This window comes from Aulonocara sp. 'chitande type north' Nkhata Bay, linkage group LG9 (genome assembly GCF_057382095.1).
Source record: "Aulonocara sp. 'chitande type north' Nkhata Bay isolate Kocher_YH1m ecotype deep benthic linkage group LG9, A_spYH_male_GT1.1, whole genome shotgun sequence".
Taxonomy (NCBI): Eukaryota; Metazoa; Chordata; class Actinopteri; order Cichliformes; family Cichlidae; genus Aulonocara; species Aulonocara sp. 'chitande type north' Nkhata Bay.
This window is the reverse complement of record NC_141352.1, coordinates 6,018,128-6,090,216: the sequence shown is the minus strand read 5'-3', so window position 1 is coordinate 6,090,216 and position 72,089 is coordinate 6,018,128. Positions and strand designations below refer to the sequence as shown.

Sequence of the window (72,089 nt, the reverse complement as noted above, 5' to 3'; positions counted from 1 at the left end):
CAAACTGAAGCCATATGGGATATGTATTAATGGATGCATCGACGGTTTCTCACACAACATCATTTGGCTGTGGGCCGCACACACTAACAGTGACCCAGAGGTTATCGGCGGTTACTTTGTGGAAAGCAGTGGAGAGTCGTGGGAGTTTCCCCAGGCTCGTACGAACGGACATGGGCACTGAGAACGTGTTGGTCAGAGACCTCCAGCGTTATTTACGGAGAAATGACGGGCATGATAGAGCAGGAGACAGAAGATACGTCACAGGAGCAAGTACCACAAACCAGAGAATTGAGAGCTGGTGGGGAGTGATGAGAAAAGGAGTCGAGCCATGGATCACGCTTCTAGGAGAACTGAAGGACGAAGGATTCTTCTTTGGGGATTTCATTGACAAAGCTCTGTCACAGTTCTGCTTCATGCCAATCATTCAGGTAAATGGCCCATACTATAATAACCAGTGGTGGTAATTAATTACATTAAATTACGCTGTTGAAACAAAGCCACAAAAACACAATGTCCATCAAAAACACAGGAGCGCAGGGAACAGTTCACAACTCCTCAGGGGGCCGACCCGGAGGGTGACGGTCCAGAAGTCCATAGTTCATTTGATCAGGGGGCCGTCCGTGCAGACGGCAACGGCGGCGACACGGAAACGGTTCAGGGGGCCGACCTCGACGGCGGTGACGTGGAAACAGTTCAGGGGGCCGGCCGTGCGGAAGGCGACGGCGGCGGCGTGGAAACAGTTCAGGGGGCCGGCTGTGCGGAAGGCGACGGCGTGGAAACAGTTCAGGGGGCCGGCCGTGCGGAAGGCGACGGCGGCGACTCAGGCGATGGCGATCCGGGGGCCGGCCGCGCGGAAGGCAGCGGCGGCGGCGAAGGAGACGGAGCAGTTCAGGGGGCCGGCCGCGCGGAAGGCAGCGGCGGCTGCCAAGCGTCAGGCGTACCGGCCGAGGCTTGGAGGACACAGGACCAGGCGACGCTGAAGCAGAGGCTGAGGCGTAGCAGAAGCCGGACCAGGCGTAGCAGAAGCCGGACCAGGCGTAGCAGAGGCCGGACCAGGCGTAGCAGCAGCACAGGCAGAGGCCGGACCAGGCGTAGCAGCAGAGGCAGAGGCCGGACCAGACGAAGACGAAGACTCTGACGAGGCTGGACCAGACGAGGACGAAGACCCTGATGAGGCGGCCGCAGGTGGCAGCTGGACGGGCTCCTCAAGCCCTCCAGCTGACGTGGCGTGGGGCTGAACGGACCCCTCGGACCCTCCAGCGGAGACAGGCGGCTGAACGGGCCCCTCGGACCCTCCAGAGGAGACAGGAGGCTGAACGGGCCCCTCGGACCCTCCAGCGGAGACAGGAGGCTGGTGCGGTTCTCCTGAACCCCCAGCTGACGTGGCATGAGGCTGGACGGGCTCCTCGGGCCCTCCAGCTGACGAGGCATGAGGCTGGACGGGCTCCTCGGGCCCTCCAGTTGACGAGGCATGAGGCTGGACGGGCTCCTCGGACCCTCCAGCTGACGTGGCATGAGGCTGGACGGGCTCCTCGGGCCCTCCAGCTGACGAGGCATGAGGCTGGACGGGCTCCTCGGGCCCTCCAGCTGACGAGGCATGAGGCTGGACGGGCTCCTCGGGCCCTCCAGCTGAAGCAGTGGCAGGACCAGTAGGTGCCGAGACTACTGGCTGAACAAAAGGCTGAGCAGGTGATGGAGCAAATAACTGAGCTGAACAATGGGGAGCTGGCTGAGCTGCACAGTGGGCTAAGGGCTGAGCTAATGGAAGCACAGGAAAGTGAACTATGGACTGGGCTGCTAACAGAGCTACTGACCGAGCTATAGACTGAAAAGCATGCAGTAGTGATGGTGGTGATGGTTGTGGACTGAATTCTCCTGAGCCCTCAGTAGAAACAGGGACGGGTGCAGGCACATGCCGGACACTAGCCACTCCCACCCGAGGAGTAGGTACGGGTGCGGAGACGGGCTGTATCCTGGCTGCCCTCACCCTGGGGACCGGAACAGGTACCGGCAACGGCTGGGCAACTGCCCTTCCCACCCGAGGAGCTGGTACGGGTGCAGAAAAGGTCAGAGCCACTTCAAACAAAAGCAACAGGCCACTTCAAACAAAAGCAACATGTGAAAAGCCGCGGCAGGGAATTAAAAGGAACGGACTTCAGCGTGAACGACCAGTTCCCCAAAGAGATCTTGGAACGACGCAGGGTCCTCTTCCCAATCCGACGCGGCTTCATCCAGAAGGGCTCCCGCGCTGTCATCGCTGTGGACCGGCTGTACGTGGACGGACAGCTCCACCGCGACCCCAACATCACTCCGTGGCTGTATTAACCTCACACCAGATAAGAATCAGCTACACCATTTCCCTATCCACTCACATTAACTTGCATTAACATCTGTTTAACTTACCAGTATCAAATCGCATCTTAAAGTGTGATTTCATAGCAGAATTAACACCGTCACTCTCCGTCAGTGATTTAATTGGAATGTTTACGTTTTGTTTCTGGTTTTTTTTTGTTTTGTTTTTTTCCTCCTCTCTTTTCCCCCTCTTGGTTTTATGCTGCTCACCCCTGTCCTTGGTTTCTTTCTTTATTCCTTTCACTGCCTCGATCACCTGCTTCGACACTCATCCACAAACATCCTTTATTTCGACACATACGCACCATGCGCTCAACGGCAGCACATTTACATCAGTCAGACAGCGCACACAGTCGTTTAGGATACACACACATATGAGTATGCCAAGCCTACTCATATTAGTAACTATGCATACACAAAGTCAGACTCAGGGAGCATCTCGCCACACATTTTTTCTCTCTCTCCTTCTCTTTATTTATGAACAAGTGACGTATTCTCTCCACCTGTCTAAGCGACGCACACAGCATACATCCCTAGTTATACACAAACATCTATGGGTACACTGAGGTTCATTACATGGAATATAAATGGAGCTGGCTCCAGAGAAAAGAGGTTAAAAATATTTAACCAACTCAAAAAACTACAGGCGGATGTTGTCCTATTACAAGAGACCCACAGACCTCTTAGAGGTTCGAATGAACTTAAAACACCTGAGTTTCCCAATGTGTTCTCAGCTTGTTATAATTCTAGACAAAGGGGAGCAGCAATTTTAATACATAAAAATATTAATTTCACAGTACTCGATACAGTTATAGATCCAGAGGGCAGATTCTTAATCATTAAACTATCTATACGTGATAAAAAGCTATGTATTGCAAGTGTATATGTAGGGCTGCTCGATTATGGCAAAAATGATAATCACGATTATTTTCACTGAAATTGAGATCACGATTATTTGACGATATTTATTTAACCCTTTAAGACCTACTATAGAACCAAGTCCACCAGAGCTTATATTATTTTTTTACATGCTGTAGTGCCATTTGTGGGAGCATTTCAAGTTGCTATACATCAATACAACTGTTATAGCCCATATTTTAATAATATGTATGCATTAAGTCCATAGTAATTACATAAATTGCAAAAAAGTGCAATAAACTACAAAAAAAATTGAAAATCGCTTTTGTTTTGTTTACATATATTTCTACTTGGAGAAATTTAAGAGGTTTATCCCTCAAAACTTTAAATACAATAAAGTTGCAAAAAATAGTTTACAACAACAGGAAATTTATTTTGAGTGTCTTCATAGTTTTATTTTGGAGATACAGCAATTTTTATATACTGCAGGAAAAACAAAAAAAACAATCCTATGATGCAAATTTGCAAAGAAAACAGCATGTGCATCATTTCACTGTGGGAAGTGTTACGAACAGCTGATGGATCGGCAAAACGTGTTTCTGGAATATTATGTTTTTGTTCCTGCAAGCGCTTTTTATGCAATTTTTGCAAAGCTATATGTGGAAGGAAACCGTGACCGAGGACAAGCTGATGGCATCAGATGTAAGTACAACTCCTCCGGTTTCATATGCAAAACAAATTATTGCGCTAGCTTACGTGGTTCAGGTTCTACAGGGATTTAACAATAGTTACGCAAAACGGAGCGTGCTGCTCTGACCGGCTTTAAAGGGTTAACAATGACTTTAAAAAAATAATATAAAATAGTGTGCAACACCACTGAAGTTTTTTTTTAAACTCTCTTTTCAACCAACGGCAGTCACTCTCCAAATAACTTGTGCTTAGCTTTCCGAGCTTCCCTCGGGTCCTCTTAATCAGCGGTCTCCAACCTTTTTTGCGCCACGGACCGGTTTATGCCCGACAATATTTTCACGGACCGGCCTTTAAGGTGTCGCGGATAAATGAGGGAGGGGCTAATAATTGGCTCAGTCATTTTTAATGATCGTTGAAAGCCCAGATCGTAATCGTGATTAAAATTCGATTAATTGAGCAGCCCTATGTATATGGTCCAAATGTTGATGATCCCTCATTCTTTCACGGTTTATTCAGTGCACTCTCTGAACACTTAGATGGCACACTTGTTCTTGGAGGTGACCTCAACCTTGGACTAAATGAAGACATGGATAGGCTCAATACAGCGGGAACTCAGCGTAATTGGCAGTCCACAAATATAATCAAACAGTATATGAGCGACTTTGGTCTTTGCGATGCATGGCGCTCCCTTCACCCCACCAGTAAGGAATATACTTTTTTCTCACATGTCCATCACTCCTACTCTCGTCTGGATTATTTTTTGGTCAGTAGCTCACTGCTGAACGACATTTCAGACACTGAGATTCACCCTATAGCTATCAGCGATCATGGTCCTGTATCTTTAACACTAATGCACAAGAATAATACTACGCCAAGAAAAAACTGGAGATTTAATATATCACTACTTAAAGATGAAGACTTTATTAAATATTTTAAAAAAGAGTGGACTTCATATTTGGACTATAATGACACTCCCGAAACATCAGCTTCTGTTCTATGGGAAGCAGGGAAAGCTGTGATGAGAGGTAAAATAATTTCTTTCTCATCACATAAAAAGAAAAAAGAAAACAAAAATATTCAGGAATTAGAAAAAAACATCAAATCACTAGAAGAAGCCTACGCGTCCCACCAAGATCAGGAAACATTGAACAAAATACGCAAAACAAAACTAGAATTAAATGAGATAATTGATAAAAAAACAAAATTCTTAGTACAAAGACTACGCCTACAAAATTATGAACATGGTAATAAATCCGGTCAATTTCTAGCAAACCAGCTAAAAATAAATAAAGAAAAAACAACTATATGTGCTGTTCAAGATTCATCTGGGAACACATTATATGAACCGATACAAATAAGCAACATTTTCAGGGATTTCTATAAAACGTTGTATTCACCACAAATAAACCCATCTAAAAAAGAAATTGATCAGTTTTTGGACAACATAACTCTTCCAAAATTATTGGACACTCAAGCAATGGCACTGGATTCACCACTGACACCAGGTGAACTCCAGGAAGCCCTGATAAGTATGCACAATAATAAGGCTCCAGGTCCAGATGGCTTTCCTGCAGAATTCTACAAAGAATTCTGGTCGATTCTAGCACCAGTTTTCTACAGAACGTTGTTGGAAATTAAAGAAAAGGGCAGACTTCCATCAAATATGAATTCTGCAAACATTAATCTCCTGCTAAAACCAGGCAAAGACCCTGTATATCCCTCAAGCTATCGTCCAATATCCCTTATAAATGTAGACCTTAAAATAATCTGCAAAGCTCTCTCAAAGAGACTGGAGAAAATAACCCCCCTCTTAATTCATCCTGACCAAACTGGTTTCATAAAAGGTAGGCACTCATCAACAAATACACGTAGATTACTTAATTTGATAGACTACTCATACAGTAAAAACCTAGAAACTACAATATTCTCTTTAGACGCAGAAAAAGCATTTGACAGAGTTAACTGGAAATTTCTATTTGCAACTTTACACAAATTTGGTTTTGGATCCTCTTTCATAAACTGGTTAAAAATATTATATAATTCCCCAACAGCTTGTGTTAGAACAAATGACCAGACATCCTCCAGCTTCTGTCTCTTGAGGGGCACCAGGCAGGGATGCCCACTCTCCCCTTCACTATTTGCAATTTTTATTGAACCACTAGCAGCAGCAATTAGACAGAATTCAGTAATTAAGGGCATAAAATGCAAGAACGTGGAACATAAAATCAGCCTTTATGCGGATGATGTGTTACTCTTTCTCCAAAATTCACAAACCAATATCTCTGGGGTGATTGAATTGATAAACTCTTTTGCAAGAATATCAGATTACTCAATTAACTGGTCAAAATCTACAGTCCTACCGATTAATTGCTCCTTCCATAATTCCTCTTCTACACCACTGCAATCGGGAAATATAAAATATTTAGGTATTAATGTTTCTCCCAAGCTTGCAGATCTAACTAAATTAAACCATATCCCACTTTTAAAGAAGGTAGAAGATGATCTGGCTAGATGGAAATGTCTACCCATATCACTCATGGGAAGGGTTGCCGCTATAAAAATGATGGTCTTACCAAAAATAAATTATTTATTCTCAATGATCCCAACTAAACCGCCACAAGATTGGTTCAGATCTCTAGATTCATGTATGTCCAAATTCCTTTGGAAAAATAAACCCCCACGTATAAGCTTAAAAACACTACAAAAGACCAAGGATAAAGGAGGACTAGAACTGCCTAACTTTCAGCACTACTTCTTAGCCAACAGGCTTCAGTTTATCTCAGGATGGCTAAAACACACCCTCTTAGATGAACCTTGGCTAGATGTAGAACAAGCACTCTGCAATAATCTAGAGATCTCAGACCTACCATTTATCAGCTCAAACATCCAACGACATGAATGCTTTAAAAGCATCAACATCAGCTCTTCTCTGACAGCATGGTGGGAGTTTCTAAAATTGACGGCGTCTTCATTAATCCCATGCAAACGTACACCAATCTGGAACAACCCTGACATATTACAAAACAATAATATGATAAACTTTTCAGATTGGAGTGATAAAGGAATCAAATATTTAGAACATATACTAGAAGGAACAGAATTTATTTCATTTGACGGACTAGTTACACAATATGGGATCAACAAGAAAAGATTTTTAGAATATCAACAAATTAAATCCATAGTAAAAAAGAAATTTAAACCGGGTCAAGTTGAACTACAAACACCACCAAGTGTGGTTCAATTTCTTACTCTTAAACCCCCCAAATTACTATCCAAAATATACAGAATGCTTTCTAAAACAGATGAATCAATATCACTTCCTATTGCAAAATGGGAAGCGGATTTATCAGTTAACTTAGACCTAAACTTCTGGTCTCAGATTTGCTTAAAAACCTTTCATCTAATTAGAAATCCCAGTCTTCAATTAATTCAATACAAAATATTACATAGAGTGCACTATACAGGTCATCGGATGTTCAAGATGGGCTTTACGTCTACCAACAACTGCTCACACTGCCAAACCAATTCACCGGACAATTATATCCACGCTCTTTGGTTCTGTCCACCAGTTCAGAAGTTTTGGCGCGAGATATGTGAAGACTTATCAAAGTGTCTGAAATGTAACATTCCAACTTCCCCCTTAGTGTGTTTGTTGGGCAGCTTAGATAATGTCACTTCAGAAAAGAATATCGCCCATATGGTTTTCACTGCCCTATGCATAGCCAAGAAAACAGTCCTCATGAACTGGAAAAATAAAAATAATCTTAATTCTAACCAATATAGAAATTATCTATTAGATTACATTAGTCTTGATACAGCCTCTGCCACCACATCAGATCAATTGCTCTGGGCTCCTTTTATCAGCTCCATCACCTAGTGGGGGTGGGGGGTCATAGTTTGGTCCCGCCTTCACTGTTGTGATTGGTGTGGGGGTAGGGACAGGCTTAGGGCGTCGGGGGGTTCCCCGGAGGCATCTTCCTTGGGGGGCTCAACCCGGGGTAGCGGTCATGTCCGGTTAGGGGCTCTGTTGGCTCTCAGGTGACTGTTTCCTCGCGGCTGCGTGCAGCGGGGCTAGGGGAGGGTCTGTGCTGACGGACGTGGGTTACTGACCTGGTAGCCTGGCTGCCCCTGGGTGGGTCCGGGATGGGCGTGAGGTTCTGGGGGCGCTCCGTCTCTGGGCTGGGACCCGGACCGGGCCTCGGGGGCTTGGGTCCTGGTTGGTGTGTTGCCGGGGTTGTGGGCGGGTGGGTGCATGGGGGCCCAGCCCTGGAGCAGGGTGCCGCCGGTGCGTCGAGCCACCTGGGGGGGCTCTTCAACTGGTGGGGGAGATTGTCACATCTTGCAGGAGCTTTCCTCTCCTCAGGAGCTCCCTCTGCAGGAGGGGGAGATACAGGAGAGGTGGAGGAAGATCTCAGCCTGGGTGTTTATTGTCTTATGTAGTCTGGAAGATGAGTGGATGGTGGGGTGGGTGCAGTTTTCTCTGTGGTGGGGTTGGGTGGACTGTCCCGGGCTCTGTGGGGCCGGGCGGCGCTGCTGCACTGGGCCCGGTCTGGATGGGCCTGGGCCCCCTTTCCCTGGCGGGTCGCGGAGTATGGGGGTGCCTACTGGGGTCAGCGGGGGAGCTGGCCCCAGGGAGGGGTCACTTGCCCCTCCCTTCCTTCCCTCCCCATCTCCAGCTGCCTCCCTCTTCCCGCTCCACCACAACCACCCACACATGCAGGGCCTTGGAGTAGGGGTATGTCACCAGGGTGCAGAGGAGGCTACCCCCCCCCTCTGTCCCCTTCTGGCTGCCTCTGCCTCAATTTTATCCCACAACTTAGACATTCACATTACTCACACTCTCATTACACATACATATAGGATCTTGGGGGTGGGCACGATACACGGAGTCCAAAGTACCATCAGGGTGTACACCCCACCACTGGCATCGTTGCCCACCTCTCAATTTTAAATACACGTAGACATTGAGGGCTAGCAGGAGGGACCATGCGCTTACCTGCTGCTCTCTGGCAGGTAGCTCCAAGCCCTCCTGGGTTTTAAATGCACCTTAGAACACCTTAGAGTGTGGAGCCTTCCTGCTGCTGCGGAGTCGGGGCGGTCTGCCTCCCCCCACCGCAGGGAAAAGGGAAACACCACCTGGGTCTGGGTGCAGTTCCCCCCTCCAGGGGCGGGGGCACCTAGACCCGGTTTGTAGAGTACGCTTGGGGAGTGTGATCGTGTGTACAACGTCTCTTTATGTCTGTCTCCACGTTGGTTGAGTGTGGAGTAAGTGCATATGAGAGCATGAGGGTGGGAATGGATGTTTGTATCTGTGTGTGCCTGTATGTCTGTGTCTATATGTCAGGTTGGGTGTCAGGCGCCACCTCTCTGGGGACATCTCAGGCCCTCCAAGGTTTGGAGGCCTATCTCCCCCTACCACCACTTCCCCTGCCAGTGGCGGACCCCCTCAGACATCGGTGCGTTGGTGGTTCCTTGTGTCCGGGGATGGGCTTCCAGGTACACACCGGCTCACTCCTTGGCGGCCGCTTATCGGGGCCTGGAGCCTGGGGCTCGCTCGGGCCACTTCGGAGGTGGGGTGCCCCCGGCCTCTCGGCCTGGGGCTCGGTCACTCAGGCACAGCTGGCTGCCGGCGGAGCTCACGGGCGCGTCACTGCAACTCCCCCTGGCTTCTGCTCCGCGGCTGCTGAGTGAGCCCTCATCTGGGACTCTCCTCAGCTCTTTCCGGGACAGTGGCGCAGCTGCCCCTCTGTTGGTCTTCCTTGGTCTCTTGTGTTCTGGGGGCCTCTGGATGTCTGGAGTTTTGATCTCCTCCACACCTGCTTCACGCCCTGGAGGACGGGGCTGTGGCCCCCCCACACCCTCTAGCAGATTATTACATGAAGGAACCTTTTAAAAAACAAAAAACAAGCGTGTCCATGCTCACAGGTGTACGCACGGGTGATCACACCCACAAACTACACCCTTTTTGGCTCCTACCTCAAAGCACACTGTGTTCTGTTGATCTTATGTGCTGCACAATAATGTTTAACATTTAGTATTTACTGTCATATTCCCATATATCATTGTGATGTTGTTTATTCTATTACTCTTGTTCTCTTCTGCTTGCTTTCTTTTTTCTTTCTCAGCAGGTGATCCAGGTGATTGATATATGTATTTTTTTTTCTCTGCCCGTTCTGTTGGTTTTTGTCTTTTGCCCTTCTCCCCCGTCCCTCTTCTCAGCTGTTTCTCTTTCCCTCTTTCTTTCTCCCCTTCTTTCCCCCAGTCAAGTCTGTCCCGTATTCAGTAAGTGAAAATAAAATAAACAATAAAAGGTGAATCAAATGGACCATTACGGCAAGGCTGGGATGGTCAGTTTGGTAAAGTAAATCCGTTGGGCATCTTTCTTTGCCTTTAGACAACAATTCTGATGGCAAAAGAGCCAAACGGGACAGGCCAAAAAGAAAAAAAAAAAAAAAAAAAAAAAAAAAGAAAAGGTCAGAGCCTCAGCCGGCCTGGAAACCAGAGCGGGAGCCAACTGGGCCTCAGTCTCCCCCACCCGAGGAACAGACACGGGTGCAGAGGTACGCTGGGCCCGAGCTGCCCCGGGGGGAGAAACACGAGCAGGAAAAGGATCAGGCTCAGAAAAAACAGTCCGAGAAACGGCAGGCTCAGGGTCGACAAAAATAGATCTATCAAAAATGAACCCGCCGTCCACTTCATGATTTGCAGTCTTAGTATTAGCAGTCCTTGTTTTCATAGTTTTTGAAATCCTTGGGTTAACAGTTGTAGAGTGAGCTGACTTGGGGATGACTGAACCAGACTTAACAAAACCTAAACTGACAGAACCTGAACTGAGTGTTTGAGACCTGGTGGAGTGGTTCACAGTTTTTCCTTTAACCGCATGTGCAGACTTAGGCGAGCGGGTAGTGTCTTTCATCTCTCCCTGTGTAGAGGGAGCAAAGCAGAATAACTTTTCCCAGTCCGTGTCATCATCCATAAGGGAAGTTCCCCACGGATCAGAGGTGAGCTTATTGTTCTTTTTAGTTATGGCTTCAGGTGGGATGTGTGAAAGGCAGTCATTATAACTCACCACCGGGAGTTGCTCAGCAAATGAAAAGTGACGGCGGCGTGAGCGTGGCTTCCTCTGAGGTGAGGAAGCAGACGGGGCATAAAGCTGAGCCTCTGACGTGCGGGACGGCAATGCAGAGGCTGGAGCGTGAGCATCCGAAGAAAAATGGAGCACTCCCACCCGAAGCGGCCGAGGCTTGGGTGCGAGCGGGGCAACAGGCGGAGGCTTTTGGCAACTTCGGGGACCTCCAAAAGCCAGCCGAGTTCCGCGGAATAAGTGCTCATAATCCGGAGCGCGCCACGGCTTCCAGCGGAGCTCCTCCTCCAGCTGGGCGAGGGCTGCCTCCTGGCGCTCATACAGCTGAGAGCGGTTTGCTGGGTCCATGTAATGGTCGTAGTCTTCTGTCATGATTCGGCTGTGTGGCAGGCAGGAGAGGACCCAAACGCAAACTCAGAGTCAAAAGGTAAACTCAAAAAAACACAGCTTTATTGCTGGCGTGAAGTGGGACACGAAAAACAATACAAAATAAACTAAACTGGGAAAGCTAACGCACAAGGAGCCACAGGGAAAGTCACACAGCTATGATGGAGACTACGACACTGACAAAGAGAAACACAGGGCTTAAATACACAGAGGGATAACGAGGGAATGAGACACAGAAGGAGGGCACAGCTGGGAGAAATCAGGACTGGACGAGACAGAGACGCAAAACTAGAAACACTCACATGAGGCATGGACCTTCAAAGTAAAACAGGAAGTATCACACAGAGACGCGAACTAGACACAGTGGAGACAGCAACTAAGAAACAGAGACAAACCATAAGGCAGAGGTCTAAGAACCAAAATACACAGAGGGAAATACTCAGCTTTGAACACAAGAGACTAGACTAGAGGGAGTAACAAAAGACCAACCATGAGAACATAATGCACAATGCAGGGTGACAGAAAACAAGAAACTCAAACATGCAAAGACACACACTAAACAGAACAGAGGGGGCACAGAGAGACATGAAGGGCAGGGGAGACTTAACATGGGTTGAAACACAAGGGGGAACTAATAAGCAAATGAACATAGGAGGCCTAATGAGCTAAACATACTATAAACATCAAAATGAACTAGAACTCAAAACACTGGGTCCTAAGACCCAGGATCGTGACATGCACTTTTGTTAGTTCAGTCCCATGTGATGTGCAAGTGTTTGATTTGTGCACAATAATAATGGAGGAATCAAGCTTGGAATTCCCATCTACTAGAGCAGTGCGATATGGCCAAAAATATTTATCACGATATATATTTGAAAATTTGCGATAACGATATAACTGACGATATAATTGATGCGAGACAAAATACAACTCCACAACATTACTAGCGCAAAAAGACAACCTTCCATTTATTTTCACTTAAACAAGAAGCTGGTTTTTATGTACATTAAAGCTTTATACAATTTTAACAGTGCAAATGCAAATTCCTTGCTGAAAGTTTAACCAAAAGGCATTTCCAGTAGAAATGGGCTGACATATCCTCAGCATAACCATGTATAATATCCACTGAAGTTAAAAAGAGGTGCTTTGCAACATTAAACTGCAGTGTGCAGTACGTATTTTTCGGACCATAAGGTGCACGGGATTATAAGGCACATTAAGCGAAACAAAGCAGTCAGATAAATCAAACTTTATTAAACTCATTCTTCTTGCTTCCTCCACTTCTGTACCATTGATTCATTAATGTTGAATTCTCTGGCAGCTGCTCTATTCCCATGTTGTTGCAGTATATTAATGACTAACCTTGTATTGTGGATGGATTATCTCAGTTGTTCTCCTGACTGAAGTTTGGTCCATTTACAGCATCCTGCCATGCGATTGCATTTGTCTCTAACCATGAGGAACCTTCACGTTAACTTTTATAAGTGGAAAAGTGTTAGTGTTCGTCCTCCAGCTTCACTGTTTATGTTATGCTAACATTGCTGTGTCGCTAGCGATCACGTAGCACATCATTGTATACCAGCTAGCCCAGGGGTGTCAAACTCAAATACACAGTGGGCCAAAATTGAAAACTGGAACAAAGTCGCGGGCTAACGTTAATATTTATTGAAAAAAAAAATCTTCCTCCAGATATAAGAATGTCCCAGGCCCTTGATTTATATTTTCATCTCAGGGATACAGTTCGTTCACAGTTATTTGAGGCTACTTAAATGGACACAAACATACAAATTTAGTACATTTTGTACTTTAGTACGTATTCCTACAGCTTAATGTACTTATTATTAAGTAATTATTTTTCTCCAGTGTGTAGTTATCTTGTTTTTGTAGCAAAATTATCAGAAATGACTGTATAACATAATTTTAATTTTATCCATGTCAGTAAATTACCGTATTTCCCGGACTACAGAGCGCACCTGAATATTAGCCGCACAAGCTAAAATCAGGGGAAAATCCTGTTTTGTACATACATTAGCCGCACCTGACTAAAAGCCGCAGGTGTTTCAATGTTAACTTATCATATGTAAGAGAATATGCACAAAGCGAATTGTCAGGAAAGAGACGGCTGTTTGGAGACATCACTTTTATTAATATTTTGAAAAACAAGTTATGGGTACATATTTGCATAACTTTTTAGGGTACATGTACAAGTACCGGTAATTACAAGTACAAAACATGTACTGTGCTTCATAAATGAGTAACAAATGTAGTACATAATAACCTACAGCACACCAGAAAAATAGATTCAGACTACCTTTTAGGCTCAGGTGCAGTGACACGGCTTTATCAAGAAGAAAAGTCAGTCATTCACCATCTTTCTCTTCTTCCTGCGCACTAAAACCACCAAAGTCCTCTTCTCCAGTGTCGGAAACAAACAGGTTCAGGATGGCTTTGTCATCCACTCTCCGCTTCTCTCTTTCATTGTCACTTTCAAAACCAAAGAAATCCTCGTTGTCAGTGTCAGAGTCGAACACCCTCAGAAGGGCCGTGGCGGTGTCCTCCTCTCCATCATGCAGCAGTCCAGCCCTTCGAAATCCGTTGGTGATCGTGGATGTTTTCACACTTTTCCACGCTGTCAGAATCCAACGGTGGAGTTGAGCATAACTTGCTTTTCGCAAGTTTATCACCGCTCATCATCCACGCCTCCAGCTGAACGCGTAGTGCTACTTTGAAGTTTGTTTTTCGCGCTACTTCGTACGGCACTACGTTGCCTGGCGGATGGACATGTGACCAACATACCACTCTTGAACCTCGATCCTTCCGCCAGGCAACGTAGTGCCGTACAACAGCGGAACAAACCAAACAAATCTGCTCATGAACAATCCATAGAAAAGCCGCACCTGACTAAAAGCCGCAGGGTTCAAAGCTTGTGCAAAAAGTAGCGGCTTATAGCCCGACAATTACGGTAACTCAGGGCAGACATGAAAACAGGGTCATTATTAAATATGCAGATGACTCTGTTATTGTCAGCTTACTGAAAGAGGGTGAAATTAACCACGGTCCAGTCATTGATGACTTTGTTCAGTGGTGTGAGGAGTCTTATCTCCAGCTGAACATATCTAAAACAAAAGATATGGTTGTTGATTTTAGGAAACAACAAAATGGGCACGGAGTCACTTTAATTAAAGGTCAGAAAATAGAGCAAGTACAATCATATAAATATCTTGGGACCATAATAAATGAAAAACGGAACTTTGATCAAAATTGCAAATCAGTTTGTAAAAAGGGTCACCAGCACCTTTATTGCCTTAGGAAACTTGTTCATTTCCACATTGACCAAAAAATTTTAACTTTGTTTTATCGTTCTTTTATTGAGTCTGTTTTATCCTTTTGTTTGGTGGCATGGTTTGGTCAGACCTCTGTCACAGAGAAAAACTCTCTAAATCAGATAGTGAGATGGTCCAGTCGTCTGATAGGTGAGCCACAGTCTTGTTTAGCCTCCCTGTACTCTAAGGAGGTACAGTGGATGGCTTTATCAATCCTTAAAAATGGTTCCCATCCTCTAAGGGGTGAATTTCAGCTTCTTCCCTCAGGACGGAGGTTTCTATTTCCGAGATGCAGGACAAAGCGTTATAAAAATAGCTTTGTCCCCGTTGCTGTCACTGAATTAAATAATGATTAAAATTACTATATATGTGCCACAGTGAGCTTTATATATTTACTAGGTATGTGTGTTTTTAAAGGGATGCCAAATGCTGTCATTTTTCTGTAAAGCAAATTTACCTTGCCTTTGGGTATAAATAAAGTTACCTTGACCTTGACCTTATAGAATGAGTAGTTAAATAACTTTCAGCGGTGTCATTAGACATGTTCATGTTTAAAGATGTATAGAATGTAACAGAGAGGACAATGTTTTGTACAAATGAGAATGGTTTACTGGTGTCTTTCAAAATACACCATACTCAAAAACAGGTTGTATTTTGCATATAATAACAGGATAAAATAACAGTTATTTCTAAAATGTTATACAAACCTCTTTACAATGTAATCAATCTCTGTAATTGACAACTTTTCTTCTAAACCCATTAGGAACATAAAGGTTCACATTCTTGTTTCTATTAAGATTTCTGCAAACATCTGAAATACTTTAATATAGAACATGCTTAATCGGTTGGAATATAGTATTTGTAATGGTGTTGTACTTATGTTTGTATATACAGTAGACAGCACTCAGCAATCTTCCAGTTTGTAGAACTGTTACTGTATGCTATATTGGAAATATTTGTTACTCTTCCTGTAGTAAAAAATCATTAGAATGTTAAAATTAGTAATTTATTTTGGCACTAGCCAAAAACACAGTAACAATGTGTGCAGCAGGAACAGATGCACTTCTATGTTTAGTGTACGGATTCCTACCAGGTGAAGCACTGAAAATATTATTTAAATATGTATATGTATTTTCAACTGGTGTTGTTTTGTGGTCTCATTCCCCAAGCAATTTGTTGCCTTATTTTGTCCCCAACACTCACTGCTGTTTCTGCAAAGTCAGCGTGCTAAGTGCTGTCTACTACAGGTAACTCCACTTCAAAAAACCTGAACATTCCCTTTAGCTTACTATTTTAATTGGGGGGAGAAACTAAGAAAGCACTTACAGACCAGATGAAAAAAAGGCTGCACATGAAAAAGGCACAATGGGCTACACTGTTAAGAGAACTTAACCACCCAGTCTATTGAACAGTCACATTCATTCCTTCATGTTACTGTTAACTACACCCGTGTTTCTATGAACTGTTAGGGTGGAAAACCTAAAACGTGTAGGGCAGAGTGCCTTGAGGACCATGGTTGGGTAACACTGACCTACACCACATCCATCACCCACATAGAACTTGTGAGAATGCTGTTAAATTCACTGCGAAAGTCTGGATAGCTGTGATAACCAAGGGGCAGCTTTAGTACACATCCACATGTGTGGGATTGTGGTCTGTGGAGGAAATCTGTAGTTTCTATGAACTCAATTAGTATGGCTTTAGCCAACAGATTGGATCCTGTACAGAACCGCAGGAAAATCTGAAGATAATTGAAATCAATTTCTCCAATGTACCTTTTCAGGTAATGAGAAACTGTTGACTGGGTAGCAGTCATCTCCTCTGGAAAGATTAGAAGCTCCTTCACTGTTTTTACAGTTGTTTTTTTTTTCTGCAATGAAATGATGCAGTCCTTCTGGTGGGAGTAAACCAGCTACAGAACCCACAACGGGACGCCAGCACTTGATTACAAACATTGGGGCCTGAATAAGTACTTTGTGTCCTATCTGTGCCAAAACAGGGAGCAGTGTGTCCTTGGTAGGAACCTGCTTGCACTCATGTGCATCAAGTACTTCCAGCAATTCATCTGTATCCACTGAATTGAAGTCATCCAAAGCCTTCAGGAGAACAGGTCGCTCTTCTTGTGAGACGCACAAAAGAAAGGAATCTTTTAAACTACTGGTTGTCGAGCCGTACAATATCTCCTCCAGAAAGGGTATTGCAAGCTTCACTGGGAAGTAACCAGCTTGTTTCCACCCTACAACAAACACTCTAGCTATAGCCTGCCATTCTTCACACTGAAAGTCATGCCGGATGAATGGGACTTTCACCTCAACTCCCAATGTGCAGCTGTCATAGAAATCCATCCAAAATTATGTCAGGCAGTCTCGCAAAACACCACTTCCTTCCCCCTGTTCAAGCTCTCCATTTGGTAACAACATTTTGATATTGACCTCAGATGAAATTCAATTCAATTCAATTCAATTTTATTTATATAGCGCCAAATCACAGCAGAAGTCGCCTCAAGGCGCTTCATAGATACAGAGAAAAACCCAACAATCATATGACCCCCTATGAGCAAGCACTTTGGTGACAGTGGGAAGGAAAAACTCCCTTTTAACAGGAAGAAACCTCCGGCAGAACCAGGCTCAGGGAGGGGCGGGGCCATCTGCTGCGACCGGTTGGGGTAAAAGAAGGAAGACAGGATAAAGACATGCTGTGGAAGAGAGACAGAGGTTAATAACAGATATGATTCAATGCAGGGAGATCTATTAACACATAGTGAGTTAGAAGGGTGACTGGAAAGGATAAACTCAATGCATCATGGGAATCCCCCGGCAGCCTACGTCTATTGCAGCATAACTAAGGGAGGATTCAGGGTCACTTGGTCCAGCCCTAACTATATGCTTTAGCAAAAAGGAAAGTTCACAAGCTATGGGATGTGGTATAGGGAAATTTATTAGCAACAAAAACAAAAACATAGTATCCATGGTGTAAATTGCAGCATAATTGTTTTTTCATTGGATCTTAATAACTTAAGTTCTTAACAATAATAATAATAATAATAATAATAAAATTCATTTAATATAAGGCAAAGACCCTACAATAATACAAATAAGGAAACTAAGTGCAAGTAATTATATTTGTACTGAGAAAGGAATTCTGAGTTTATTCACAAAGGAAAAACTGAAGCAGAGTGATGAAGGAGTACATCACACAATATGCCATTATTATACACTTCAAACTTACAAAGTTATTTCCGTCGATGCAAGTAGAAGCGTTGCAGTCTCCTGGCTTTTGTCCTGGCATCAATAGGCCATATTTCTATGACTTTTGCCCTGATGAGTCTGTAGGAGCTGGCGCAATAGGTGGGTGTTTTGCAATAATGAATCAGAGGGAAAACAGTTTGAGGGTCTGTGGAGGCAAAATATAATTCATACTCAAGGCATTTGTGTGCACTTATGTGTAACAACTGTATGTTAAACTAATTGTTAAATGGCCTCTTAGCCAGATCACTCTTGAAAAACAGAACTTCAATCTTAATAGACCTTTACCCGGATGTTACTATTATTCATATTATTTTTAATTATAGAAACTTTGTGAGATTAACCCTAATCAGACTAACATAATATCATTAACATTAAATTTTAATGTAGATGTAATATGGTGTAAAATATATACTATAAATACATATAGAATGTATTTTGTGAATTAAAGGTAAAGTTGTATCTATTCTTATCAGTTTAATTAGGTGCTTTCAATATAAAAAAAATAACAATAAAACTCAGAGGTGTGTACCATTCTGGGATTGCTGCTTCTTCATGTGTCCATCAGGTGACTTCTTTATGGCATCAGGGACTGATTTCAGCAGAATGCTTGAAGACTGAGCCTGATTATTGTTTCTTTCATCTTTAGTCTTTCTTTCTTCTTGCTGTCTCCTGTTCTGCACCTCTTGTCCCGCAGATTCTTTTTTCATTTTCCCCTGTCCCATGTTGGCTCCGTCAACAGTTGTGCTTGTGTCTTTTCCACCGTTTGTCTCTTTGTCTTCTTGGCTATGTTCCTCTGCCATCTCGGTGACCTTTACCTCCAGGTCTACAACTGATATACCCAAACAAAATTGTGTTTCATTTAATTCAGACGGCTTGACACTGACAGATATTCCGTTCAATTTCATTACAATCCAATAAGCATTTCATCTTCACTTACCTTTTTCAATTCAATTCATTTTTTATATAGTGCCAAATCACAACAACAGTAGATCCTACATTCACTATGTACCTACACAATAATCTGCATCTAATTTTTAGTAGTAGCAAAACCTATTTGAACATTCCTGTAGGAATGGATCTAGAAGACATATTTATGGTTTAGAGAAATATATTATTTATGTTAATTTAGAAAGATCAATTGGGATCGCTGTGAAAACAGAATACACTTCAACAACAGCTAAATTCAGTTGCTACTCATTGTCCACCTCGTACTCGGTTTCTATCTGATTTCTCAGACAATTTGCCGATTTATTGCTCTGTTCTAAAAAATAAAAAATTATTGTAAGTGATTTTAACATCCATCTAGATGCTAAAAACAACAGCCCTAACCTTGGATTTAATGATTCTATTGTTATAATCATTTAGCTTGTTTCAAAATGCGAACCCACCACTCATCACGAACTCCAGACCTTATTCTGATATACAGCATAGAAAATAAAGATTTAACTATATACTGTATTAAGTGAAAATCTTTTTGTGTGATTGTTTCTTAATAATATTTACAATAATTGATTATATAACAGTGGGGAATACATTTCATTACAGTAGCAGTCTTTCTGAAAGTCCTGTAGCAAAAAATAAGGATGGAATTTCTCCACTGTTAGCTTCCTTTAATAGCATGTACACAATGCAGACCAGCTAACTAAACACTTACTCCCTCAGTGGTTGTTTATTTGAATCAGAAATCAGATACAGAAATTGTGTTGCTGAGTTTTGTGACACGATGTAGTTAGTTGTTGTTAGGACAAGAATAAAGTTGGAGTTGGATTAAAGTGAGAGCTCTCGTCTGTGTTTACCTCCACATTGGTGACCCCTGACTTGAACATCTTACGAGATGAAGATGATGCCCGCTCCACTCTGGATGCATCAGCAACCGCTGGCCCTTCGCCTCCTGCTGCAGCTGTGTTTGCTGTGGCGCTTAAGCTGCCGGACTTTTGGCTCCACGATCCCCCGTCGTGGTTCGTGCACGTGGAGGCTCAGTTTGCCCTTCGCGGCATCTTGACTGACGATACAAAGTATCACCATGTGGTGGGCTCGCTCAACCATCGTGCGATGACCCTCCTCTGGGACCCACCCACCCTTAAAGAGATCCTTCTTCGGCACTACGCCCTCTCCAACGTGGAGCGAGCCGAAAAGCTGGAGAAAGGGCCTCGTGCTGGAGGGCAGGTCCATATGGGAGGGAGGTCCTCACCTGCTTTGTGACATTTCCACCGGCTGCTCACACCCAGTGGATCCCCTTTCATGGTGTCGTTGTGTTTTCAACTCAATACATGCCCTCTCTCCTCCAGGCGTCCGGGCCTCGTTTAAGCTGGTGAGTGCCACGTTCATTTGGCCGGGCCTTCGCAAATCGGTGAAGGACTGGACAGCGGCGTGTGCTCCATGCCAACATGCAAAGATCGATAGACACACACACAGGAGCCCCTCGAACCCTTCTGTGTCCCTGGTAGGCATTTTGATCTTGTTGGCCCTTTGCCGCAGTCACAAGATTTCACACACCTTTTGATTGTGACGGCCTAGGCTGTCAGGCCGTCAAACCACGGCTTACCACCCGCAAGCCAACGGGATGTGCGAGCGGTTTCACCATTAACTCAAGGCCGCGCTCTGGAGGGCTCCACCCATTGTACAGGAAGTGTGTTGCTGAGTTTTGTGGCACAGTGTAGTCAGTTGTTGTCAGGTCAAAAATAAAGTTGGAGTGAGAAGTGAGAGCTCTCGTGTAGTCTCTGTTTAGCTCCACACTGTAATTGTTACCTTCAATGTGCATATGACCTCTTTCTTGCATTTGGATATAATCTCTTAAATTATAGACATCTTGTCTGACAGGGATTCAAAAGAGAATATTTGTACCAAATTGACTTCTCTTTATATGCTCCCTATAATCCAGAATCAAATTTAAAATCCATCTCCTCACATACAGGGCCTTGAATAAACAGGCCCCTTTTTCTCTTAAAGACCCCATAGTCCCATATCAACTTGACAGAGGTCTTTGCTCTGAAACTGCAGGATTTAAAATTAGAATGGGAAATTCGGCTTAAAACCGTCCTTTTTGATAAAGCTGAATCAGGTGACCTAAATTCTCTCTAGTTCGGCTGTAAGGTTCAGGCTGCTAGAGGTTTTCCCACTGTTGCCAAGTGGACTCATCAGATTGTTGTGTTTTTCTCCCGAATATTGTAGGGTTTTTATCCTACAACATAAAGTGTCTTGAGGTGGCACTTGTTGGAATTTGGTTCTATATAAATAAAACTGAATTAAAGTTCAAGGAGTATTTGGCTCAACAGAGTTAACTGACTGTCTAAATTGCTGCCAAAAAAACAGGGGTTGTTCCTGTTTTCCTCAATATGAGACAAATAGTAAGATGTCCTAGCCTGGAAAAGTATTTTTACAGGCCAAACAAAGAGTGCAACACAATTTCCTCTCTAGCTTATGAATCATCTCTTTTAAGGTCCATATTTTTGAGCTATAGGGAGTCAAGCATCTCTGGTTTGTTACCTTCCTTTTAAGAGGAGCCCCAATATCCAAGCTTGTATGCAGTGAGCATATAACACTATTAACAAGATCATCAACCTTTTCGGGAGTAAAGTTAAAAGTAGCTGCTCTGCATTGTGCATGCTTTTGAAGTGGAGGAAAAATCATTCTCCTGAATTAAATGCACAAGGTATATAACATTAATGTTCACACACAGCCTCTTCTAATTAAAACCACAGTGTCTAAAACCCTATGAATGACAGTACATTGAACATCCTGTGCTTGGACGGTGGGAAGAAGACAGCCTAACCTGCAGTTCATAAATTTGAATTAGAAAATCTGGATTTCAAGGCAAAAATGGAAGTGTATTCTAAAGGTCAGTTATATTGTGTTCCAGCTACCTTTTCCTGCTTGGTCCCTCCATGTCTCCCTGTTTTGATGAATTTTTTGATTCCATGTACCCCTGAAACCTTTGAAGTCCACTGTGGTCAGAGAGCAGCTGCCTTCTGAGTGTGTACTCTTCATGCTGGACTGCTTTCCGTCACTTCCAGTACTGTTGAAACTATGACAGGACACAAGTATAATGTTAAATATAGTTAAACATAGTGAGTAGTTGTTAGTTACTGCAGTTAATGGTAAAAATTAGCCAACAGTAAACTTAAAGGACGGAGTCTAGGGAGCTTGAAAAGAAAAGCGTCTGGACTTCTTTAAGTTTCCTCGAAAACATTTCATCTCTCATTGGAGATTCAGATGGACAGCCAAGTCTTGTCCCGTTTAAAGGAAAAAGGTCAGTCTTTTGAGGATGCCAATGTTCACATTTTAGACCGAGAAGACAGTAGGTTTTAAAGCGGAGTGAAAGAAGCCCTCTATGTCCACTGTGAATGACCATCTTTGAACAGGTGGCTTACGACGCCAACTGTCTTGCCTACATAGACAAAAAATAATAAGTAATGCATTTTAGTAAACGGTAAATTTAACTGTAACTCTATCTATCTAGATATATATGGAGCGATATAGATATATATTAGGGGTGCAACGACACTCGTATCGATATTGAACCGTTCGATACAGTGCTTTCGGTTCGGTACGCGTATGTATCAAACAATACAAAATTTTTAATTTATTTTATCAACTTTTCTTCTGACGATGCTGTCTGTGTTGAGAGCTCAGTGGATCTGCGTTCGACTTATCCGCCTAGGCTGCACTGTCGAGCGCAGATCCACTGAGCGCAGCACAAGCTAGCGAGACAGAAGCTAAGCTCGTTGCAACATGCCAAATTGAACCTCCCCCACCCTCAATCAGATCTGGCGTTTGGAACTATTTTGGTCTTCATGTGACGCATGACCCTAAGGGTAAGCGCGTCATGAACAAAAGTAAAACAGTATGTTGGATGTGCCACGCAATGCTCAATTGGTGGGAACTAGTACGTTAGCGCAGTTTGCTCGCACGTGTTGACGCCGTCCAGCCCCACGCACGGGGCGATCCGCGGTAGCTCGTTACGTTAACGGAGATTTGCCGTGTTGTGGTGTTGATGTCATTTCAACGAGATTAACGCTGACAGCACTAGTGGGAACACAACGAATATGACTGCACATTTACGCCAATATCATCCTAGTGCAAAGACAAGTGGAAGCAGACAAAAACAACAAGCACGCATGCTACAAACTTTACCCGAGTCATTTAGACAGCTGTTAGCACATGATTCTCCTTATGGGGGCCTGATATGTTTAATATGCTGCTGAGAATATAGCCCAGAAGAAGCATATAGTATAGCTTTTATTTTGGAAAGAGCCATTTCTCTGTAATAAACTCTCTTTTTCCAAAGAAGAGTGATTTCTCGATCAGATAGATTTATTTTTTTATTACTTTGTTGTTTCAGCAACATTAAATTTAAAAACTGTACTTTTGAGTTAAAAGCTATTATATTGAAAAAGATTACATGTAAGAGCCCCAAGCGCTACAGGGGTGGCTGTAGCTTAGGAGGTAGAGTAGGTGCTCTACTACTTGGAAGGTTGTTGGTTCAGTCCCTGGGTTCTGGAGTTTGCAAATATCCTTGTGCATCCAACGCATCCAATATCCAACGCATCCACCGGAGTGTGAACATTAGATAGCAAGCATAGAAGAAGTGAATAAGGCAAGTTGTATTAAGCACTTTAAGTGCTCAGAGTCAAATGGTACTATATATTAATCAGTCTCTTTGTTAATACAACATTGAGAGACAAATGTTCTCAATTAAAAAAAATGTTTATTGACCTAATCGGACCATCTCTCCCTGTTCCTCACACCTCGGTATTCACCACTCATCCAACGTGTGAAACCTGCTGTGAGGACAATTAAAGTGTGGCCAGAGGGGACAGATTTAAAAACACAGACTGGAATATGTTCACCCACACAGACCTGGACCAGTACGCCTCATCTGTACTGGATTACATCTCCGAAACCACAGACAGTGTCACCACCCAGAAACGGATCACCATGTACCCCAACCAGAAGCCTTGGATGAACCGGGATGTTCGTCTCCTCCTGAAGGCCTGCAACACCGCTTTTAGGTCAGGAGATGCACACGCCTACAGCACAGCCAGGGCTAATCTAAAGAAGGGCATCAAAAAAGCCAAACACCATTACAAAAAGAAGGTAGAGGAACACTTCTCCAACTCCAACCCCCGACGCATGTGGCAAGGACTCCAGACCATTACAGACTACAGGACCACCAAACCCTCCCCCGCATCCTCTGATGTCTCCTTCCTCAACGAGCTCAACAACGTTTATGCTCGTTTTGAGCGAGGGAACCCCACAACCAAAGCAGACATGACGCCAGACCACCAACCTCTGACTCTCTCCCCCACCGATGTAGGAGCGGTGCTGAGCAGGATCAATGTCCACAAGGCTGCAGGCCCTGATGGCGTGTTCTCAGAGCGTGTTCTGGGGAGCTTGCAGGAGTGCTCACAGACATATTCAATCTGTCCTTGGCCCACGCTGTGGTACCGGCCTGCTTCAAATCCACCTCCATCGTCCCGATACCCAAAAACTCCAACCCATCTTGCCTCAATGATTACCGCCCAGTAGCACTCACCCCCATCATCACTAAGTGCTTAGAGCAGCTGGTCCTAGCACACTTCAAATCCTGTCTCCCCCCCACCCTGGACCCCCACCAATTCGTATACCGCCAGAACAGGAGCACAGAGGATGCAGTCTCCATCGCACTGCACTCTGTCCTCTCACACCTGGACAACAACAACACCTACGCCAGAATGCTGTTTATAGACTTCAGTTCAGCATTCAATACAATCCACCCCTCACAACTCATCAGGAAACTGACAGACCTGGGCATCAGTTCCCTCATCTGCAAATGGTTACTGGACTTCCTGACCAACCGCCCCCAACATGTCCAGCTGGATAACCACTGTTCATCTACAATCACGATGAACATCGGTGTACCACAAGGCTGTGTGATGAGCCCTTTCCTCTACTCCCTTTTCACCCACGACTGCAGACCTGCTGATGGTTCCAGCACCATCATTAAGTTTGCAGATGACACCACGGTGATTGGCCTCATCAGTGACAACGATGAAGCCGCCTACAGGGAGGAGGTGGATTGTCTGGCTGAGTGGTGCGACACAAACAACCTGCTGCTTAACACCGAGAAGACCAAGGAGCTCATTGTGGACTACAGGAGGAATGCTGACCCACATCCACCCATCCACATTAAGGGGACGGCTGTTGAGCGTGTGAGCAGCTTCAAGTTCCTGGGAGTCCACATCTCTGAGGATCTCACCTGGACGACCAACTGCTCCAAGCTGGTCAAGAAGGCTTACCAGCGCCTCTTCTTCTTGAGGACTCTGAGGAAGAACCACCTGTCCTCAGACATCCTGGTGAACTTCTATCGTTGCACCATCGAGAGCATCCTGACCAACTGTATAACAGTCTGGTACGGGAACTGCTCTGCCTCGGACCGGAAGGCGTTGCAGAGGGTCGTGAAAACTGCCCAGCGCATCGCCGGAGCACCACTTCCTGCCATAAAAGACATCTACAGGAAGCGGTGTCTGAAAAGGGCTGGGAAAATCATCAAAGACCCCAGTCACCCATCACATGGACTCTTCACCCTCCTGCCCTCTGGGAGGCGTCACAGGAGCCTCCGGACTAAGACCACCAGGTACCGGAACAGCTTCTTCCCCACAGCTGTCAGACTCCCGAACTCTGCCTCCTGACATCTGACCCACATTAAACTCATGGACTGAACATACACACACCCACAATGGACAACTGTACCCTCAAACACACAATAATAACATGGACTGAACCACCACTCACAACCACTAGCACTTTATATAGCCTCTGTAGAAACTATCTACACCCTCACTTATCTTAACTGCACTACTGTATAGCTCTGTGTAAATAATCATTCTGTACATACGATAATTTTTAACCCTACAACTGTTTACAACTTGCATAGTTCCCATTTCTGTATAGCTGTATATCTCAGATTCCTGTAAAGTTATTTATTTCATATTCTGTATAGTTTTTCATATTTATATCCTGTTCATATCCTGTACATAGCTTGTACTCACTACAGCCTGTACATACTTATAGTTATAGAATATTCACAACATACTTCATATCGTGTACATTATAACATACCATAATAGACCCATTTCTGTAATATACTCACATATCTATATTATTGCTAATATATATTGTAATATATCTATATCACTAAAGCACTTCTGGATGGATGCAAACTGCATTTCGTTGCCCTGTACCTGTGCATGTGCAATGACAAAAAAAGTTGAATTCTAATTCTAATTCTAATTCTAATGTAAAAGCTAAACAGAAATGTTTTTAGGTGGTAGAACTGTATTTTAAGTTAACCAGTTCTACTTTTTGCTCTTGCATTTCAAAAAGAGGCTTTGTGGGCATTGTGGTATTGTGGGGGTTGATGCCTATACTTGAATTGGCATCAACCCCCACAATGGCATTTCACACTAATGTCTACTTTAGGGGATTCTGGATGAAGACAAGTCCGGTAGCACAGGTGCCTTATAAATATGTATTACTCTTCATTTTTCTCTGGCCTATAGCCCGACAATACTTTTAGTTCAGAGTAGTTGTACTGGTTTTTATATAGAGTACACACAGCAACTGAGACAGATTCACACACATTAACAAATAATGAGACTGCACTGAAAGTGAGAATTTTGTGTGGATCACCTGTACTGTCTGAAGACAGGCAATTCAGAGCGAGAGGTCTCCTCAATGAGTGGTGTCACAATATTTTCGATCATTTCTGTCAACACAGTGAATGTTGGCTCCACAATGAAATCAATGAATCCTACAAAAACAGACATTCATAATTGGCACAGTTTTTTTAAATTCTCCCACTTAATTCAAGAAACAAATGTTTATTAGAGCCTTCTATATTACACACAAAAATTGACATTTATAGTTAGTTTCATCATATGAATAATCACATGGAAGGAGGAAGCAGAATCATAGATTCATCACATTTTCAAACCTATGAAGTTAGGGACAAGAATTCCTGATCAAGTACCAATTATTAGCAGCCCCTAAGAGAACGACAAATTGATCATGTATAATTACAACCTGTAATGCAAACTTTAAATGGTAAATGGCCTGTATTTGTATATCGCTTTACTTAGTCCCTAGTGTAAAGTCCCTAAGTACCACAAAGTGCTTTACACTACATTCAGCCATTCACCCATTTATTCACATTCACGAACCGGCAACCTTCTGATTACAAGCCACGATCTCAAGGTCACAAACCTAGCGAACTGGCCCATGCAACACTTGATTTGAAGTCTTGGCTTGCCTCATATGTGACATGTCTAAAATAAATGCACCACAAATTTCCCACGTGTGGGACTAATAAAGGTTATCTTATCTTATCTTATAACCAATGTTCCCTCTAAACTGCGCGCCTGTGCAATCTGTGCTCACTGCTCGCACGGTCTCTGCGCACAGAAAATCTGCGTTGTGCACAAAAATAAAAATCTAACCTGAATTAAAATTAAAATAAATACATTAACAATTCATTCTGTTTTGCAGTGGAAGTCAGTAAGTGACCAGCGACTGGCTGCTCCAGCCAATGATGCGATTCACATTCATATATACGCAGCAAATCAATATAGTTGACAGGCTATGACAGCGTCCTTATGTGCCGACACTGGCGTTTTAGCTAGCAAAGCGTTGTGGCTGATGTGGAGTGAAGCCACGTTAATGATAACGTGTACAACCATTGGAGATGTGAGTAGGACAGACGGAACAATTGACGGAAAACATGTGGACTTTTTACCAGTTTATAAATTGTGTTGATCGGCCACGTAAAAACAGAGTTATGATAAAAAAATATCTGCAATGTCTGTTTTTTTCTGAATACTATATTTACTTTATTTACTTATATATTTTATATTTACATAGTTTATATTTACTGCGGGAATTTATATATAGTTTATATTTAATGCGGGAAGAAACGGTAAAAACAGCGTTTTATAAGGAAAGCGCTCAAAAGCGCTCTCCGCCTATGAGCAAAAACAAAACCAAAAAACCCCACACCCTTTCCTATTAGTGGAAAATGTACCATGTCAACCAACAGAGATACTGCCCATCTCTGTTGGTTGACTGTAATCTCTGTAATCCAATTAAAGTAAGGGATTACTATTGCAAAAAAGGTAATTCGATTACGGTTACTTTCCCGTAAGCACGCTGCGTTACTGCGTTACTTAAACTGTGATTTTTTTGCGAGAGTGTCTCATGACAATGACGTAAGCGAGTGCAACGTTCGTGGCAACAGCTGTGGCAACAATGGATAATATATCGAGTGCGGGAGAGAGTATGAGCTTTTTTCAAGTAACGTGACCAACACTGTCGACCAATCAAAAAATGATATGGCAACATGGCATTTAGTTGTTTAGGAAGGGGGGGAAGTTTTAGGAGTTATGGCGGTGTTTTGAGATGTGAGAGATTTGCAACGTTTACTCATAATACAAGTCAGAGCTTTATAAAAAAAAAAAAGAAAATTGTGTTTTCAAAATTGGAGTTCAAGTTAATTTTACCAATAGTGTTAACATACTACACAGGTCATGAAGAAGACTTTTTAAAATTTTCATAAGTGGGCTAAAGTACTTCATTAAAAGTAATCTAGCATAAATGTAAATGCTGTAATTTGATTATTTTAATAAACCATGTAACTTGGATGGATTCGATGCTGGCGTGACCACAGTGCACAAGTCTAATGTTGCTCATAGTGGTCCAAGGGACCGCTCAGGGAGTTTGTGTGTTTGCTCAGATACATGAACAATTAGAGGGAACATTGTCCATGAGACTGCTAATTAACTACTACCAATCCACCATTGAGAGCCTTCTGACCTACTGCTGCACACTCTGGTTCAACTGTTATACTGTGGAGGATAAGAGGAAGCTGCAGCAGGTGGTAAATTGCTGGCTGTCCAAAAAACGGTGAGAGCTTTATAAATGGTATATTTTAGCTGAACAGCTGAGAAGCTCATTGGAGCCTCTCTTACCTCCAAACTGTGAAACAGTTTCTTCTCCCAGACTCTTGAACACTCACAAACTGGACTGACACACATAAACATAACTTTATACATTTCATCACATTTATACAGTCTTAGACAGTCTTAGACTGTATAAATAACTGTATACTGCATACGGCACTGTATAAATACAATTTAATTGAAAACTGAAACTGAATTGAATATTAACTCTTTTGACTTACTAGTATTTTTGTTTCATGATATTCAGATTCCACATTTATCTGTAGGCACTGCAATTCTTCCAAAAATGAACTTGAAAAAATATTATTATATTCACTTGGCTGTTATTGGTCACTGACTGCTGCTTGACAAAACTTAAAATGTATCCAAAATATGCTAATCATTTAGAAAGAAGCATTAACTGTATTTAAGAACTTTACCTATTTGGGACTGGGCCACCATGGTGGATTTGCGGTCACAAAGAGGGGAGAAAGGTAGACCCAGCTCTGCTTCCCTATCTCCCTGAAAACAAATGACACCGCTATGTTTACAAAGACAGTTGGCCTCAATAATGTACACTGTAATTCAAATTCGGAAGACTTTATTTATCCCCAAGGGGCAATTAAGAGAGACTGACCTTGCCGACCGTACATACAATACACAAACATCACATTGGGGAGACAGGTCAGGCTAGACAGCTGTTACTTTAGCTGGCCGGTCAGCCGCACGAGCAGCGACCCGGAACCGAACAATGGAAAAATGCACAACATCAGGAAGGACAAGGAGAAAAAGAACTCACTCCAGACTGAGCTCCTACTGGGAGATCAGTTTGAGAACAGAAAAAAACCCTCCTCCGCGCATAGCACATGAAAAAATCTTAATACACCACTGAAACGCATGACAAGCAACAGGGAAAGGTAAAAGGTGAGAGACAGCCAGTGTAGACAGCGCATCCGGGCCTGCAGAATATGCGCTGGTCCCCTTTGATCCACCATCTGCATCAGGAGGGAATAAGCATCGAAGGCGTTTGGAAGGGGAGGGGGGGATGAGTGTATATCTGCATGTGTATATGTAAGAGTTATTATGTGTACAACTAACCAATGCAATTTCCCTGAAACACTGTTTTTAATTCTATTGAATTAGAAAAGTAATGAAGTGACTTAAAAACTTTTATAAAATAAAAGTTCTTTTATTTTATGCCTTTTATTAGACACTATGAACTGAGACGGAATGCAAGCCTCCTCTGAAAACCACATCGACTGAAATGGGAAACAGACTCCACCACAATAGGAGACTAAACAAAATGTTTGTACCTGGCAAGAAATGTTTCTATTTTGTTATGTCAAAGCATAATTTTTTCACCCTATGTCTAGTTGGCTGTTGAAGAGTAATGTTATCTGCATGGTAAACTACTGTGGTCCAATAATTAAGTTGCAATAACATTACTCATACCTTTCTGAAATACCGTATTCAGCTGTAATACAACTTGCACATGTGAAGTGTTTAAGTTTAATTAAAGAACTGCAGTAGATTAATATTCCTATTTTTGCAGTCAGTCCTAAACAGTAATTGTTTTCCTGTCTGTGACTGTACTGTAATTGCAGATGCAGATTACAGCAAAACAAAGCTCAAGGTTTTTTTTATTTGTTTGTTTCTTTTTTGGCAGCATATGAAAACTTCTAGGGTCCTTACTTCAGTAGATGGGCAAGGTGTAAATAAGTCTGTGCATACTTCTGTTCCATTTTTGACTTAATGATTGAGTGGTTATTTCATGTCACAGAAATTTTGTTTGAGCATGTGTGTGTACAAGTATATCCAGCTAGCTGTGTATATGTATATATTGGTTTGTTTGTTTTATGTGTCCGATAAAAGGTTATCATCATTATAGTATGGCTCCCACTTCCTTTACACAATAAAGTGTCAATGGAGGGACTAGGAGGTAGGTGCTAATTTTTCAGGTGACTACCTGTCTGAAGAACTCCTCAAGCAGGGATGTTGTCCAGCGATGATGGAGGTCCCAGCATTTGGCAGGATGGCTGATGTCAGCAGTGTGCAGCAGCAATGATAAAGCCTTTGGTTTGTCAATCCTGTGAATAAAGAGTGGTTAGTCACTGGTGGGTGTAAACAAACAACAGCTGTTCAGCTCCCAAAGAAAAGTACATTAAAATTGGGTAAATATGAGTGTACTTTTTGAGTGCAATGAAACTTCCGAGAGTAAGATCTAGAGAGAAACCATGATTGCTAAATCAGTTTCATCTTTTCCAAGGGAAAAAAGAATTATTGAAAGTAAAGCTAAAGATTGGCCATTGGCTTTTGGATATAGAGACTCTGTAAATAAGATCAGAATTTTCCTGATTTTCAGCAAGCATCCATCAAATATGATAGCTACACATTAACGTTGCTGACAGTATTTAACAAAAATATCTTTATCCCAGTCTTTCATACTTTACTGCTGATTATAATAAGAGTTTGGAAGCCATTACTCACGCCTCAGACTGCTGCAGGAGGCTTTTCATGGCTTTGATCTGCTGAAAGTGGCAGGACATGTCAGTGGCCAATACCATATCCACTACTAAGGCTCGCAGTTCTCTGAAAAAATAAATGTAGAAAGTAAAATATTCCAGAATTAGAAATAATAGCAATCTGAAAGGATTAGGATTCAGGAACTGAATCTGAAATCTGTCATTTAACAGAATTTTTCATAAATGATACAGTATTTTCCTGTTATTTTTAAATATGTGAAATATCAACACGATTATTTTTAAAAAAAACTGTCAAAGTCTGTAAATTAACATGAGTAATAAAAAATAAAATAAAAAACCTGTACCTGTAAATAAACATGTTTTACATTTTTAAATAAACTTTTTACACAGAAAAAGAGTGCAAAAATACAGTTGCAAGTTTAACATAATTTCATATATATTTACCTTGTTTATTTAAAAGATAAAACTGTTGAATTCTAATTTTGTACACTAAATACACATTCAAATGCACATTTGGTGCATTGAGCGTAAAATGACCCCAAAATGCTACTAAAAGAAGTAAAGTTTCTGTAATTTTATGTGGGTTTGTTAACTAACAGGTATGTTGTGAAATTATAGAAGTTTGGTGGGGAAATGATATGAATGATTTTTTCAAGAGTATATAACATCTACTAGTAATCTACAAATGGTGTATGCTATATTACCAAAATTGGTAAAATAGCAGAAAAATAATACAAATAGAAATACATATTAATTATTATTTTTAAGATATCACCTTATTTTATGTCTTGATGCATGTTCAATCATACAGTTAAGTAAATCCCAAAAAGTTGATTTTGTTCCTTTGGACGTAGAGTTTTCATTCTTATAAACAATACATTTGCACAGTAACTGAAACCAGCCCACTGAATGAACAATGGACTGTGAGGTCAATTCGTTAATCATTGCAAATTCTCATGACCACCTACAACGACTGATCAAAGCCTATTGATCATTGATCAAAGTGATCAATGGCCATGAGTGCATTGACAGAGAGTTGGGGAAGGGCTGGAATCACAGCACTGTAAGATGGCTAAAGATGTACTGTTAGGCCGCCTCCTCGATTCAGAGATGCCCCCCGACCTTACACACACAACACAGACATCACATGGGGATACAGGTCGGAGATCGGTAGCGTTACAGAAAAAAAAACACACTGAAATATACACTACAATGGGAAAAAAAGAGACCTCTGCTCATGCTGGGCTCCTGGGAGGACAGCATGAGAACAGGAAACGAAAAAACTCCTCTGCACAAAAAAGCACATAAATGTCCACAGCACGACATTATGGAGCACGTGAAAAAGCCACAGGGTCGGGTGGGGGGTGAGGAGTAATCCGAAGCAAACACAGCAGCCATCCTGCCCAGCGCTACCATTCCAGCGCGGGCTCAGACCTGCCGTGTTCCCAGGAGGGAACAAGCAACGAAGGCGTTTGGAAAGGGAGGGGGGATGAGTGTGTGCATATCAGTGTATATGTATGTGTGTGCGTGTCCAGAGTTCAGCTGAGACAGCGTCCTTCGCCCTGCTAGGCTAAGTAAACAGTCTACCAGCCAACCCAGGTGGCCTTGCATGGAATGGGAAGGAACAGACTAAACACAGTCGTTATCAGGGTGTTTTTGTTCGGCTCCAGCCTTGCAACCGCAGCTGGCGCCAAAGGGGTATCCGCATAAGTGATGGTGCTTTTTACTTTAGTGCGAACAGCTAATATGAATTTCAAAGCAGTTCTAACAGTCCAACACTGGTCTCTCAATCTCCCGTTGGAGAGCCGCGAGCTTCGCCATGATGTTACCCATATGGAAAAGATATATATAAATCTTATAAAGTTTTTATCTGTCTTGTATGAAACTTGTATGAAAAGCATACAAGAGTGAAAACACATATAAGATCCCTTGAAAAATTATACAATGAAACTTGTATGTTTTGTATACTTACTAAAAAAATATATGAAAGTAATGAGAAAGTGCCCACTTTCATGAGTAAATCATGTAAGCCTTATATGATTTATATATGATTTACTCATGAAAGTGCCCACTTTCATGAGTAAATCATATATGTTTTTACTATTTCTTTTCCATATGGGTATCAAATTTGCGCTCTGTGATGTTGTCATTCTTGTGCTCAAAGAGCCGATTCTGAAAACTCACGACCACAGTGAGCCTTCCCAAGATGTCATCCAATTTGCGCTCAGAGATGTTATTCCGAGCGAGCCCTTCCAAGATGTAATCCAGTCTGCTCTCAGAGATGTTATTCTGAGTATTCACAGCAGCCGTAGCCTTTCCAAGATCTTATCCGTGCTGTACTCAATGAGCCCATTTTGAGAAACTCACGCCTCTCCCATCGTCTCAATCCCAGCGGGCAGCCTTGTGGGGGTTTGAACAGCCGGTTCCGCTTCCTTAATTCTTCGATAAGCCAGGGCCAAGCCAGCTCCGATCAGCAAGAACCCTGTTACCATAGTTCCGAATAGGTAGATATCTTCAGCACTCAGGCTCACCCAAGCCGAAACTTCTCGTTGAGAAAGGGGTGTCAATTGCATTCAGGGACCAGTTGATCCAATCCATAATTCCTCTTTTAGGTTTTAGAGAACAGACTGTGAGAGAGTGTTCCAGGGAAAAGTAGTACAAAAAAAACACGTGACTAGACAAGGACATAAGAGGCTAAGCAGCGAAGCTAAGGGAGGGGAGGAGAGGAGAAAAGTGCGACCGCCTTCGCCAAGAGAAGGCGAAAAAGAGGATGCTGTGATTTCAGCCATTCCTCTTGGGAAGTTGGGCAACTGCAGGGACACTTTATAGATAAATATGAATGGAAAGTACTGTTAAGATGACAGCATGCATAGATGCAGCGGCTTACTGTTCTTCATGTTTGATGCTTTGTTTTCTATATTTTATACATGTATATGTGCGGGTGTATGTGGCTTTTTACTACTGTATGTCTGGCAAGGTCGTTAGGGCCTTCTGAGTTTGGGATTACACTGTGCCAGGAACATCAAGTGGGACTATCATCACTTCCACAGCATTCCAGAGGATATAATAAGAACTCCACAGTGTCAATGGTTGGTTCTTCCCAGTGGCCAGCAGAGGAAGTGTAAACACGGGAGGCAAAGGCGAGGCTGCAGGGTGGGCCCACTAGCAAGGCTAAAGAAAGCCACTGCTTCTGAGCATTTTCCTCTCCATTAAGTCCATAATCAACAGAATCAATGAACTGAGAACACGGGCTCCAGTCAACAACTGTGTACGGGACAGTAGCATTGTATTACTCACAGACACTTGGCTACAGCAATCAATACCAGACTCAGCTACTGAGTTAGCATGCTGCACTGTCCACCATCACGACAGAAACAGCCACTCCAGTAAGAACAGAGGAGAGGGTTTATGCTTATGTATGCATCTACATCAATGCAAACATTGGAAGGCAGGAGCAGCCCAAGCCTAATGGTGCAGGAATATGCTGGCCTAAGTCTTCACTAAGATCTTCAATGCTTCAATCCTGCCAAGCCTAAAGTAGTCCACAATCGTCCCACTGCCTAAACAGACCAACATTAACAGCCTCAACGACTACCGACCAGTTGCTCTAACACTCGTTGTAATGAAGAATTTCGAGAAACTGGTCTGACGCCACATCATGTCCTGCCTGCCACCTGCACTCGACCTACTTCAGCTGACATAATAGATCAACTGAAGATGCTATTGCTACAACGCTCCACACCACCATATCCCACCTGGAACAACAGGCAGGGCTCTAGAGTGCGACCAATTTGGTCGCAAATGCGACCAAATTTTTCAGTGGTGCGACTAAAAAAAAAAAATTGGTTGCACCTGTGCGACCAAATGTTCGGGTAGCAAAAAAAAAAAAAAAAAAAAATCTGCAACCTTCCCTGTGGTCAACAACAGACACACATTATGCCCCTATCGTGGACTAAACCAATCAGAGATAGTAAGGGGCGGGACCTCTCTGATTGGCCGTGGTCCAGTTGAAAGTGCAGGTGGAAGTGGGAGGTGAGTAGCTTGAATAAAGCGATATCAATTCATTAAATCCTGAATCGACTTTTAAATATAACTGTGTTTGGCCAGAAACGCCAGATTCTCAGATTAAAGCTCACAAAACCATTTCAACAACAACCAAACAGCAAATGAGAGCAGGTACACGGATTCCACACAAAGACGTAAACACAGAGGACCGACGCATCAGAATCAACTTTGTCTTTCTCGGCTTTCTCACCCGACGGCCCGTAGACGGACACGCTGTCGGAGCTTAGCGATTCTGATGCGTCCGGTCCGCGCTGTGTTTACGTCTTTTTGCGCTGATTCTGAGCTGCAGGTTTTGTCTCTCTCCAACCAAAATTCACCAAGCCAGCAGCAAAAGAAGCGGCAAACTGCGCTTCACATTTGATCAATGTCGTCATGAATTTTGCTGTTTTGCTTCCACGACTATTAAAATCACACTTCATGCACAGCTAGCTCTCTCTCTATCTCTCTCTATACTTCAAGAACAGTTTCCCGTCTCCAATCTCTGTTTTCTGTATTATTCATTCGCTTATTACCCACCAGTCTACCGTTGTTTACAGCGCTGTCGGCTGCTGTCTTTTTCTTTTCTTTTTTCACTTAAATGACCTCGGACAAGAAAGCCTATTTTTTCTGTTGTTCAATACCAGAGATGGGCAGTAACGCGTAATCTGATTACTTTTTTCAAGTAACGAGTAAAGTAAGGGATTACTATTGCAAAAACGGTAATTAGATTACCGTTTTTGCGTTACTGCATTACTAAAACCGTGATTTTTTTGCGAGAATGTCTCATGACAGTGACGTAAGCGAGTGCGCCGTTAGTGACAACAGCTGTGTGCAGATCAACAGTGGATCACATATCGATTGTGGGAGAGAGTGTGAGCGTGCAGCGTTTAAAGCGTGGAAGTACTGACCTTACTCTGAGTTTGATTCCATAAAAAGTGACAAAAACATTAGCGTCCATCGTGTGTGGGAAGAAAACTTCTTTTTACAGCGAAAAAAACCCCTAAACTTCCAAGCAAGCACCGAGTGCGCAACGACGTAATGCGAAATTCACAGAGAAACTCGCGGATTCTTCAACTGACCGTGGCACACCTGCACCAGGGTAAACCTCCGCCTACCGCAGTCCTGCTTTACAGGTGAAAACAGTGGCGTGTCTAGAAAATTTTTGTTGGGGGGGGCCAGGTAGGGGCACAGATTTGGAGAAGGGTGGCAGATGTAATTGGCAGATAATGTTTAAAAAAAATTCTACCAACCATTAACCATAATTCAATAACCCTATAAACCTAATAACCGAATGCGCTTTTAACTCTTATTAGAATGAGATTTTAACCACTATGGTGCAAAGTTTTTAGATACTGCGTTGATAAAGTACAAGAGATACAATCAGTCAGTGTTTACTCAGCATTCAAGGACAGCAATATTTGCATAGTATTTTTACTGACATATGGTGCACATATGTTTTGGGCAAAAACAGTTTTGAATATTAAAATACAAACATTTGTAACAAACAATTGACAAATTAGCCAATGCCAATGTAAAATTTTATCTGCCTATTTAAAAAAAGAAGATAATCTTCTCACAAACTGGTGATTTTGAAACAGGAAAAAAGTGGGGAAACAACTGAAAAGACTAACATTTGAATAAAACCTGAAAGCAAGTAAATACTTGCTATGCTGCCTTATGGTAAACTTTGGTAATATTGATCAAGAACAACACTGGCTGATGATGAAATACAGTCAGCTGGCATGGTGACACTGCCAGTATTAACCTGCAGGGCTGGACCGGGACAGAAAATCGGGCATTTTGACTAGAGACCGGCCCACCAGGTATTAAAGCCATAAAGACTTTGAATGAAAACAAATGCTGTTGTGACAGTGATGTACACTGTCTTGTTGGTATATGTATGATTTCTATACATTTTACATCAGATAAAAACTTTGGTTGTAAGATTTAGATAATTATTTAATAAAAGCTAGATATTTTAAATGAGAGTAAGAAAGAAAAGTATTTCTTTGTGCCCCCCTCTCCCTGTTAATGCCCTACCTGGCCCCCTGGCAAAACTTTCCTAGATCCACCCCTGCACAGTTACCAGCTGTCAGCTACATAAAAAAGGATCCTGGTGTTATTTGTCTCCAAGAAACAGTTCATAACTTCCCTTCAACTCATTCATGTCACCTAAAAGGTAAACCTGTTTCTCCATCACCTGTTCAGCTCTGATGATTCAGTAAGGACATCTCCTGGTTTCATCTTAATGTTTCCCTCTCACCACATATCCAAGCCGACATCATGACCTGCAGTTTTACAGCTGTGGCTCCAGCAAACATCAGCTGATACTAGAAATTAATATTAAATAAATTCTAACAACAGCTGATCAAAGAAATTAATATTAAATAAATTCTAACAACAGCTGATCAAGCTTAAACGTGCTGCTGTTGTTTAGCGCGACATCTGCTAGTTTCCTCTTTCTGGCGCAAAGTGGGCGATAAATAAACAAGAGAGAAAAGCCGATCAGCTGATCATTGATCAGTTTCATGATTGAAGTAGCAACAGGAGAGGCAGGGGGAGAGAACGAGAGAAGAAGAGGCAGCTGTGCAGCATAACGACAGAATAACTCCAGCTTTGTGTCTTTTTTTCATTATAGCGAAAGTCCGGGACAAACTGCGTCTCTTCTCAGCTCAATACGAAATATTGTATGTAATATTTTCTCTGAATGAGGGACCATCCCATTTTTTTAAGGAGCCGTTGGCAACTCTACTAACTAACCTTATGAATAAAATAAAGTTCACTATCAGTAACATCATAGCACCCACCCAGTTGTATAAAAACTCCGTCAAGCTGGCTAGAACGCAGTACGAGTTATTGCAACTGAGGGTAAATAGTCAGCACAACGAAAATAAACTACACCTAAACTTGGTTTATATCTGACCCAGATAGACTGCAGATCATAACTTCTTACCTGAAGTTCAGTTCACCTGACACTCGGACTGGCGGCTGCCTCGGGGCTCTCCTCCTGCCTCCCCTTCCCTCATCCACCTGCTGGCCTCTGTGGAAGCACCGCCATAGCCACCACCAAACAACTGAGTTATTTTTACACATCGACCTGCATCTGGCCAATCCACCACCTCTCATTGTTCATGCCATTACAAAATAAATAAATAAATAAGTCACCGGGCACATGCCCGGTATGCCCGATGGCCAGTCCTGCTATGTTAACCTGCAACCAAATCTGCAGCTCCATACAGCAATGTTACGACTTAGATTATATCTTATAACTCATAACTCTTATCTTAGCTCCCCTCAGTAGCATACTGTCTGATATATTCGATGGCTGCAATAATTCTTTAACTGTTATTTTTTCTTTGGTATTCTAATTTCACCGAAGTTTACTAAACTCAACAAACTTAATATTACTTACCGGGACATTTATTCTGTCCTCATTTTCTTTCACCGAAAAATTGTTTCCTGCGGTGCCGTCTTTCGTGCTTGGCTCTCCTACCTTTGCTAACGTGATGCACATAGCGCAGAAGCCGATGCTGCATTCACTTACACTCGGATATCTGAGCTTCACCGTGAAAACATAATCGGACATTTGATATTTGATTGAATTTTATTGTTTTGCCTTTGGGGTGGCACCTGGGGTGGCCAGTCTGGTTGGGGGGGAAGCCTGTGCCCCCCCAGGCCACCCCGCTGGACACGCCACTGGGTGAAAATAGAGCAACAGGACCGCTGAGTCTTTGACTTTATTTATGTTCTGCTGTGTTTTACTTGCATCTATTTGAAAGAGTGAGTGTAAACACAAAAAATATTTTATTTTATGTGCTGGAATGTGTAGAAAATAGGTTTAAATGTTAAACTAATTTATTCAACTCAGAGAATGTTGCATATAATTAAATTTTTGCTTGATGCATAAAGTTAAAAGATTAAAACTGATAAAACAAGTTAAAAAAAAAGAGACTTTTCCATTTGATTACATTTTGTATGATGGATTATGTAGAAAAAGTAGAATTGGGCTGAAAGATCTATCGCTTTATCACAATATATATATATATATATATATATATATATATAATATATCTAGTAATAATATTGTGCAAAAGAGCATTTACAGGTTGGTGTGTGCGATGGTTTGGTGGTGTAGGTCAGTGTGTTTGCGCTTGTGTTGGTTAGTCAGTCCAGTCTCAATGTTTTTGAGGTATTTGAGTTAAGCTGAGTGATAATGTTAGTGTATGTGTGTGTGTGCGTGTTTATCAGTCAGTCCCCCTTTTTTTTTTTGCTGAGGAGACGGATGGCGCAAACACACTGACCTACACCACCAAACCATCGCACACACCAACCTGTAAATGCTCTTTTGCACAATATTATTACTAGATATATTATATATTATTATTTTTTTTGCACTAACTTGTCTTGTAGCACCTTGGTTCCTGGAGGAACGTTGTTTCGCCTCACTGTGTATTTTTAAACTGTATATGGTTGAAGTGACAATAAAGTTGAACTTGAACTTGAACCTCTTCAGGTTGTAAATCGTGTTTTTAAAAAGTAACTAAGTAACTAAGTAATTAATTACTTTTGAAAATAAGTAATCAGTAAAGTAACGGGATTACTTTTTGGGGGAAGTAATCAGTAATTAGTTACTGATTACTTTTTTCAAGTAACTTAACCAACACTGTTCAATACTGAAGAAATTTAAACTTTATATGCAGAACATTGTAGAATATTTTTAAGGTTATCTGCTATAAAAAGCCAGACCAGGAAAATCTCCTTCATCTTTTTCTGTGTTTTATTCTCAGTTACTTTCACACAAAGGCATCTGCTGTGATGTTCACAATTCTGATGAAGTCAGTACTGATAAATGATCAGAATTATAATATTTCTAACTGTCTGAGGCTAAGTTGAATCGAATCAGGACTTTGAAAACCGGAATCGAATGGATTATAGAAATCAGTGATGATACCCAGCCCTAGTGAGCAGCCTAGGCACGACAGAAGTGGTTGTAGCTGTAATAGGAAAAGAACTATTGCTAACTTTTCTGTTAAGTTAAGGCCTGATCCTTCTGAAATTCATAGCCAGTGCTCTGACACGGTGTCATCAATCTTTAAATGCTGAAAAAGAACAGTGTATCCAGAAAAACACATTATATTATATAAATTATTATAAAATTTGTGTGCGCCTAACTTTTGTGCCAGTACGCCTAACTTTGAAAAGTTAGGCGTACCAGTACGCCCATGGCAAAAAGTTAGTCTAGAGCCCTAACAGGGGAGTAACACCAGGCTGCTCTTTGTTGACTTTAGCTATCTTAAGATGTATGCAGTATGAAGTTTACTTCCAACAAAGGAAAAGGAAAACAAAAAAGCTGAAACTTATGGAACCTGAACTGGAAATATAAACTAGGAATAGGAAACGCTGGGAAACATGAGAAAAGTAAACTCTCAGGAGGTAACAGGAGGTAACTGATCCTTGAAATACAAGGACCAGGGGCCTGTTCTTCGTACCGCGCTAAGTGAGTTAGCTGGATGAGATTGTTGACGATTTCGCGTGATCCTGGATCGTTCGGTTCCCCGAAGCCCATCCGGGACTTGCTGTCATAGCAACAGAGCCGTAAGCGTAAACCTGCTGGGGAGCAGGTTTACTTTATGTAAACAGGATTAGATCGTGGCCACGCAGGTATGTCCGCGTCATTCATACGAAAGCAACAGCGATATTCCACCACTGTTTCACCATAAATAAATAACATCAATGTAACTAAAGATAATGCAGCACTTGATCCTTTTATTGATTTCACACAGATACATACAGGTCATTCCCTAAAAAAGGGAAATGTACTATTAACATTCTATTACATGTATGTGATTATTACAGATGTAATTCATATTTCAGAGTAGTAATTGTAAATTACTTCGTGTAATCAAGATGAGAGACCACGGCTATAAAAGCGAAGGTGGATTTGGGAAGTCTGTCGCAGCCATGTCCTGTCCGTTTACGCGAGCAACCCATTGCAGAAGGTGCAAGATTGATAAGGAGAGTCCTCAGAATTCAGCGTATATTGCGGGATAGACAGGATCCTTTAGCTCAGCGCGACAGTGTGCTCATAGAGAGATATCGATTTTCCCGTGAGGGTATTATTCACTTAACCAACTTGTTGACGAGGGGGTGCAGGACCACCACCTGTCTTTTTCTTTGCTCTGCCCTTTTCTTGGTTGCTGTTATGAACAAACAAACAGAGTATTCCAGGGTCTCTTTCCAAGAGACGACAAGCAATATAAGTGATAAATATTACCATTCTGTAGAATATTCTTATATTTCACTTTTACTTGTTCCCATGTTCTAGTGGGTCCTGTTGTGGCTCTAATGTGAAAGGGGATATAATATAACATATTATAATATAATATAATGTAATATAATATTGGATAATATGGTGTGATATGATAAATCTACCCTACCGCCTACTGGTGTTGGCCAGAGGGGCCGATGGCGCAATATGGCAGCCTGGCTTCTGTCAGTCTGCCCCAGGGCAGCTGTGGCTACAACCGTAGCTGCCTCCACCAGTGTGTGAATGTGAGAGTGAATGAATAGTGGCATTGTAAAGCGCTTTGGGTGCCTTGAAAAGCGCTATATAAATCCACTCCATTATTATTGTTATTATTGGATTACTTACGAGTTTGATTTGTCAGCAACTTTCTGCCAGCCCTCTCTCCTTGCTTTTGCAGCCTTTGCAGTGTTCCCTTGCGTTTTAATTAAACTCTGAAACTCCTGAAATCCCTCACTCAAGAGTTCTTGCTCTGCTGCCGAAAAATACCGAGCGCGCTCCTTCGACATTTTCGCCGACCAATCAAAGGGTTGCCGATCAATGTTTCTACTATCGATGCGTAGCCCCTGTTGGGCCACCCAGTGATCTCACATTACTTCATCCAGCTATACTAATCGTCAACAACAGGTGTGTTCGGGGAACCGGAATAGCGAGCTCAGAGTTAGCGCGATGATTTGGTCTTGGATGTTTCATTTGATCTTGGATGTAGTAAGCGACGTACGAAGCACAGGGCCCAGGACTAAGATGCATGAGCTTGACTTAGAGTGAGACAATGAGACATGACTGACTGGTACAGGAGGCATTGACATAATAGAGAAAAGAGATTAGGATAGACTGGAGACAAAAGGGTACTAACACAATCAAACACGAATCAAGAACAAGAAATATAGATAACAAAAGCATTATGTTTTTTCACAAAATTAAGACCAAATAATACAAGCACTGAAGAAAAGTTTCTTAAATTGAAAAGTCCACAACAGAAACTCAAAAACTGGGACAGGACCATGACAGATGTGGAGCAGCTACACAAATTGAGAATATTTGAATACTGTTTACTGTTTACCTCCACTCTTCCTTTGAAAGATTAGAGAGAATATTCATTTCCTCATTATCATGTAGAAGGCGATAGACAGCGCTGACATGATGGTTCTCCAAAACAGCTCGGTCATTGTAAAATAGCGCCGTGTCTGACCTGCAAATGCCACAGAAAATTTGTCATCACAGATTTTTTTCTTGTTTGGTAATATATATATATATATATATATATATATATATATATATATATATATATATATATATATATATATATATATATACATATAGGTGCAGTGACTCTCAAGCTAGGCGAGTGGCTCCAGCAGATCCCGGGAACAACATCGGACATCTCTGTCCAGAAGAGCACAGTCCTAGGAACGATACTGTGCAGGTCCCTCAAGCTCCCAAGCCTCTGGTAGAGGACCCGATCTTGAAGGATTGACCGCCCGCAGGGGCGAGCGGGGAATTTTTTTTTTTTTTAAAAAAACAATATTATGACTTTAAACACTTTATTCCACATGGTTAAGTATTGTAGAGTAGGTTAGATATAGGCAGGGACACCCAGGCAACATTAGACAATAGACAGCTAGAGAGACCCCTCTCTGGTCCTTCAGGAAGAGGGGGCCTCCCTGGGAGGGCGTTTTACAAGTAAAATTATTTACGACTTTTAAATAACACTAGAGCCCCTCAGAAACTGCAATAATTTGAATGTTGCTCAGTAGGAATTACCTGGTCTGAATATGGAAGTTATTAGTAGTCCCTGTATGCTCATAGTCATGGATGGCAGCTGCAAAAATAATGGCAAAGATCTCCAGCTCAGTTAGCCAGTGCTGAAAGAAAGTGAGATGATGCATTTTGTATGTAGTAACAAACAAACAAGCAATAAATATGAATATAATATTGCTTTACACAATTGTTAATATAAAAAAAATTCAATAGCCACTTAAATCTAAGGCTTCATGAGTTCTGTGTTTAGAATTGCTTTAAAAGTATACTGGTCTTTCTTGAACTGCAAGATTAATGGACTCCCCAAAGACAAACCTAAAGAATGATCAAAATCTGTACAAAAAAGACAAAGGTATACCGACTATTGGATTGCAGCAGTGTTTCCCCTTTAATGTTTTATCAGGATGTGGGGTAGTTTTAAGGTTTTAAATGTTGTGGCTTGCTAGCAGGTCATAACAGTAAAGAAAAAAAAGAGTCCATTACTTCAAGATATGAAAAAGTCTCTTTGAGAACTCGAAAGAAGCAAAGCAGTTTTCCTGGTTACATTTTAAATCACCATTAACCAAGCAAGACTTACCATTATTCCACTCTTAATGAGCAGGTAATGGACCGTTTGTGTGACATCAGCAGCATGTATCAAGTTGTGGTAGGGGTTTTTGTATTTGCTGTATCCCATTTCCAGTGACTCCACAAATGATGTGAGTGCAGAGGTAGGAATCTGATATTGAGACAATGCAGGAGAGAAGCATGATGACTGCAAAATTAAGTCGTATATGATTACATCACTTTAAAAGATAACACCACATAAAAAACAAAACAAAAAGTCATTTATAGTCTGTATGGGAAATTTTTTCACAAGGTTATTAAAGTATTGCACTTCTTAAACAAAACTGCAGACCTTGTTGTTTTAGAATTAGAAATTCCCTTTAAAACTTAAAATAATATGAGGGTCAATCATTTAAATGATATATGGAAGCTGTCTTTATTTGAGTTTACCTTGAAACGATTAATCAGGTTATATCTGTTGAGCAGTTCAAAGAAGACAATTTTCAGAGCATGGTTTCCGCTGGCATCATTCAGTGCAAACACATCAAACGACCACATATCTACATGCTACAGACACATAGAAACCAGTTTTATTATCATTTGAATAACATAAACGAGTGTGTCCTTGTGTACCTTGTCTTACCTAAGTCATACACAAAATGGCAGTTTTTGTTCCTGCATATTAGTATGGTAGATAGAAAACTTTTTCCCTGGCCTTAATCTGTTAACTCTCTATTGTATAACTTGCTCATGACATTTTAATACTGAGATTAAAACTGAATGCAGACTCACATACATGTCACTGATTTTATTTTTAAAGAAATCACCAAGTACATGTGCATTTATACCTTAAGCATAGTGATGACATTTAGGGAATAACTGAGACCAGTCATGTTGGAGGTTCGTCTGAACATCCTGTAACCCACAGACAAAAGTACACAGCAACACAAGCACACACCAAATGAACAAATGCACTATGCCCAGTATGGTAACTCATTTATTAATTTGAATATGTTACATTTATTTTGGAGAAGGAATAATCAGAGGCAATTTTTTTTTTTTTTTAAATCCATCCCCAAAATAGAAGATCCCCAGAGTTTTGAAGCAGTACTGCAATATTAGGCCAAATAATAAAGAAAGATTAACTTTTGTTTATTCTAAATTGTTATTCAGTCTAAGGGGAAAATAAATCTATTCTATTAAAACCTTGTCAACCTCAATTTTTTTTACCATTCCATTTTCTATATTGATAAAGTAATGTTTATATTTCTGGCATTACTTCTATAATCTGCGTAATTTATTTTGAGAATAATATGTGTTGTACTGAGTGGTTCGGATTGGCTCCCAAGCCATTCTAATATAATATCTGTTGACCTGAGTTGCGGCCATAATATGCTATTCAAAGGTAAAGGGGTAATTCAAAGCTATTACTAGGTACTAAATAGATTTTCTCTGATCACTCCAGTATCCCAAGAGCTCAGAGACAAGTTGTTAGTTTAACTGCTGATTCTTAATTAACTTTTGGGATGTAAGATAGCTGAAGAACATCAAGATAGATTTAAGATTAATTCTAATTGGTGGATGTGACTGGTAGTGCAACAAGTGTTCATCAAGTCTAGAGAAATGATATATATGCCAGTCCATTTCTATTGTTTGTGTCTTATCCATGGAAACAAAATGATGCATCTCGGGGCCTTATCCAAATTGTTCACTGTATGTTAATCAAAACCATTACAAGAAAAAAGTACCATTTGGCCGAACTTCTCAACATATGTTTTAGTTACAGAAATGTGTGATGCTTTTTTTTTTTCAAATAAATAGACAAGAAAATAGAAAAACAAATGTACACACTTTTTATTGCTACCTAGGCTTCTGTTCTGTTACTATGCTGACTTGTTAAACTGACTTGTATTTTTTATAGCTGTCTTAAGCCAAACCTCTCCACAAAGATCCCAGCCTGTACTGCACGGACGATGCTGCGGAAGTGTGGTTTGTCTTCACTGTGGTGTAGCAACAGGGTTCTCTGCCGTGTAAAAGTGGAGGCCAACCAGTCACGAACCTCCAGTGGTACAGAGTCTGACTGGATATCACTCAGCTCATCATCTTGGTGCCCCAGTTGTCTGCAAGACCATTCACAAAAACACTGAATGTACATTTTCATCTTCTAAAATAATTAATCTATCATCCTCATCTTAAATGAACCAAGCCAAGCCAAGTTTAATTAAAACAGCACTTTAAAATGGCAAGTTGTGACCAAAGAGCTTCACATTAAGGACAAAATAAAATGAAATAAAATAAGATAAAATATTTGTAGAGAAACCTGTGAGTGACAATGCTCAGGACTTTTTATGCGTATGCTGTGGCCAGTGCCATCCTCTATGCTGGTAAAAGAGACACCTTTGAAACTTCAGGTCAGGAGTTCAACTCCCAACCAGAGCATCTTTATCCAGAAAAGTTCCCTAGGCTAGACCCCCCCAATGTAACCAAGACCACACCACAGTGAACAGTAGATGCTTGGATACAAGATAGACAGCCACAAGGAGCAGTACTGTCATACCTGAGGCCATGAAAACTGGTAAAATGGGAGACGCCCCCTAGGCTAGTCAAGAATGACCAAGCTAAGATCCTGTGGGACTTAAAGATACAGACGGACAAGCTGGTGATGGCTAACCACCCGGAAATAATAGTGGTGGACAACCAGAGGAAGACGGCTGTAGCGATAGATGTAGCCATACCAAATGACAAACACATCAGAAAGAAGGAACATGAGAAGCTGGAAAAGTACCAAGGGCTCAGAGAAGAACTCAAGAAGAGTGAAGGTAACAGTGGTCCCTGTGGTAATTTGAGCATTTGGTGCACTGACCCTAAAGCTAGGTGACTGACTCCAGCAAATCCCAGGAACAAAATCCTAAATCTTTGTCCAGAAGAGCACACTCCAAGGAACAGCAAAGATACTGCGCAGGACCCTCAAGCTCCCAGGCCTCATAATATGTTTGGCATAGCGCAACATATAAAAAAGTTTTATTGCATTGTGAGTATTACATTGTCTTATTGAAATACTGACTATTTTATTTTTCCACCACTGATTAAAGTCTATACATGGGGAAATTAGCTAAAAGCTCCTTACCTGTTTTCCTCAGAACAGAGAGATTCAAGGAGACAGGCGGCAAACTCCAGGTTTTTCTTCAGTTCCACCACAGATGCTTCTCCCTTCTCCAGCTGTTTAACAAGACACCGTAACCTAGAACAAATAGCCCATATCTCAGTATCACCTCAAAACTGTTAACACACCATGTGCTTGAGATCTTAACTCTCCCGGAGAACAAATCACTTATTGCCAAAACCAAATGGGAGAAAGGTCTGGAGTATTCCTTTGAAGATAGTGCTGGGTTAACCTTCCAAACCTCCCAAAAATAATGTGGGCTTTATAGATAATTGAGAAATTTTGAGAAAACCTTGGTCGCAGCAAAGGGCTGCCCCTCCCTGAACCTGGTTCAGCATTTTCTCGTGCACAGGGTCTATTGTCTTGATGTGAGCTTTCTACTCAGGGTTTTTTCTTCCAGTTCAGAGCAGAAATGTTTCTGTTAAGAAAATGGCTGTTGTTTCCCCCCACCCAATTTTAATTATAAGCTAAATATATTTCTACTAATGTAATTAGTTTGCTAACAGCAACAGGGATGAGTCAGTGAAAATTTTGCTTTTTTTTTTGGAATAGTGTGTGCAGTGGCGTGTCTAGAAAATTTTTGTTGGGGGGCCAGGTAGGGGCACAGATTTGGAGAAGGGTGGCAGATGTAATTGGCAGATAATGTTTAAAAAAAAAATTCTACCAACCGTTAACCATAATTCAATAATCCTATAAACCTAATAACCGAATGCGCTTTTAACTCTTATTAGAATGAGATTTTAACCACTATGGTGCAAAGTTTTTAGATACTGCGTTGATAAAGTACAAGAGATACAATCAGTCAGTGTTTATTCAGCATTCAAGGACAGCAATATTTGCATAGTATTTTTACTGACATATAGTGCACATATGTTTTGGGCAAAAACATTTTTGAATATTAAAATACAAACATTTGTAACAAACAATTGACAAATTAGCCAATGCCAATTGCAAAACTTTGTGCCTATTAAAAAAAGAAGATAATCTTCTCACAAACTGGTGATTTTGAAACAGGAAAAAAGTGGGGAAACAACTGAAAAGACTAACATTTGAATAAAACCTGAAAGCAAGTAAATACTTGCTATGCTGCCTTATGGTAAACTTTGGTAATATTGATCAAGAACAACACTGGCTGATGATGAAATACAGTCAGCTGGCATGGTGACACTGCCAGTATTAACCTGTAGGGCTGGACTGGGACAGAAAATCGGGCATTTTGACTAGAGACCGGCCCACCAGGGCCCTATTTCAGGAAGCCGGTTTAGAAAACTCAGAGTGAAAAACGATACTCAGGGTTGAGTAACCCCGAACTGTCCAACTCGGAATATTCGGTTTCAGAAAGGCTGATAACAATTAGTTCAATCAACGCGGAGTTGCTTTAACCCCAAGTTAAGCACGCGCACGAGGATACATAAAGCCCTGATTAGTGGAGCACAGATTAAGCGAGTCACCATGGAGACGGAGGGAAAGAAGGCGCGGTCAATGTATTTTACAGCGCTTGAGGCCGAAATTCTGATGGCAGCATATGCCGATAACATGCAAATTCCACAGAAAAAAAGTAACACAGCCTCAGCTGCAAAAGAAAGGGAGCATGCACGGCAAAACAAAGCGTCAATGCGTGAGTGTTAATTTAAACATTGATCTAGGGATTTCCACCCATTTAACACGTTATTTTATTTTATTTTATTTTATTTTTTATTTCATACATTTTATTTTGTGATGTGATGTGAGCGCAGGTGCAACCCAACAGGCCCCAAACGTTCCTGGCAGCAAGTAAAAATGAAATATAAAAATATAGTCCAAACAGGTAAGGTGTAATTGTATTATGAGTAGGGATGGGTATCGTTTAGGTTTTATCCGATACCGGTGCCAAATCGGTACTTTTGAAACGGTGCCGGTGCTTAAACGGTGCTCGAACCGGTGCTTAAAGAATGGAGAACACAAACTTTGTCCAAAAACCTCTCATGTTCAGCTGGTTTTTTTTGTAAAAAGATAACAATGTGTGCCTTTTCTGCAGCTATGTGGCATATATGTTTAACTGTTTCCCACTTTTTCTTTGGTCATTTTAGCCTTTTTGGCCAGGGTGAAGGGAGTATCTGCCATCAAACAAGAAGACAGCCGCATGTAGCTATGATGATGTTTGCTAGTTCACCTTACATGCATTAATGTAATAACGTGGTTAGCCTACTCAACGTAAATTACACACGAACAACATGAAGCTACTCATGCAGAGAAGAACGGCTGCTGCTGCATCATCATCCTCATCATTTCTGCTACACTGGCAGGGCTAGGGGCCAGGACTCTATTCTTCGGGTTTTTGGGGGATGTTGCTCCGGGTCCGATAACTGGCAACCCACCCGACGTGCACGGTGTGAGGTCTCACAGCAAGCTATCAAATATGGCGCATTTCTCGGCTTTTAAAAAAAACGCTATGCGTCGCCAGCTGTTTAATCGGATTCTTGGTGTTACCTCCTTTGACAGTATCACAGTATCAGCTTAAAGCACTTGTTACAGGCTGCTGAGTTTGCATATTTTGCTGTGAAGTACAGCCAGACTTTTGACCGCTTCGCCTTGGACATTTTTAATCTGTAGCTCTGCTCTAACTGAACGTACGTACCTGGCCCCGCCTACTATCCTCGGAAACGTAAAATGATTGGCTAGAAGTGTATCACAGCTCAGGAAAAAAAAAGCACCGAAATAAAGCACTGAAATGTGCGCTGCTTTTCGGTCTGCTTACTACCGTTTATGTCATGGCACCGGACACCGGTACCCATCCCTAATTATGAGCCATAGTGCTTGGTCTGTTTGTCCTATATAAATCAATTGCAGTTAGAGGTTACATTAATTTCCCCTCTGTAAGCACTTATTGAAATTATCTGAGCACATTACAAGTACATATTTGCTTACTCTGTATGCTCAAATGTGACCCGTTATAGCCAACAGAAAAAAGCGGAGGCCCGAAAAACAGGTGGGGGTCCTCCACCACCACCACTCACAGAGGCTGAGCAGTTGGCTTCCACATTTGTGATAATGTTGGCAGCATCACATATGATCTTCACAGTGCAGAGAACACAAATTAGCATCCATTACTATAATGAAATAATTTGTTAGTTTGAAATGCTACAGGGAACTATGTACCTGTACATTAATGCTGTGGAAAGACTTCCTGTTCACATAGTCTCCTTCATTTACTGAAGGAGCAATGATTGGAATGTGAGTGCCATCTATACAGCCAATCACGCCTGGGAACCGTGAAAATAAATGTAAAATTTAAGTAGTAGTTCAAGTATCACCACATCATGAATTAAGTTTTGTTCATCCTGATACCTGCAATTTTGTGGAATCCCTCTTTGATAAATCTTGTGGGTTTATGACCGGGGAACACCACAAACGAGTACAGGAGACGTTTCAGTGCAACTGTAACATTCCTGACTGCCCGACAGACGGTAGCCTTGGAAACGTGCTCAGCGTCACCAATATTATATAGAAAGCTCCCGTTTGCAAAAAACCGAAGTGCAATACAAATAATATGTACAGAACTGAGAGGATGTCCGCGATGTGTCACATGAGCAATATTAGGCCTGAGGATGTTATTCAAATAAATTATAGATTGTGCTGAAAAACGGTAACGTTCACACAGAAAATCATCAGGAAATGATAACATGTCCGAACGCGCTCTAATCACTCTCTCCCGGCGGAGAGCTCTGCGGAGAATTTGGGCTTCAACATCTACTGGCTCTTCAAGGAAGGGGCACGCCATGTCTGACACTTCCTACAGTCAGGTTTCCGACAAAGAGGCGGAGAAGGTCAGGGTTAGTTGAAGTAAACCTGCTAGGGGGCACGTTAGCTTCATGGAGTGTGTCGTCATAGTAACTCACTCAGAATTAATCTAAACTCGCTTTGTGAAACCGAAAACCCAGAGTTTTCGTTAACTCAGGGTTTACTTACTCAGAGTTTGCACTAAACCGGCTTCCTGAAATAGGGCCCAGGTATTAAAGCCATAAAGCCTTTGAATGAAAACAAATGCTGTTGTGACAGTGATGTACAGTCTTGTTGGTATATGTATGATTTCTATACATTTTACATCAGATAAAAACTTTGGTTGTAAGATTTAGATAATTATTTAATAAAAGCTAGATATTTTAAATGAGAGTAAGAAAGAAAAGTATTTCTTTGTGCCCCCCTCTCCCTGTTAATGCCCTACCTGGCCCCCTGGCAAAACTTTCCTAGACCCGCCCCTGCACAGTTACCAGCTGTCAGCTACATAAAAAAGAATCCTGGTGTTATTTGTCTCCCAGAAACAGTTCATAACTTCAACTCATCCATGTCACCTAAAAGGTAAACCTGTTTCTCCATCACCTGTTCAGCTCTGATGATTCAGTAAGGACATCTCCTGGTTTCATCTTCATGTTTCCCTCTCACCACATAACCAAACCGACATCATGACCAGCAGCTTTACAGCTGTGGCTCCAGCAAACATCAGCTGATACTAGAAATTAATATTAAATAAATTCTAACAACAGCTGATCAAGCTTAAACGTGCTGCTGTTGTTTAGCGCGACATCTGCTGGTTTCCTCTTTCTGGCGCAAAGTGGGCGATAAATAAACAAGAGAGAAAAGCCGATCAGCTGATCATTGATCAGTTTCATGATTGAAGTAGCAACAGGAGAGGCAGGGGGAGAGAACGAGAGAAGAAGAGGCAGCTGTGCAGCGTAACGACAGAATAACTCCAGCTTTGTGTCTTTTTTTCATTATAGCGAAAGTCCGGGACAAACTGCGTCTCTTCTCAGCTCAATACGAAATATTGTATGTAATATTTTCTCTGAATGAGGGACCATCCCATTTTTTTAAGGAGCCGTTGGCAACTCTACTAACTAACCTTATGAATAAAATAAAGTTCACTATCAGTAACATCATAGCACCCACCCAGTTGTATAAAAACTCCGTCAAGCTGGCTAGAACGCAGTACGAGTTATTGCAACTGAGGGTAAATAGTCAGCACAACGAAAATAAACTCCACCTAAACTTGGTTCATATCTGACCCAGATAGACTGCAGATCATAACTTCTTACCTGAAGTTCAGTTCACCTGACACTCGGACTGGCGGCTGCCTCGGGGCTCTCCTCCTGCCTCCCCTTCCCTCATCCACCTGCTGGCCTCTGTGGAAGCCCCGCCATAGCCACCACCAAACAACTGAGTTATTTTTACACATTGACCTGCATCTGGCCAATCCACCACCTCTCATTGTTCATGCCATTACAAAATGAATAAATAAATAAGTCACCGGGCACATGCCCGGTATGCCCGATGGCCAGTCCAGCTATGTTAACCTGCAACCAAATCTGCAGCTCCATACAGCAATGTTACGACTTAGATTATATCTTATAACTCATAACTCTTATGTTAGCTGCCCTCAGTAGCATACTGTCTGATATATTCGATGGCTGCAATAATTCTTTAAGTGTTATTTTTTCTTTGGTATTCTAATTTCACCGAAGTTTACTAAACTCAACAAACTTAATATTACTTACCGGGACATTTATTCTGTCCTCATTTTCTTTCACCGAAAAATTGTTTCCTGCAGTGCGTCTTTCGTGCTTGGCTCTCCTACCTTTGCTAATGTGATGCACATAGCGCAGAAGCCGATGCTGCATTCACTTACACTCGGATATCTGAGCTTCGCCGTGAAAACATAATCGGACATTTGATATTTGATTGAATTTTATTGTTTTGCCTTTGGGGTGGCACCTGGGGTGGCCAGTCTGGTTGGGGGGTGGCCTGTGCCCCCCTGCATTGCTACCCCAGAGTGGCGTTATCTTGAACAGCACTTAGAATCACCATACTGGTTACACTAATATTATCAGCTACAGATGTTAGTGTGCAGAGAGGTGGTGGCAATGGTTAATGTCCTTACCCTCCAGATGTTCATAATAGGTTAGGCAGCACACAGATCAGCAATATACCCTCTTTTAACACGTAAGAACTGCATGCACATATTGATTGAAGAGACATCTCTGTCAATATTCCCTCTAAGCTGCGCACGTGCGCAATCTCTCCCGTATGGGATTAGAACGATGCCACCTTATCCCATAGTCCAGCCAATAATGCGATTTACATTCGTATATACGCAGCTAATCAACGTCGCTGACAGGTTATGACAGCGTCCTTATGACAGCGGTGTTTTAGCAAGCAAAGCGGCATGGCTGATGTGGAGTGAAGCCACGTTAATGACAACGTGGACAACCATTGGAGATGTGAGCAGGACAGACGGAACAATTGACGGAAAAACGACAGGAGAGGTCTCAGTGTCTCACTCCAACTTTGTTGATAGGCCACGTAAAACCAGAGTTATAATAAAAAATATCTGCAATGTTTGGTTTTCTTCCTGAATACTGTCGTTGTTTATATTTACTGCGGGAAGAAACGGTAAAAACGACGTTTTATAAGAAAAAAGGCTCGAAAGCGCTCTCCGCCTGTGAGCAAAAACAAACTCCATCCCCGTCTCCCTTTCCTATTCGTCCAAAAAAGTACCATGTCGACCAATCAAAAAATGATATGGCAACGTGGCATCTAGTTGTTGTTTTTTTTTTTAAAAGACTCACTGATCAGAGACAGGATCGTCTGTGGCACGAACAGCTCCGGTTGGAGGGAAAGGTTGCTCAGAGAAGAGAACCTCACATTAGACAGATGTCTAGATATTTGTAGAGCAATGGAGATTTCAAGAGAATACAACAAAACAATAGCGGGACAGGCTGTAGAGGAACTGCATGCAGTAAAACAAAAAGAGAGAAAAAGACTGGATAAAGAGATATCATGCAGATTTTGTGGAAGAGCACATGAAAGACTCAAATCAAAATGCCCAGCATATGGAAAAAAATGCAAAAAATGTGGCAAAGAAAATCATTTTGCTATAGCATGCAGGAGTAAAAGCAGACAGAGTGAAAATGGAAAAAAGATCCACACAGTGACGGAGCAGGACTCGGATTCCTGTGAGGACATAATGACTGTCACAGCTATGACACAGACTGCAGTAGAAGTGAACCAGATCAAAGAATCAGACATGAAAAAACGAGAACAGCTGTTTGCAGGCATGATGATTGGCAACAGCCTGGTCAAGTTTCAAGTTGACTGTGGTGCAACCTGCAACGTTATTCCCATCAACTTGTTGAACCCGAACATCAAAATGGAGCACACAGACAAGGTTCTTGTGATGTACAATAAGTCAAAGCTGTGTCCATTAGGAAAGTGTAAGGTCAAGCTGACAAACCCAAGAAACAACAAAAAGTACAGAGTCGAGTTCCAAGTGGTAGAGGAGGATTGTAAAACACCTCTACTTGGGAGAACAGCTAGTGAAGCGATGAAGCTAATACAAGTTAAATATGATAACATCTGTGCTTTGGACAGCTCAGTGACAACAGCTCCATCAGAGAACAACGCATGGTTGTTGGAAGAGATAAAGACTGAGTTTCAGGATGTGTTTACAGGAGATGGATGTTTGCAAGGTGAATATGAGCTGGAAATCGACACAACAGTGCAGCCCGTCAAACTGCCAAAACGCAGAGTCCCAGTGTCGATGATGAAACCACTGAAAGAGGAACTGATGAGCCTTGCAGACAGACAAATAATAGCACCAGTGGAAGGTAGTACTGATTGGATCAGTGGGATGGTGACAGTGCAGAAGCCAAATGGCAAACCCAGGATATGTATTGACCCAAGACCGCTTAACAAAGCTTTGAAGCGTAGTCACTTCCCGTTACCGACAATAGATGACATCTTGCCAGATGTGTCAAAAGCGAAAGTTTTCACAGTTTGTGATGTGAAACATGGCTTTTGGCATGTGAAGCTTACAGAAGAGTCAAGCCATCTCACGACATTCGCAACACCATTTGGTCGCTTTCGTTGGCTGAGAATGCCGATGGGGATCAGCCCAGCGCCAGAGGTCTTTCAGCGCAAACTGATGCAAGCGTTAGAGAACCTGCCAGGCACATACATCATTGCTGATGACATCCTGATCACTGGAAAAGGAGAGACGACTGAGTTGGCAGAAATGGATCATGACAGAAACCTGAGACTTTTCCTGGAACGCTGCAGAGAGAGAAACATCAAATTAAATGTGGAAAAACTCAAGCTTAGAAGACAGGAAGTACCATACATCGGACATCTACTCACAGCAGAGGGGCTGAGCGCTGACCCAGAGAAGGTACGGGCCATCACAGAGATGCCAGCACCAACGGACATAAAAGGGGTGCAGAGACTAGTTGGAATGGTCAACTATTTATCAAAGTTTTACAAGCATCTGTCAGACGACTGTGAGCCTCTCAGACAACTGACGCACAGAGATAGCCTATGGGAGTGGACAGACGTGCAGGAAGATGCATTTAAAAGACTGAAAGAAAAACTAACACAAGTCCCAGTTTTGAAATATTACAGCCCTGAAGAAGAGCTGACGCTGCAGTGTGATGCCAGCGAGACAGGACTGGGAGCAGCTCTGACTCAACATGGAAAACCAGTGGCATTTGCAAGTCGTGCATTGACGCTCACTGAACGAGGTTATGCACAAATTGAAAAGGAATGCTTAGCTATTGTGTTTGGGATGGAGAAATTCCACCAATATACATATGGTCGTCTTGTGAGAGTGCAATCAGACCACAAGCCACTCGAGAACATTATTAAAAAGCCACTGTTACATGCACCTAAGAGACTGCAAAGGATGCTATTAAGGCTGCAAAAATATGATATAACCATAACATATGTTCCAGGCCGGGACATGCTACTTGCTGATACGCTGAGTAGGGCCTACCTGCAGGATAGCATCAAAAGCCAGACAGAGTTGGAGACAGAATGTGTCAACATGGTGGACTATGTACCTGTTTCAACAGAAAGCATGGACAGAATACGGGCAGGGACGAGAACCGACCACACACTACAAACGCTGATAAAAGCAATACAAAAGGGGTGGCCGGCCTGTAAGAAAGATGTACCTGTTGAAATAACCCAGTTCCAATCTTTGCAGGATGAACTGAGCACACAGGATGGATTGGTCTTCAAGGGAGAGAGAGTGGTGATTCCAGAAGCACTGCAGGCAGATATAACCCAGCGAATTCACTCAACACACATCGGCACAGAAGGGTGCCTCAGGAGAGCTAGAGACTGCGTCTACTGGCACGGTATGAACGACCACATCAAAAAGTACATGTGACATATGTCGGTCTGTGGATGCAAAACAACAGAAAGAGACACTAAAACCACACGAGCCGACCACCAGACCATGGACCAAAGTGGGGACAGATTTATTCAACTTTGAGGGTAGGGACTACCTAATAACTGTTGATTATTACTCCAACTTTTGGGAGATAGATTATCTACCTGATACCAAGTCGAGTACTGTGATTAGGAAACTAAAGGCTCATTTCGCACGTCAGGGAATCCCAAATATTGTTTTTTCTGACAACGGGCCCCAGTACAGCTCAACAGAGTTTGCCAACTTCAGCCGGAAATGGGAATTTCGACACCATACCTCATCACCTGGCTATCCGCAGAGCAACGGCAAAGCTGAGTCTGCCGTTAAAACTGCCAAACGACTCATGAAAAAGGCGAAATTGGCTGGACAGGATCCATATTTGGCCTTATTGGACCACAGAAACACCCCAACACAAGGTTTAACTACCAGCCCTGCACAGAGACTGTTAAGCAGGAGGACGAGGACACTTCTCCCAATAGGAGACAGATTGTTGCAACCCACAGTGACTGACAACAAGTTAGCACTGATGAAAAACAGAGAGAGACAAACAAAGTACTACAACAAGACAGCGAAGGACATGGACACATTAAACCCAGGGGACTTGGTGCGAGTCCAACCTTTTGAACCACACAACTTATGGACCAAGGCTAGAGTGTGTAACACTCTGGGAAACAGATCCTATGATGTGGAGTTGGACAACGGCAGAGTCCTCAGAAGGAATCGTCGCCATCTGAGGCGAGCTACGGAGGTCAAAAAAGACATGTCAGCACATCTCCAGCTTGAGGGACAGAACATTACTGTGCCAACACAGAGCAAAGAGAACACACAAAACAGCACTACCAGGTCAGGACGGGTAGTACAACAACCTGGATATTTGAAGGACTATGTATGCAATTAAGGGGTAATCTGTGAGTTATACGCTGTAATTTGTTTACTTGTCAGAGGAAAGACAAAAGAAAAAGAAAAAAAAGATCTGTGACGACATTTGAGTTATATGTTGTGATTTGTTTACTGGTTAGAGAACAGAGCAGAACATCTGTGATAATATTTTGAGTTATGGCTTTGTGATCTGTTTACTTGTTTGGAAGGAAAAAAAAAAAAAAAATAAGGAAATGAGAAACAAAACAGAAAAAATGAATAAAAGTAATACTAAAGGAAAATAGAAAGAAAGCTAAAAAAGTAAGTGGAAGAAAGAATTTTTATTTTTGAAGAAAATTGTGTCTAACAAAGAAATGTCATGTCTAAGTTTTGTTCCAGTTGCAAATTGAGTTCTCAACTTATGAATAGTTCATTGTCTTTGTAAAAGAAAAGGGATGTAGCAATGGGAATTGCATTTACCTGTGTGTTCCACCCGGGGTCTTGAGAGTGTAACACCGGAAGGTGAGAACCGGAGACTCATGACTGTTTATTAAGAGTTTAATAAAAGTTTACCTCGGAGGAGGGAAAGTTCAACCGAGCATCTTGTGAAGTTTATAGAGAGAACAAGATGAAACACCTGCTGCTTTGGCATGTTCATAGCAGGGTTTTCTTTCATTTCTCCCTTTATGTGTGGACGGGATTATTTTTAAAACGAAAACGGAAAATCTCCGTTTTCAAAAATACCCGTGTACGTGTGGATGTAGCCTCAGTCTCTGACTGGAAGCGCTAATTCGTCATTCGGCTTTTGTCAGACTAAAGTAACTGTTTGAAAAGCTCAGCTATACAACAAGGAGAGATTGAGAATTTCCTTTTAGTTCTCAGTTTATTTGATATTGACAAAAGTTAGTCAGTTTTGTCTGTTCACCTGTAAAACAAACTAAGATTTATTTTTAGAATTAATATTTTGTTTCTAAGTGGAATTGACAATTTAGTCTGTTTCGTTTGTTCTATTTTGAAACTTAAACGCTTTAGCGGCTGCCTTTTGTGTAGTTTGCAATATTTGCCTTTATCTATCTGAAAAAGTCTCATGTTCCTTAAGTACATCTACCCTGTTGAACTTATTATGGGAAATAAATATTTAAATAAAAACAAGCTGCTGATTATTTCACATTTTACTTGTGAGCAACGGCACATTTAAATCTTATAAATACAGTTATTTGGCTTATATCGTGATAGATATCGTTATCGCCTGAAATGAAAAAAACATATCGTGATATGAAAAAATCTCATATCGCCCAGCTCTAAATATTACCCATTAAAAATGTTATGTGGCATTAAAATGTCATATTACAACATCAGTGCCATATCAACACCAAGTGTTTATGTTACCTAGGTTTCACAATAATGAAACAAGCCCAGGCATAACTGATAGCAAATGTCATTCACCATTTTTCAACAATGTAGAAACTAAAAGGAAGCTACTTTAACAACTGCCAACCAAGTACTTTCTAAAATATGCAAAAAAAAAAAAAGGTTCCTGTTAAAAGTATAAACAACAAATTTGTTTCACCACTTAAGGCATAAACACCATTGAGTAAAACTTAGCTATGAAGAACGAGGTGATGTCCTAAGCAAACGTAAAGACAACTACACCAACTGCTCCTGAAGTACTCCCTAGTTGCACTACAAAAGAATAAGAAAAGCAAAGATAGAAATTACTGATGTGGTTACATGTTGCAAAAGCAGTGGTTTAGGCAGCTGGTTTAAAAGCCTGAACCAAAATATAAAATTCCAGGCATCTTATTTCAACAGAGTCGCTCTTCAAATTGGGTAGTGTCTCTTCTCTCATCCCAACCGGTCGCAGCAGATGGCCCTGCTGGTTCTGCCAGAGGTTTCTTCCTGTTAAAAGGGATTTTCTTTTCCACTGTCGCCAAAGTGCTTGCTCATAGGGGGTCATATGATTGTTGTCTTTTTTTCTCTGTCTACCTTACAATATAAAGCACCTTGAGGCAACTGTTGTTGTGATTTGGTGCTGTATAAATAAATAAATTGAACTGATTAAAATTGTATCATTGACAGTAACTCAGTAGAAAAAGAATAGAAATGCTCTACCTTTATTTTTATTTCTAAATGCTGCTGCCTACAAGCATCAATAAAACATTTTTCAGGATTACTTTCTTCTACATTTTCAAAAATGTTGTTATTGCATTTTTTTTAAAATATTGTAATTCATTTTTGAGGCACACTTCTACTGACTGGAAAGAATCTTTTTGTCAGTATCTTAACTATCTAACATGACAATGATCCAAAACACACTGCCAATGCATTATTCCTGGTTGAAAAACCACATCGACACATTTTCAATATTACTGAAGCAATCTGACAGAGACAGAGAATGGAAGAAGAGGCAGCCAACAAAGAAAGAAGAGAAGAGATTTGAATGCCGTTCAAGAAAAACATTCTTTAAGACCATTTAAAGAAATAAACGATGTGTGTCTATCTATTTGATAGTTATTTTTATGTATGTGTCCAAATCTGACCTTATAGCAGTCTTCTCAATGCTGTCTGGTGCATCAAGGATTGGCAGTTCATCAGCCAGGATCTCATCAGCACTGCGTGGGTCGATCAGAATTTCTTTGGAGTCAGTGACACCTGTTTGAGCTGTGACATCAGTGCACAGTGCATTCTGGGACCGTGAGCCTGGACAATTTTAATACAGATTGTTACCAGTAACACACACCACATTAACGTAACTCCTGAATATCCAGAGACTTTTATGTATTTTAGTGAGCAAAATACATATATTCATCATGGCCTGAAGACACTTTCAAGTATATAGAAAATTACATATACTGTGCAGAACTTACGTGAAAAGAGGGGTAGTGGGCGCTGGTTGTTGTCCCCTGCCTCATTGGCAACTGTGAAGCATAATTGTAATAAATACTCTTAAAATTGTAATTCTTAATATAAATCAGAAATGTAAAAGTTTGAAACTTTCATAATTCAGATATTTGAATCTATTTTTCTTGCCTGTTCAGACCTTCTGTCCAAGATTCATCCAATAAATTAAGTATAATTTGTAGTCTGTTACAAAAAAAATGGATACACCTTAACCAATGCATTTTGACTGCGGAAGACTGTTTTGTTATATACTAAGATACAGCTTTGTCTTATGAAAGATGTTGGAAGACACATGCAAGTTGTCTTAAAAGCGTTTTTGTATCAACATGAAACCTCTAACTAATTTGCTTGGAGTAAAATCTTATGAAAATCATAATACTACCTTACACAGAGAAAGGCTTTTGCTGTTCAACTGTGGGGTCGAGGAATGCACATAAAAGCTATCATCACGTTTAATGCAGGAACAGATGTTTAAAAAGTTGCTTTCTAAGGACAACGCTAGCAAGCACTCTGCTTGTGAGCAAAAAGACAAAAACAAAAAAACCCACCTGTTCTCTATTGGATTGAGATGTGAGAGATTTGTGACATCTAGTGCGTTTGAAGTGTCTAGTTAGTGTGTAGTGTACTCGTTTTTTTGTGTGTGTGTCAAAACATACTCAGATTTGGGGGGGGGGGGGGGGGGTTGTCTGATTTTAGTTCAATTGTCTTAATACCATATGTCAACTTGAAAAAATAACTGTAAGTTCAGACGTGAGATTGTATAGAGGTAAAATGAATCAAAAACAGCTAATTTTACCCTAGAACCCAGAGGGTTAAATACACTTGTTTGTTATCTAAACCTTGTTTTACAAAATGGTAACACTGTGATTGTGTGTGTGTGTGTGTGTGTGTGTGTTCTATGCAAAGCCTTTTTTCATTGCTGAATGAGGCAGGTTGTATAGAGCGCTTTGAGTGCTCAGGTAGAATAGAGAAGTGAACCAGTTCATATACCATTTATGAATGAAATTGCCCAAAATGTCTTGCTATGCTAAAGCAGAGTTCGTTTCAGTGGAACTAAGAGCCCAAGCCCAACTTGTGAAAAACAACCCCACACCATAATCCCCCGTCAACCAAACTTTACACTTGGCACAATGCAGTCAGACAAGTGCCATTCTCCTGGCAACCACCAAACCCAGACTTGTAATCCAATTTGCGAAATGATGAAGCGTGATTCATCACTCAAGAAGACATGTGTCCACTGCTCTAGACTCCAGTAGTGCGGTGCGTTACACCACTGCATCTGATGCTTTGGATTCTGCTTGGTGATCTAAGGCTTGGATGCAGCTGCTTAGCCATTTAATGAAGCTCTCCCCAAACACTGTTTTCAAACTAATCTGAATCAGTATTGTGGATGAGTGAGTGAATACGTAATATAGTGTGCCCCCAAATGTGTCTATGTGAGTATGTGTGTTCAAGCACACATCTCTCTGTGTGTTTGTGTTTACATACCGCAGTATCCATGAGAACCAGAAGGCATGGGAAATGACTATGTCATCATTTTGACTGGTCCAATTAAATATGTGTTGTCAGTTGTTAGGATACTGAGCTCAGGGAGTTATTATCACTAATTGTGAGGCAGAGATAAAGAACAGGCAAATTATCCTTTGTGACCATTTTCTGCTGTAGTTTTCATCAATTCAGAGAAAAATATACTGGCTTACATTCATTTGACAAATTCCCAACAAAACCCTAATATCTATACCCTGACCAAACACACACACACACACACACACACACACACACACACACACACACACACACACACACACACACACAGAGGGATCTAGTTCTGTTAATGTAAATATAGGCAGTACCTCATTCACAATATAATTTCATCTCAAAATTTTCATATTGAAAAGGTTGTGATAATCACATTCTGATTAAAGAGTAGTCATTTAAGAATTCATAAGCTAGATAGAAAACTACTAAGCATTAACACAGAAATTATGCTTCAGTGTTGCATAGACCTAAATATGAGATCATACCGTGTTTAAATAAATAAATAAATAAATAAATGAATGAATGAATATATATATATATATATATATATATATATATATATATATATATATATATATATATATATATATATATATATATATATATAGATATATATATACATACATATATATATTTTTGGGGTTTTTTTTCAAAGTCTCTTACCAATTGTAAAGCTGAAGCCATCAATGCTGAACGTGGCACTCCGACATTTTTTAAATCCATGTTTTTTAGATTTAGATTCTGCCATCGTGACTCTTGATTCTCCTGTACACTCCTGTAATACCTTGTTTGTGAGTGGATTAATGTTGAAAGCAGATCACTGTTTCCCAGGAGGGTTGAGACCCAGGAGGCTTTTTCCCCTCAAGTGGGTGTAACCTTGGCTTTGCTGATAGTCATTTCAGATGCTGGAGGCGGTGCTGAGCTTTGAGCAGTTGTTTTAAGATAAGATGAGATAAGATTACCTTATTTCATCCCACACATAGGGCATTTGTTTTGTTACAGCAGAAAGTGGACAGTGCAAAGTTATATAGCAAAAATTAGAGAACACTGGAATACAATAAGAATAAGATACTGTATAGAATAGAATAAAATAAAATACTATATACAATAGAATAAAATAAAATAATATATACAATAGGATAAAAATAGAATACAAATGCTATAATACAACTTTGTCAGAAAAAGAGTATTGCACTTAGTCTTATTGCACATTTGTGGGTTTGTGTGTTTGATCAGCTGCAAATTCTTTGTTGTAGAGTCTAAAGCAGAGGGGAGGAAAGACCTGCGAAATCTCTCCGCCCCACATCATGGGTGCCGCAGCCACTGAAGGAGCTACTCAGTGCTGTCAGAGTCTCCGGTGGGAGATGTTGTCCAACAGGGATGACAGCTTAGCCACCATCCTCCTGTCACTCACCACCTCCACTGGGTCCAGAGGGCAACCTAGAACAGAGCTGGCCCTCCTGATCAGCCTGTTCAGTCTCTTCCTGTTAAGGAGTGGGTCCTTCACTCCAAAACACCTGAGTCTCCACAGCAGGTACAGCCCGCTCTGCCCTTTCCTGTAGAGGGTTTCAGAATTATGAGTCCAGTCCAGTTTATTGTTCAGATAAACACCAAGGTACCTGTAGCTGTCCACAGCCTCAATGTTCATACCTTGGATGTTCAGTGGTTGCAGTGGAGGATGTTTGTGCCTGCGGAAGTCTACCACCAGCTCCTGGGTTTTAGTGTTGATCTGGAGGTAGTTCTGCTGGCACCAATCCACAGTTTTTAAAAGGAATGTAGGTTTTCACGTGCTGCCTAACTCTTTTCTCTTCATTTCTCAAAGCTACTCTGATCCTGGAAGAGTATTCACAATAGCACCTTCCTCACTCACTTCTGTTTTATTGCTATTATTAACAGCCAGTGTTGGTCAAGTTACTTGAAAAAGTAATTATTTATTTTCAAAAGTAATTAGTTACTTAGTTACTATTTAAAAACATGTTACACAACCTGAATACATAATAAATAGACCTTTGTTGCACATTTGGATTGAAAGGAATTGCAACCAGTGTAGCTTTGTGAGTTCACCTTTACTGTGTCTGCATTGTTACACATTTGTTTTACACAGTCTCACACAGCTCTTTTAGGAAGCACTGCATTATGGTTAGTGGCTGGGCTTATTTACTCCTGCTAGAGCTGCTCATTTTAGGGGATACTCCCTCTTGTGGTATAACAAAGGAATAACTACCTTTCCCGCACTATGTCTTATTGGAGACTGAGGCACACATTATTTTACAACAACCAAAGAAAATAATATATTTGAACAATCAGACCATTTTAACCAAATATAATATTGTAACTAAAAGATTATGGGGGGATGTCTTGTTTTTCTCCATAATGCCTCTCTTGTCCTTCGACCTTTCAGCCCTATTCTTTTTTTTTTCTGCATAATCCACCATGTGAAACTGAATCAAATGAAAAAGCCTCTTCTTAAAAATTGTTTCACTAGTTTTAATCTTTTAACTTTATGCACATTGCATTAAGCAAAAATTAAATTGTATGCAACAGTGTTTGACTTGAAGACTCAGGTATTGGAACAGGTTTTCTACCCATCAGTAGATACCCCAAGGTCATTGTTTCAGTCCCAGCTCCTACAATTTATTTGCTGTAGTGAAATACTGAACTTCGAGTTGCCCCTGCTTAATGATGAAGTTCTTGGAGTGTTTAGGTGTAGATAAAAAGACTGTAGGATAGGTCTGGCTGTAAAACCACTTGCTCATTGGCTGACAACTGACAATGTTGTCAGCCAATATTTTTCCAGTTTTTTAGAATGTTTTGGAAAAGCCATGTTTTTTTCCCTCAAATATCATAGTAAGCATTTATATTAAAGATCGGATACATACGAGTCAGCAAGTGTATTATTAAGTGATGTTTCAAAATCAAGTTTCAGAATCTATTGGATACGACTGTTTGAACAAGTCATAATGTTGCATTAATAAATGGTTTAAATGTGCAGTCAACTTAACAGATAAAGAGAATACAGTGTTAATTATCTGCAGTAAAAGGAACAACGGAGTCTAGTTCTGTTTTTTTTTCTAGCACAATGTTATGTTATGTTCCATGTTTCCCTCATCCCATCATGTCCACCTCTCTCTCTCCCCTTCCAGGCTGTCTCTGTGTCCTCCCCGTTTTGTCACGTGTGTAATTGCCCTCAGCCGTGTCTCCCAGCTGTTCCCTGTTTGCCGTGTTCTCCTTGTGTATTTATTATTTGTGCTCACCTCCGTTCGTTGTCCCCTCACACTGTGTGTTTTCCTCCATGCTTCCTAGTTCCTTGTGCCCAGTTTAGCTTTTTTCTTTGGTTTGAGTTTCATGTTTGTAGTTCCTTGTGTTTAGTTTCAGTATTAGTATGATCCCAGCAATAAAGCTGCCGTTTTGAATTTCATTCCAATGTATGAGTACTGCGTTTGCACCCTGTTTCCTGCCTGCTACACAGCGAAACATGACACTTTTATGATTGCCTCTCTGCTACTCTGTTACATTGCTACTTACAGTGCATTTCACAAAGATAATTTTGGGGTTATCTTCAGTGTAAACATTCTGGGCATCATTTTTTTCAAACACAAGAACAGAAGTAATGTCCACTTTAAAACCCATAAACCCCAAGTGGTCCACAGTTACCTGACATATTGTATTTTTTCAGATGAGAAAGGCAGCACAATACCATTTGATGTTATTAATCAGATTCTGTGAAATAGGATAAAAAAACATATTTTTGTCATATCTTCTGCATGAGAGGCACCTTTCTGAGAAAAAAATTGAGGGTACCGATTTTTTGTTTTGAATCTATAATACACAGTTCCACGGGCAGATTACAATTATAAGAATTATGACAGATATATCTTATTGTTTCCAAAATTGGAATGTAAACAAAAGTGTCTTTCACTGAGACTTTATGATACAGATGACAGAAATAGTAGCCCTCCTATGAAAATTTCATTTTTTAAAAGTATTTCCTCAGTGCTTTTAAACAGCGCAAATACTTTTAAACACACTTTTCCAAAGTTTTAATTAATTTTACTCTTTTTTTTTTCTACAAAAAGACTGTTAAGTTAAAAATAACAAGTTAAAACAATTAGGCTCCCAGATGCTAATGGTCAGTTGTGTATCCTTTTTTGACTGATAACAGCCTGCAGTCATTTGTTTTAGTTATCAATAAGTCTCAAAAATATTTAAGAAATTCTAGCTGATTCTTCTTTGGAAAAGCTGTCAACCTCCTCTAGATTTGCTGGTCTTCTGGCATGGACCTTGGCCTTTAGTTCACCCCACATATTTTCAGTGGGATTCAAGTCAAGGATTTGTGCATGCCAGTAAGTAATATTCAGTTTGTTCTTCTGGACATAGTTCTTCACCAAGTGTTAAGTAAATTTAGGGTCATTGTCATGTTGGAAGAGAAAATGGTGCTCCTGACTGCTTGAGGTTTTTCTTCCAGAATTTTCACATACAGCAGGTAAAATAAGTATTGGACGCATAACCCATTTGTAAATATATTTCTAAAGGTGCTATTGACACTAAATTCTCACTAGATGTCAGTAACAACCCATCCAATCCACACATGCAAAGAATTCAAACCATTGCTGGTTATAAGCTATGTGTAATAGTGAGAAATGGCACAGGGGAAAAGTATTGAACACAGTTACCTACATTTATTTAATATTTCATACAAACGACTTTCTTGGTGATGACAGCTTCAAGACGCCTCCTGTATGGAGAAGCTAGGTTCATGCATTGCTCAGGTGTGATTTTGGCCCATTCTTCCACATAAGCAGTCTTCAAATCCTAAACATTTCACTGGTACCTTCATAAACTTTCAGCTTTAGTTCTTTCCATAGCTTTTTAATTGGATACAGGTCAGGTGATTGGCTACACCATTCAAGAAGCCTTTTTTTTTTTCCTGAAACCAATTGAGAGTTTCCTTGGCTGTGTGTTGGGATGATTGCCCTGCTAAAACATCCACCCTGGTTAAAACTTCATTATACTGGTTAATCGCAGCAGATTTCTGGTCCATTTCTCCATTCATCCTTCCTTCAGTTAAATGAAGCATGGCAGTACCATATGCTAAAATAAAGGCTATGATGTTTTTAGGGTGACATGTAGTGCCTTTTGACCTCCAAACATGGTGTACCTTATGGCATTTAAAGAGTTCAATTGTTCTAATAACTCTATATTCTCCCAGAATTTCACATGATTCTCTAAATATTGCTCAGCAAACTTTAAACATACTTCAACATACTTTTTTTTATTTCTCTTTGTGTGGTGTATACAAGTCACGGTGGTTGAGTGCATTGCTTTTTGTTTTCTTTGAAACAATTGTACCTGTTGATTCCAGGTCTTTCTTCAGCTCTCTTCTTTAGCAACTCTTGTCATAATTGTTTTCACTGATCTGTGTGAATTTTGAACTTAAAGATTTCATCTAGTTTGCACCTCCCTTTCTTCATGTGTTCAATACTTTTTCCATATCATTTCTCAATTTTACACATAATTCAATTTATGATCTACGGTTGGATTTCTTGCATGTAAAAATTGGATGGGTTATTGCAGAAATGTGGTTAGAATTTCTAGTCAGTAGCATCTTTAGAAATGTATTTACAAATGGGTGATGTGTTCAATACTCCCGGTAGTGGCATGTGGATACTTCTTTAAGACACTCCGACTAGCCCGCCCACACCCCATAGCTACGTATAAAACAGTTGTGCAAACGTGACACCGGTGATTGTTTGATCTCCACTTGTTTGTACATGTGTGGTTGACAGGTGGTACCTGTGTTTGGTACTATGTGTGTGTTTCTGTGTGTGACAGTGGCAGTGGTGTCCGCTCGTGGGAGCCTGTCTTGGCATCCTCCCTGGAGGCTGCCTATCTCCTAGCCCCCTATCTCACTTAGTAAGCAAAGGCAATTGTAGCTGCTGTGCTCAAGTGGCTATAGTAGGCTGTGTTCCCCTGGCATATTGCCGGTGTTTCAGCAGCTTATGCGCCAGTCGGACCTCACTGCGGCGAGTGAGAGTTCTCCAGTCTACTTAGCCGGGTTTCTGTCTGGCGTATTACCCACAGTGCGAGGGTTTATACGGCCAGCGGGGACTGTGACAAAGTGGAGGAGCAGTTGCAATGCTCTCCATTTGTCCCATATGTGTTTACCTTTTTTTTTTGCACATTGTACACATTGCACATTGTTTCTATGTATTTGCTATGATTTGCTATTTGTCAAGTAACATTGCTTCACTCACTATCCCGGGTTTGTTTGTGTAAGCGTTTTGTTGCCAGCAAATCAAACATTCTGCAAATTAAGGCAAATACTCAGGTACATGTTTCTTTATATTTTATTATGTTACAGATTAAATTTGTTCATACTTTGTTTGTCTTTTCAGTCTTCATGAGGGTCAGGTGTGGGGAAACGATAGTGATGTGGCGTTCTGTATCGAGGCTTCAAAGCTTGTGTTGAGTAATTTAGGGGGCGTTTCCGCGATGCGCGTATCGAGGCTTGCTTCGTTTATGGGAGGAGCTGAAAATGATGACGTCCGAAGCCTCGTTGCCCGGCTGTACCACGTGACTGGTTCATGAAGTGGTTCGAACTTTGCCGCGAGCTATGACAGCGATATAAACCCCTCAGACTTCATTCAAAATGTAGGTGTTTGATGGAGAGTTGCGGTTAGTGAGAGTTTGGAGGTTTATCAGAGAAAGTCAGGAGAGAATGGAAATCCGGTTGTTCAGTGATGACGCGACGAATCCTACTTCCGGGTCTAAAGTAGTCTGCGTTTAATATGGCTTTTGTGTTGTTAACATGTTTAATGTTATGTATTTTCTTCTATTTGATCTCAAAAAGCTCCTAAAACAGTCAGTGATCACTGTTGACCTCCCTCGGCTTTTATTACCACTAATCATTTATTTAAGCTCAGTTTTTAACACCTTAGGATGTAACTACAGCCCAGCCCATGCAGCAGTATATGAATGACTAACCTCGTATTGTGGATGGATTATCTCAGTTGTTCTCCTGGCTGAAGTTTGGTCCTTTTACAGCATCCTGCCATGCGATTACATTTGTTCCTGACCACCGAGAACACTCACGTTAACTTTTATCGAGTGGAAAAAAAGTTAGCTTGTTTATATTATGCTAACATAGCTGTGTCGCTAGCGGTCACGTAGCACATCATTATATACCAGCTAGCCCAACTTCAGTAACCCTACAAACGTCACTGCTGTTTAGTTTTCTGTCTTCATTTATGCTGGAAGTGATAGCAGAGCTGTACGTTTTAATTTGTTTCCAAAACCCCGCAGTCAGGACATGCTATATTGTATTTAGATAGAAGCTAGCGAGCTAACTCCCTGCTAACTTCTAACTCCGTTAAATGTCATAAATTCCGTTTTCATGGATGCCTGGATGTTAAACTCAATTGTTACACCTGGTAGAGCAGAACACTGATCATTTTATTAAAGATGAAAGACTTTAGACAGTTTTTCAACTCTCAGTAATGCCATAGTGATCGTTTGATATATGGACCTGCAGCGGAGTTTAGACCCAGACACGGCTAGTGACGTCAGACTGAACAATTGGATAGAAACGCTGCCTTTTGTTTGTGTTAAGGTTTAAAGGGATTTGTTGAATGTTTTTCCTTTCGTTAATACTGCCATTTAGTTGTATAAATGTGCATATTAGAAGTGTGAAGAGATTTTGTGTTTTTAGATCATCTGTGTAGAGTTTTAGATCCCTCAGTTTGAGTGAGTGGTACTGGCTGGACAATTGGAGGGAAATCGATGGCCCTATTTAAAGCCAGTCTCTACCAGATGCAGCAGAGAGGAGAGGTGAGCTGTGTTACCAGGTCCATGTTCTGTTGAGTTTTGTTAATTGAGTTGATTTGGGGGGGGGAAGTTTTATTAAGTTACACATTAAATTAAGTTCACTGTAAATAAATTGCTCACCTCTGGAAATCTGAAATGTCTGCATAGTCTGCTTCCCTACCACCTTCCTTGACGTTTGAGTCTGACTACTTCACAAATGGTGGCAGCAGTGGCTCCAGGCCAGTAGGTAGCAGCAATGCAGAAAGGGGTTAGACCAATAAAAGCACCAAGTGCCAATGGACTCTGCAAGTGAGGAGCCTCCAGTGCTCAATCAGCTAGAGGAAGCAGAGCAAGAGCAAGGTATTGACTGCATAACCTTGCTGAACTTTCTAACCTCCTGCGTGGTTTTATGAGGCAACAAAGTGACAGAGAGGCCCGATGGAAACTGGAGAAGCAGCGGCAGGAAGATCGCTTTCATCTAATTAGAAATCCCAGTCTTCAATTAATTCAATACAAAATATTACATAGAGTGCACTATACAGGTCATCGGATGTTCAAGATGGGCTTTACGTCTACCAACAACTGCTCACACTGCCAAACCAATTCACCGGACAATTATATCCACGCTCTTTGGTTCTGTCCACCAGTTCAGAAGTTTTGGCGCGAGATATGTGAGGACTTATCAAAGTGTCTGAAATGTAACATTCCAACTTCCCCCTTAGTGTGTTTGTTGGGCAGCTTAGATAATGTCACTTCAGAAAAGAATATAGCCCATATGGTTTTCACTGCCCTATGCATAGCCAAGAAAACAGTCCTCATGAACTGGAAAAATAAAAATAATCTTAATTCTAACCAATATAGAAATTATCTATTAGATTACATTAGTCTTGATACAGCCTCTGCCACCACATCAGATCAATTGCTCTGGGCTCCTTTGATCAGCTCCATCACCTAGTGGGGGTGGGGGGGTCTTAGTTTGGTCCCGCCTTCACTGTTGTGATTGGTGTGGGGGTAGGGACAGGCCTAGGGCGTCGGAGGCATCTTCCTTGGGGGGCTCAACCCGGGGTAGCGGTCATGTCCGGTTAGGGGCTCTGTTGGCTCTCAGGTGACTGTTTCCTCGTGGCTGCGTGCAGCGCGGCTAGGGGAGGGTCTGTGCTGACGGACGTGGGTTACTGACCTGGTAGCCTGGCTGCCCCTGGGTGGGTCCGGGATGGGCGTGAGGTTCTGGGGGCGCTCCGTCTCTGGGCTGGGGCCCTGGCCGGGCCTCGGGGGCTTGGGTCCTGGTTGGTGTGTTGCCGGGGTTGTGGGTGGGTGGGTGCATGGGGGCCCATCCCTGGCGCAGGGTGCCGCCGGTGCGTCGAGCCACCTGGGGGGCTCTTCAACTGGTGGGGAAGATTGTCACATCTTGCAGGAGCTTTCCTCTCTTCAGGAACTCTCTCTGCAAGAAGGGGAGATACAGGAGAGGTGGAGGAAGATCTCAGCCTGGGTGTCTATTGTCTTATGTAGTCTGGAAGATGAGTGGATGGTGGGGTTTTCTCTGTGGTGGGGTTGGGTGGACTGTCCCGGGCTCTGTGGGGCCGGGAGGCGCTGCTGCACTGGGCCCCGGTCTGGATGGGCCTGGGCCCCCTTTCCCTGGCGGGTCGGGAATATATGGGGGTGCCTACTGGGGTCAGCGGGGGAGCTGGCCCCAGGGAGGGGTCACTTGCCCCTCCCTTCCTTCCCTCCCCATCTCCAGCTGCCTTCCTCTTCCCGCTCCACCACAACCACCCACACATGCAGGGCCTTGGAGTAGGGGTGTGTCACCAGGGTGCAGAGGAGGCTACCCCCCCCCCCCCCCCCTCTGTCCCCTTCTGGCTGCCTCTGCCTCAATTTTATCCCACAACTTAGACATTCACATTACTCACTCTCATTACACATACATATAGGATCTTGGGGGTGGGCACGATACACGGACTCCAAATTACCATCAGGGTGTACACCTCACCCCTGGCGTCGTTGCCCACCCCTCAATTTTAAATACACGTAGACATTGAGGGCTAGCAGGAGGGACTATGCGCTTACCTGCTGCTCTCTGGCAGGTAGCTCCATGCCCTCCTGGGTTTTAAATGCACCTTAGAACACACATGCATCAACACTACAATGAGCGGGTGGAGGGAGGTTTGGAGTCTTCTCTCACCCCCATTCTCTGCGACCTGCTGGAGCGGGGGGGCTAGGAGGAGGAGTTGGCCATCCGACTGCGGTCTGGGGTGTGGGGCCTCCCTGCTGTTGCGGAGTCGGGGCGGTCTGCCTCTCCCCACCGCAGGGAAAAGGGTAACACCACCTGGGTCTGGGTGCAGTTCCCCCCTCCAGGGGTAAGGGTACCTAGACCTGGTTCGTAGAGTACGCTTGGGGAGTGTGATCGTGTGTACAGCGTCTCTTCATGTCTGTCTCCACGTTGGTTGAGTGTGGAGTAAGTGCATATGAGAGCATGAGGGTGGGAATGGATGTTTGTGTCTGTGTGTGCCTGTATGTCTGTGTCTATATGTCAGGTTGGG

At 41.8% G+C, this 72,089-nt stretch overlaps 2 protein-coding genes and 1 pseudogene across 2 annotated transcripts; all 3 read right to left on the bottom strand.

Annotated features, from left to right (window-relative positions):
* Positions 1 to 473: 473 nt before the first annotated feature.
* On the bottom strand, positions 474 to 11,332 carry LOC147321494 (uncharacterized). Its single transcript, XM_086305390.1, has 3 exons — positions 10,383 to 11,332; positions 1,497 to 2,075; positions 474 to 483 (listed from the first exon to the last, which is right to left on the bottom strand). The coding sequence occupies exons 1-3, from the start codon at positions 11,330 to 11,332 to the stop codon at positions 474 to 476; spliced, it is 1,539 nt and encodes a 512-aa protein (XP_086161516.1).
* Positions 11,333 to 16,225: 4,893 nt separating this feature from the next.
* On the bottom strand, positions 16,226 to 17,135 carry LOC147321493 (uncharacterized; annotated as a pseudogene).
* Positions 17,021 to 62,500, bottom strand: LOC147321492 (dual specificity calcium/calmodulin-dependent 3',5'-cyclic nucleotide phosphodiesterase 1A-like). Its single transcript, XM_086305389.1, has 18 exons — positions 62,416 to 62,500; positions 60,180 to 60,230; positions 59,853 to 60,012; positions 47,178 to 47,291; positions 45,988 to 46,170; positions 44,899 to 44,965; positions 44,501 to 44,617; positions 44,082 to 44,222; positions 43,508 to 43,608; positions 42,807 to 42,935; positions 31,400 to 31,501; positions 30,879 to 30,999; positions 29,353 to 29,434; positions 26,613 to 26,733; positions 21,806 to 21,966; positions 18,472 to 18,771; positions 17,923 to 18,087; positions 17,021 to 17,389 (listed from the first exon to the last, which is right to left on the bottom strand). Exons 1-17 carry the CDS (start codon positions 62,498 to 62,500, stop codon positions 17,927 to 17,929), a joined length of 2,196 nt encoding a protein of 731 aa, XP_086161515.1. The 3' UTR covers positions 17,021 to 17,389; positions 17,923 to 17,926.
* Positions 62,501 to 72,089: the final 9,589 nt, after the last annotated feature.

Excerpts from the sequence above, each read along its gene's own strand:
- LOC147321494 (XM_086305390.1), bottom strand. The coding sequence starts at position 11,332 with ATGGACCCAGCAAACCGCTCTCAGCTGTATGAGCGCCAGGAGGCAGCC. Across the intron at positions 2,076-10,382 it reads CTGGTTTCCAGGCCGGCTGA|GGCTCTGACCTTTTCTGCAC; the intron begins GGCTCTGACCTT and ends TTTGTTTGAAGT.
- LOC147321492 (XM_086305389.1), bottom strand. The coding sequence starts at position 62,500 with ATGGCAGAATCTAAATCTAAAAAACATGGATTTAAAAAATGTCGGAGT. Across the intron at positions 46,171-47,177 it reads CTCTGTTCTGAGGAAAACAG|ACAACTGGGGCACCAAGATG; the intron begins GTAAGGAGCTTT and ends ATGGTCTTGCAG. Across the intron at positions 44,966-45,987 it reads GCTGGGATCTTTGTGGAGAG|GATGTTCAGACGAACCTCCA; the intron begins GTTTGGCTTAAG and ends TGTGGGTTACAG.